Source organism: Cervus canadensis, chromosome X (assembly GCF_019320065.1).
Source record: "Cervus canadensis isolate Bull #8, Minnesota chromosome X, ASM1932006v1, whole genome shotgun sequence".
Lineage (NCBI taxonomy): Eukaryota > Metazoa > Chordata > Mammalia > Artiodactyla > Cervidae > Cervus > Cervus canadensis.
The window spans coordinates 16,936,058-16,997,005 of NC_057419.1; the positions used below are offsets into that span (position 1 = coordinate 16,936,058).

The 60,948-nt window shown below is 43.5% G+C and overlaps 1 protein-coding gene and 1 long non-coding RNA gene across 5 annotated transcripts; both read left to right on the top strand.

Moving 5' to 3' along the window:
• The first annotated feature begins 9,204 nt into the window (after positions 1 to 9,204).
• Positions 9,205 to 26,033, top strand: LOC122435096. 3 transcript variants are annotated; one of them, XR_006267585.1, is made up of 3 exons: positions 9,205 to 9,316; positions 12,136 to 12,242; positions 25,874 to 26,033. It is a non-coding gene; the product is annotated as an uncharacterized LOC122435096 (long non-coding RNA). The 3 variants fall into 3 exon arrangements; XR_006267584.1 differs by lacking the exon at positions 25,874 to 26,033 and adding an exon at positions 13,309 to 14,747; XR_006267583.1 differs by lacking the exon at positions 25,874 to 26,033 and adding an exon at positions 13,309 to 14,747 and having other exon boundaries at positions 9,282 to 9,771.
• A 14,183-nt stretch (positions 26,034 to 40,216) lies between these two features.
• Positions 40,217 to 59,522, top strand: RAB9A (RAB9A, member RAS oncogene family). Of its 2 annotated transcripts, XM_043458994.1 has the most exons (4): positions 40,217 to 40,402; positions 53,993 to 54,084; positions 54,915 to 54,945; positions 58,439 to 59,522. In XM_043458994.1, the coding sequence occupies exon 4, from the start codon at positions 58,470 to 58,472 to the stop codon at positions 59,079 to 59,081; it is 612 nt and encodes a 203-aa protein (XP_043314929.1). In that variant the 5' UTR covers positions 40,217 to 40,402; positions 53,993 to 54,084; positions 54,915 to 54,945; positions 58,439 to 58,469; the 3' UTR covers positions 59,082 to 59,522. The 2 variants fall into 2 exon arrangements, with proteins under 2 accessions (XP_043314929.1, XP_043314928.1); XM_043458993.1 differs by lacking the exon at positions 53,993 to 54,084.
• Positions 59,523 to 60,948: the final 1,426 nt, after the last annotated feature.

Below are 60,948 nucleotides of genomic sequence, written 5' to 3' on the forward strand. Positions count from 1 at the left end.
CTCCCACTCTCTCCTCCCGTCGCTGTCAGGGGCTCCCTCCTCTAGACACTAACTCCCACCATTTCTGCCCCTTCCCCATCACGCCTGCTCCTCTCCTAAGCAAGGAGGAATACTGAACAACCCCTTCTGCTCGGGCACTTGATGCCTCCTGAAGACTGCACTGATCTCTAGCGTGGCCTGATGTCGCCTGTATTTTTGGTGCTCTTCTTTTTTCCTTAGGCACAGAATACTTGTGGGATGACTCTGGAATACTTTTACCTGAAGATGTTTTCAGATGTCAAGAATTGTTGCCCTCCTTGCAAAGCTAATAAGTTGACCTGTCGCAGTTTTCTTAGGTATCAGTAGAAAAGAAAAGCCTCCTGGGTCAAAGAGAGACTTTATTTCTTATGGGACAACAGGTAGCATGGGCCTCAGGGTCACCCCACTGCCCCTTACCCCCCACCCCGAGTCTCCCAGGGGGCGGGGCAACAAAGAGGCGGGTCCAGAGGGATGCCAGATACAGGGTGAGCTTGTGTCCCAGCTGAAGAGTCCTGAGTTAAGAAAAGCCCCAGTCTTATAAGGAAAGCCCCTAGCCCACCTGCCCAAACTTTGCCCTAGAAGGAGACTGGGTTTTTTGCCTTTGTCAGGAAACAAATCTGCTCTGGAGAAATAAGATACTATCTCTATTCTCCCAGACTGTGTGCCCTACCACCATCCTTGATAAGACAGCACAGAACAAAAGCTGCCAACGCCTTTGTACAGAAAACGGGCAGAAACACACGAGACCCATGGAGAATGGCCTCCTGACAGCAGCCCCTTAGGACTTTTCAGGAGTCAGTTGGGTGAGGGGATGGCAGTGAGAAAAGCTGGGCAGCAGTGTGGGCTCCTGAGAAGTTTAGAACTTGGCAACTAACATTCTCACCTTTGATACTACTGCTTTCTGGAACTTACTTTTCCAGGACTGATGTTTAAATCTTTTTCCAATCAGACCAGAAGAAATCAGGTGAATTAGTTTCTGCAAAATAAACAGACATAAAGTAAAATCATTTTATGTTCTGAGAAAGAACTATCAATTTTTTTATTTTTTGTAATTTTACTTGTATTTTACATTGGGGTAGAGTTGATTTACAATATTGTATTCCATATGTACAGCACAGTGGTTTAGTTAAAACATGTCCATATATCCATTCTTTTTCAGATTTTTTTCCCATATAGGTTATTACAGAATATTGAGTAGAATTCCTGGCACTATACAGTAGGTCCTTGTTGATTATCTATTTTATATAAATGTGTATATGTTAACCCCAAACTCCTCATTTATCCCTCCCCTTCACCTTTCCCCTTTGGTAACCATAAGTTTGTTTTCAAAGTCTGTGATACTGTTTCTGTCTTGTAGATAAGTTCATTCGTATCATCTTTTTAGATTCCACATGTAAGTGATATCATATGATATTTGTCTCTCTCTGTCTGACTCACTTCACTTAGTATGATAATCTAGGTTCATCCATGTTGCTGCAAATGGCATCCAAAAATTTTAGAATATGTTATAATTTGATACTTTTTCTCCAGTAATGGTTGTTTTTAAGTCAAATATGCTTGCCTTTTAGAACATTTAAAGTGCTGTAGAAATCTGACAGGGCCAAGTAGATAATGACTATTTAGCATCATTTCAAGTAAATGCAGTTCTTTTGGTCGGTGAAGTGCTATCAGACAGATAGACCAAATGCCTGATAGTTGCTCCCCAAGCAGGAATGAGGGCTAGGGGTAGTCTAGACACATGTGTCTATTTTCAAACTGCCTTTTATAGAGGAATGCCCCTAACCACTTTTGCCTGTAGATATTTTTAAAACTCCTTTAACAGGCCTGAGGCCCTTTGAGAAGGTTTAGACCAGGTCAGATCTAAAAGGCCACTGTAAATGAGTTCAACCTTTTTCTTTTTCCTCTTCAAGTCAGTGAAACAGTGACTGCAAATGCCAGATCGCTGTGTTCAGTCTTCACTCAAAGCCTTATCCTGCTGCTACATGGAGGCAGCTTCATTCTGTGTGGCCAGGGAATGGCAAAGCAGTTAGCAATTTGGGATTTCTGTAAATGTGTACAGATAGGGGTTCTTTCTTCCTGTGGAAAATGGAGTTGTAGATTGGAGTAGTTATTTATGACCTCTGGGGAACTCTTACATATTTAAATATCCTAGCGTGCTTCATAAAAATTCCATCCTTAGCACACATGTGAAAAAACTCTGTAGAACAGTTTGCAAATTGACTTTTATCTGAGAGGCAGTTGTGAGGCGGTGAGAGCCCCTCCTGGAGCTGAGGAGGGCTCCCCAAAGTGGGTTTAGAATGGAAAGGTTACATCTGCCTATTTTTGACCAAAACTTGTCCCGTGTATATCTCTAATCGGTTTGGGAATGTTATAGAAATTGTTTTCCATTTCTAGGTTGTGGTTTTGTTTGTTGTTATGGTTTCTCCCACCCTGTGGCCACTTTCTAGACCATGATGGGTGGTGGATTCAGTGCAATTAGGTAAGAACTAATTACTATCTCCTTCTCAGTAATTTCTTTGAGAGCCTATATATGTATTTCACTGGCAATGTTGCTCAAAACACATTTGGAAGTGCCTTTTTTTTGGGTACAAAAATCATACAGAAGACTTGATCTGTCAATTTATGGTCATGCGTCATTTATGACCCAAAACAGCACATATTACCTACCCAGGACTCCACTCCTAGGTATATACTCGATAGAAACGCATCACGCACTCAAATATCCATCATGTCCCTTTTGAGTAGAATGGATAAATAAACTGTATATTTATTCAGGGATATATTAGCAAGAAATGAGAACAAACAAACTAATGCTACTTACAGGAACACTGATGAATTTCTGAAATATGGCATTGATCAAAAGAAGCCTGGGAATTCCCTGGTGGTCCAGTGGTTGGACTCCATGCTCTCATTGCCAAGGGCCTGAGTTCAGTCCCTGGTTGGGAAACTATGATCCCACAAGCCACACAGCACACCCGAAAAGTAAAAACAAAACAAAACAACAACAACAAAAAAAACAGTACATACTGTATGGTTCCATATATATGTTCCCACACACACACACATTTATATAAGTTTTGAGATCAGAGGCAATGAATCTGTGGTGGCAAAGTTGGCATTGTGTTTACCCTTGGAGAGGGTGCTAGGAAGGAACACAGGGGGACTTCGGGGGGTGGTCATTGTTTCACTTAAGTGAAAGTGTTACCCCTCATTAAGATGAACCTCATCAGTGTGACTTGGTGCCTGCTGACTTGGGACATGAATTCATCTCTCAATACGGGCAGGTTGTGACTGCAGTTCCACAGACTCATGCATAATCCAGCCACTAATGACTTTGACTTTGGGGATGTTCCCTAGCCTGCCATCCAGGATACCTAGGGACCCTGGCCTGGGGACAAATGGCTTTGGAACCCACCCCCGGCTCTTTTTGGCCATGCTACGCAGCATATGAGATCAGCTCCCTGATCAGGGATGGAACCTGGGTCCCCTGCATTGGAAGCACGGAGTCTTAACCACTGGGCCACCAGGGAAATCCCAGCATTGGAATCTTGAGGAGTGGGTTCAACAGGCCCAGGGGTTCAGGCCTGAGGTTCTCTTCCCCGCTGTTCGGGTGCCTGGAACCCCCATCTCCCCAACATCTGTTGGTCTTTCTCAGCAGTGATAAAAGTTTCCGCATCCCCCTTTGCGCTCCCTGTCACTGTCCTTTTAAAATAGTTTTCCTCCTGAATTTGAGCTGGAGTCCCACAGCTCCCCCACTGAAAGCGACGGTTGGCACTTGCCTGTTTTGGTTTCCAGCTCCTCTCTCAAAGTTCCAGCAGTGCCCTCTCGTGGCAGCTTCCGTGCACGTGTGTGGCTGGCAAACAGCAAAAAGGGCTGTCTTCAGCATCTCTTGCTTCCTCTTCATTCCATCTCTTCTCTCCCTAGTGTCTTGTGAACCCATGCTTCTTTCTGGGTACCCAGAACCTTCCAGTCACTCACCCCTGAGATCTTGAAGAATCCAAGCTTGCAGGCCTCTTAGTCTCTCCCTGTTCGCCCTGTCAACATTGACTTGTCCTGTGTCCCATTCTGCTGATCTCTGACAAATGAAAAGGAAACTACCCTTATAAAAAAAAAAAAAAAACAACTCAGGCTTAAGGAATAAAGAGCTGGAACTGTAACCTTACTAAGTAATTGTTGTTGTTGTTTAGTCAGTGAGTCGTGTCCGACTCTTTTGCGATCCCGTGGACTGTAGCCCGCTAGGCTCCTCTGTTCATGGGATTTCTGAGGCAGGAATACTAGAGTAGGTTGCCATTTCCTTCTCCAGGAGGTCTTCCTGACCCAGGGATCGAACCTACGGGTCCTGCATTGGCAGGCAGATTCTTTACCACCGAGCCACCAAGGAAGCCCAAATAATACTTACTCTTTTATAATAGTAGCTTCCACTGCCTTAATACCAAGGAACAGGTAAGAAGGCACTTTCAGCACTGTGCAAGATCAGGGATTCTCCTCTGATAAGTCAGATCACACAGCTGCATTAAGATGGAGGCTGAGTCAGTGTTTGCTGGTAGCCAGCAACAGAAAACAGACCTCTGCTAACCTACAGCAAAGGGAAGTTACAGTAAGGAAAGACGAGTGTGTAGGAAGATGGAAAGCCCAGCAACCCAGCCTTGGAAATGAGCTCCGGGGCTAGAAGTAGATAGGAAAAAGCCATTGTTGATCAGGAAGCCACCATCTGCTGGAATAATCTCTCACCAAGTTACTCTCCACATTGCTCCACAAAAGTCACTTTCCAGGGAGGGGTGTGCGATCAGGCCGCCTTGGATCATGTAACTGTCCCCTGGCTAGGGCAGAGCAGGGCACCTGATGGGCTGTTCAGAAGGTGGGGTGAAAGCTGGATTGAAAAACCTGTCCGAGTCCACCACATGAACTCCGTCACATAAAAGCTGGTATTGAGTACATGTAATTGTCCCAGCCAACATAGCAAGCTAAGTAATTTACTCTTGTCATGACTAAGGAGTTGAACACCATCGTCTTCAGCAGCTAGAAACCTAGGTGGTGGTTCAGTCAGGTTTGAAATGAATAATAACATAAATACTATTATATGCACCAAATGATGTAGCAACTAGAATGTGGTAGGTTGTTTTGGGGGGAAAGTGAGGCTGAAATGGAAAAACTGCTTCTCTTGGGCACCATAAATCAGAATGGTACACTTCTGGGCAAATGCATCTCCCACTGAAGACTCAGAAGACCTGGGATGAGCATGGTTCTCCTTCATATTGTTGTTCCTGATGAATGGTCGCTTCTGGCAGCATGCCCTGGTTATGTGGGGAAAGGGGGTCTGTGGATTCTGTGTACAGTGGTGAATCTGGGACAATAAGCCTTCAGGCTGTGGCGTACAAGCACGAAAGACCAAAGTAGCAGCATACATCGATGGATTTTCATTCACTGCTTACATCTTGGTCTTCCCTGGTGGTTCAGATGGTAAAGAATCTGCCTGCAATGCAGGAGACCTGGGTTTGATCCCTGGGTTCGAAGATCCCCTGAAGGAGGGCATGGCAACCTACTCCAGTATTCTTGCCTGGAGAATCCCCATGGACAGAGGAGCCTGGTGGGCTACAGTCACAAAGAGTTGGACACATGCTGCTCCTCTGATGAAATGCTCTTACAAAACAACATCCTTGTAAAAGAAAACCCTGAGAACCAAATGCAGTGGGGGCTCTCATGGAATAGTCCACATCACAGGTAGACGTGTTCCTCATGGTAACTCTGACAGAGTGACGTCCCAGGGGTTGGGCTTCAGCTCAAACTTGTTAACAGCAATGCAGGAGTCAGCTGAATAGACAGGCAGAGGTATTTGAGTTGGTATCCTTTCATCCCATCTCTTTTTGTACTTTTTCTCTATCTTTCTGATTACATGGATTGTGAAGCTCCCCCCAACAGTGACCAAGTAGTATCAATGTTGTTTTGCTGACTCTTGAATGATATGTACCACCAAGTAATGGAAGCCAGGCTTGTGGATCCTTCATTCTCTCCTACTCTGTTGCCACAAATCTACGGTAAAAGAACTTCCCTTCCAGAGAAAGGGCAGAATGGACAGAAGGTGTGGGAGGGGAGAACAAGAGGTATGGAAATGACTTGCGGGTCACCTCAGGGGCAAGAGAACATTAAACGGGAATTTCCTGACTTTGACTTCACCTAGATCTGAGCTCAGTGTCTAAGTGCCCTCTGGGCACTCTTCTAGAGAGACAGTCTACATGGGGCTAAGTGGGGAGCCAAACACTATATCTGCCAACCATGGTTTGTCACCCCTTTTCAGCTGATGCACCAGAGAAGGCAAAATTGGAAGATGGTTGTTAGAATTCTAGAAACTTCCTCCGGCCTTTCCAGCAAATGGAGGGGAACTTGAGAGAACCACTCAAGAGAGACTGACAGATGCTCCTGAACTGAATTGAAAGGGCACAAGGTGCTTGACTCCCTGGAAAAACCCTACAAGTGAGGAGCTAGCAGGGGCTGCTTAAGTCGACCTCTGATGGCAGAGGGAGCAGCCTCTGCTTCCAGGGCTTGTGGTGGGGTGGGGAGTGGGGCAGAGCTGCTAGGACTTTCCCAAGGGCTAAGTGCATAGCAAGCAAGTAGCTGGGTTGTTCTGGAAGGACCTCACCTAGGAGGCCTGTCTGCAGGTGGCCTGACTCAACAGAAGGCTGGGTGCAACATGCCACTAAATGCAGGAGCTGGTGGTCAACCACTGTACCATCTGAACCAGAGAATGGGTGAGTAGGGGCCCCCCAGCAAGGGGGTGGGGGTCTCCAAAAAATATCCCCAAAGTGAGCACACAAAAGAGGCAGTCTTTGTATATCAGCATCCGGAGTGCTCCGATACCAGGTAACACCATCATTAATTAGTTTCCTGTGGCTGCCATAAAAAACTGGGTGGCTTCAAACAACAGAAATCTATTCTCTCAGTTCTGGAGCTACAAGTTCAATCTCAAAGTTTTGGCAGGACCATGCCCCTCCAAAAACCTCTGGGGAGGATCCTTCCTTGCTTCTTGTGGCTTCTGGTGGCTCTAGGAGTCTCTTGGTTTGTGGTTGCATCACCCTGATGCCCACCTTGATCTTCAATGGCTTCTCCTCTGTCTCTGTGTCTTCTCTTCTGTCTTTTCTAAGGATACTCATCACTGGGGTTAGGGTTCACCCAGGTCATCCGAGATGATCTTATCTCAAGATCTTTAACTTAATTATATCTATAAAGAGCCCCCCCCCCTTTAAAAAAAATAAGGTGACATTCATAGGTTCCAGTGTTAGAAAGAGAATATATCTTTCTTGGGGAGGCAGAGCACCATTCAATCCACAATTCTAATCAGATAAAACTTTTTACCCCTCTTTCTTCCTGTCCTTATCCCAGAGAGACCAAAAAATAGCACAGGAAGCCAAGAAAGGGTACAAGAAGGATAGTGAAGGAATAGATCCATGTGTCCTTTGCTGGTCCACAGAATTACAGATCACACCTGAACTGAGGGAGCATTGGTGCTTTGAATTGGTTAAGTAATGAAGGTCTGATTAGAATGGACTTTTTAACAACTTCAGATTGTTTCTTTATACTGAAAGTGACTAGAAAAATCTATGGGGAGGTAAGGGGAAGGGGAATTGGATGGAGGTAGTCAAAAGACACAAACCTCCAGTTACAAGTTAGCAGTAGGGCTATAATGTACAACATGATAAAGATAATTGACAAGCACTGTATGTTGAATATGAAAGTTGGTCAGAGTAAATCCTGGGAGCTTTCATCACAAGGAAAACAACTTTTTTCTTTTATATTTATATGAGATGATGGATGTTCGCTAAACATACTGTGGTCATCATTTCATGATGTATATAAGTCAAATCATTATGCTGTACATTTTAAACTTATACAGTGAAAGTGAAAGTTGCTCAGTCCTGTCCAACTCTTTGTGACTGCATGGACTATACAGTCCATGAAATTCTCCAGGCCAGAACACTGCAGTGGGTAGCCTTTCCCTTCTCCAGGGGATCTTCCCAACCCAGGGATCAAACCCAGGTCTCCCACACTGCAGGCAGATTCCTTACCAGCTGAGCCACATGGGAAGCCCAAACTTATACAGTGCTGCACATCAATTATATGTCAATAAAACTGGAAGGAAAAGAAAAGCTGTGGGATTGCTCAAGCCTCAAGCTCCAGCCCTAGAGGAGCCAAGATGCAGGAAGAGAGCCAACAGAGTGTGTTTCAAGGCAATGGTGAGAAAAAATTTAAAGTTTCTTCTTACTTACACCCTACAGAGCCGGGGCTGTTCAATAAATTAGATTAATAGGTGTCTCATTTTGTTCTTGGAGAAGGAAATGGCAACCCACTCCAGTATTCTTGCCTGGAGAATCCCAGGGACAGAGGAGCCTGGTGAGCTGCTGTCTATGGGGTTGCACAGGGTCGGACACGACCCAAGCGTCTTAGCAGCAGCAGCAGCAGCAGCATTTTGTTCTTGTGCTGGAAACAATTTCATAGCAATAGCTTTTTGAAACTAGTCTCTTAGATTTCATCTAGGATAAATCTGCAGTGTTTCAGGTTTTTAAGAGGAAGTCGCTGCTCCTGCGTTACTGATTATAGCGTTAGTCCTGGTCCTATCCTCCCTCCTTCTAGGTAAGGTTTATCACGTGGCTCAATCATACAGTCACCTGCTTCCTTGAATCTTCCCCCAAGTTACCCTAGAGTAAGGGATCAGCAAAGAAGGCTGCCACTTTCTCTAGTCCTACCATCAGGGTGTCTTTACGGGACCCTGGCAGGGAAAGAATGTGTACAGGTGGGACACGCAGCATGCACCAGGCTCCTTAATGAATGTCTTCTGCTTTCATATCAACTGATGCATGCGAGGGGTGCAATAAGTACTTGTTGAATTAATTACCGCGTTAAGTAAATTCGTTTTCGTCCTAAGTGTTGTCAACATTTAGCCGAGCACTGTCTTGATGGGAAACAGAAAGGGTAGTTCAACAAACTTCGATGCTCAAAAGCAACAGTAGGGCTGTTTGTTTATTTCTTTTTATTTTTTTCCAATTCGTGGCCGGCTGCAGATTGCCGGCCCCAGACCGGGACCCGAATTTGGGAGCTGACGGGGTGGGGGGCGGGGGTGGGGCCGGCCTCTTGCCGGCCGATCGCTCTGCGCAGACACCACTTTCCTAGCACGCATGCGTTGGGGGCCTTGTTCTCCAGTCCGCTGGATGGATTGGTTGAGCTTTCGCGGTCCCGCCCTGGGACCGGAAGTCCTCTCTGGAACCCGAGGACACCGAGGACTTCCGGGTTTCGCCCGTGCTTCTGGGTGAGCGGTGTTCAGGTTTCGCCAATGTCTTTTTGGCTGCAGACAGGCGACCCACTGTTCCCAGTGGAAGCCCACCCCGCTCGGGGAGGCTGTCGGTGTTGCCGGGGCCGGTAGACCCGGACGTGCTTTCGCCTTCCCCTCTGCTTCAGCCGAGCGTGGGTAGATCCCTCAGGGCCGCCGCTCCCTGCGCGCTGGGTGCCAGGCTGCCACCCTTGGAAGTCTTGCAGCAGACTTTGCTTGTCACTCCACCCCACCCACTGGAACCCGAACCCGGGCCAGAGTGGGCCCTTGTGTCAGTCCTTTCCCCTTGTCCCTTCCGCTCACTGCACATTTGCTATTGGTCATCATAAAGCAGAACGGCGCTAGAGCAGTATTGTGCCACTTCAGAAACCGCGATGCTCCTGACAGCATAATTTCTCGCCATAGATGAAGGGGCTGCCTGTATAGCCAAAGAGGTATACCTGGGTTGTGGCTAGAAATTTAAAATTTCTCTTTAGATCTTAGGTCTAAACTGAGCTAGGTTATTGCTGATTTGTTACCAGCTTTTGGAGATTTCTCTTTGATCTGTTGTTAGCTTTTAGAGCAGATGTGTGTACTTTCTGCATATACCTGTAACATCAGTTAATATTAACAAGGTTTTGTATGCATTCCTTCAACAGATATTTCGGGCACTGTATAAACTCTGTTTTTGATATGTATTGAGTAGCTAGGGGTATAGGTGTGTACCTCAGCATTATCGGTTCTAGCATATACTCTAGAATTGTCCAGTATGGTAGCCACTAGGTCCATAAGGCTGAGTACCTGAAATGTGCCTAGTCGGAACTGAGATGTGCATTAAGTGTAAAATGGCAAATGTTGGAGAATTAGTATGAAAAAGAATGCAAACTATCTCAATTTGTTTATATCAATCAACGTGTTGAAATGGCAGTGTTTGGGATACACTGGGTTAAATAAGATGTTTTACTAATTTCACCTGTTTATATTTTTTCTGTGGCCACTAGAGATTTTTAAATCCTTTGTCTGGCTTGCTGTTATACTGCTGTTGGACAGCACTGCCTGCAACCAAATCCAGCATTTCTGTCTTTGGAAAAAGAGATTTATTGTAGCAAAGCCATATCCATTCATTTATATATTGTCTGTGGCTGGTGTGTCTGACTCTTTGGGACCCCATGGACTGTAGCCCACCAGGCTCTTCTGTCCGTGGAATTCTCTAGGCAAGAATACTGGAGTGGGTTGCCATTTCCTTCTCTGGGGGATCTTCCCGACCTAGGCAACCCAGGTCTCCCGCATTGCAGGCAGATTCTTTACAGTCTGAACCACCCAGTAACACAATACTTACTGTCTGTGGCTGCTGTTCCTGCTACAAAAGCAGTGAAGCTGAGTAGTCCATACAGAAGCTGGATGGACTACAAAGCCTCAAGTATTTACCATCTGGCCTTTTATAGAAAAAGTTTGCTGAACCTCTGCTCTAGAACAATGTCAGGTATGGTAGATACATGTAAACCTCTTCATTGTATATATAATGAATATATATTATTCCTCTTCATTGCTATATAATCCTCAGTTGGGCTTAGTGTGTGACATAGTTCCAAGGACTTTGTAAGGACTGTCCCTTTTAATTCTCATATTAATCCTATGATGTTGCATTCTCCCTCCACCACGAACATACTCAACATACTTCTGGGAACTGTGCCTTCTAGTCCTTCCTTATCCCCAAATGACTTGACTCCTGGGGTCCAGCTGATTAGCCCACAGGAGGCACTGTGCTTCTGGTTTTTTTTTTTAAACTAGAATATTTTAAAATGATTTTCTGAACTAAAATTGAGATAAGGTTGGTTTCCCATGGAAGAAGCTGAGGGGCTTAGGCGCAATGGGTACAAGCAAGCCAGTCTGTGGTGCAAAGGATGATGCTCACAAGCAGAGAGGAGAGAATTTGTTGAGTAATAGTGAGCCCTGGCCAGGTGTTGCCAAATGTGTATCAGTGAATGAAACAAACATCATTCTTCTGTGGTCTTGTAGGGAAAACAGACAAGAAAAAAATTATTTAGTGTGATTCAATTCAGTTCAGTCGCTCAGTCATGTCCGACTCTTTGTGACCCCATGGACTACAGCACACGAGGTTTCCCTGTCCATCACCAACTCCCAGAGCTTGCTCAAACTCATGTCCATCAAGTCGGTGATGCCATCCAACCATCTCATCCTCTGTCATCCCCTTCTCTTGCCTTCAGTCTTTCCCAGCATCAGGGTCTTTTCCAATGAGTCAATTCTTTGCATCAGGTGGCCAAAATATTGACACTTCGGCTTCAGCATCAGTCCTTCCAATGAATATTCAGGATTGATTTCCTTTAGGATTGACTGGTTTGATTTCATTGCAGTCCAAGGGACTCTCAAGAATCTTCTCCATGCCATAGTTCAAAAGCATCAGTTCTTCAGCGCTCAGCTTTCTTTATGGTCCAACTCTCACATCCATCCATGACTACTGGAAAAACCATAGCTTTGACTAGATGGACCTTTGTTGGCAAAGTGATGTCTCTGCTTTTTAATATGCTGTCTATGTTTGTCATAGCTTTTCTTCCAAGGAGCACGCGTCTTTTAATTTCATGACTGCAGTCACCATCTGCAGTGATTTTGGAGCACAAGGAAAAAAAATCTGTTACTGTTTCCATTGCTTACCCACCTATTTGCCATGAAGTGATGGGACCAGATGCCATGATCTTCGTTTTTTGAATGTTGAGTTTTAAGTCAGCTTTTTCACTCTCCTCTTTAGTGTGATATGCACCGTGGGGAAAAAAGGTACAAATATTTGATGTTCTTAACAGGTTTCCTCATCTGTAAGATGGCGGTAAACCCTGTACCTGTGAGGATGGAGCTGAGCGTCTATAGCACGCAGACTTACTCCACGTGCACTGCTTTCCGCTGTTAGGAGGTAAGTGCAGGAATGAATGCAGGGGGTTGGGTACACAGTGACGCTGAAAACATTGCAGTCACCGGTTGGAGTTTGTAGAGAAGGTTTTCAGGTGAGTTGTGCACAGCAGGTTTTTTTTTTTTTTTTAAACATTTCACAATTTAATGAGGCTCCCTCCAGCAGAATGTGAAGTCGGGGAGGTGGTGTGTGTTTAGCCCAGGAGCAGGTCGGGAACTGCCTTTGGGTGGAGGCCCACGAGCCGGGTCGGTCCTGCTGCGGGAGAGGGGTTGTGCCTGTGTGTTCGGGGCCGTGGTGATGGCTCTGGTTTAGATCATAGTCACCTGGAGAGCTGCAATGTGCCCAGGCCTGCCCGCAGAGATTCATATTCATTCTGTCTGGGGTGAGGCCCTGGCATTGTTTTTCTTTTGGCTGTGTAAGTTCTCCAGATGACACAGCTTGGCAGGCAGGAGTGAGAACCACTTTTGGTGAGAGACACACAGGCTCGGGGACCTAGTGGAGCAAAGGCATTGAGCTGGGGGATGCAAGTGCCTGCCAGTGATTCAGTGAGATCACGAAAGAGGCTGGAAAGGGGCTTTTCATTACTGGCCAGGGACCTTGGGCTCCATCCTGAGAGCAGAGGGGAATCTCTGAAGGGCCTTAAGCGAGAAAAGGAGGGGACCTTTTGCTGAAATCTCTACTAGAAGATGATCCCTCTAACAAAATGTCATGAGTAGAGTGAAAGCAGTGAAGAACTGGAGCCAGCCAGATAGCAGCAGTACAGGTTTGTGTATCCCTCCTACGTGTGCCCCTTAGCAGCGGTGTCTGTCCTTGTATTTGCCAGTTTCTTGTCTGTATTCTGCTGGGCTGTCAGCTCCTTTATGGCAGAGAGTATCTCGTTAGGTTTAGCATCTATCATGTACGAGATACATAACAGATATTTATTCAGTGAACTGTGTAGAACTCTAAACTGGACACACAGCCTACTCATCTTTTTATGGCAGTTGTCAAAATTTTATATCCCAGTTGCTTACATACTACAGCCTCCTAAGGCAATAAATTGCTTTCTATCCACATGACTTTCCCACAGGGAGAATAGAAAGTTTGACGTCATTGAAATGCTGCAGAAAATATGGAAGAGAGGCACACAGTTCTTGAGGTACTAGCCTACTGTGTTCCCCATTTGCCTGGCCAAGTAATAAAGCCACTTTCTCCTCCAAAAAAAATATATATGGCAGTTTCTCAAAAAATTAAAAATAGAATGCCTATATGATCCAGCAACCCCACTTTTGGGTAAATACCTGACAGAACTGAAAGCAGAAAGATATCTATGCATTCATGTTCATGGCAGCATTATTGACAAGAGCCCAAAGGTGGAAGCAATTAAAGTGTCCATCAGCGGATGGATGGATAAACACAATGTGGTCTACCCATCCAGTGGAATCTTATCTAGCCTTGAAAGGAGGGAAATTCTGACAGATACTCTGATGTGGATGAACCTTGAGAGCATTATGCTGTGTGAAATAAGCCTGACACAAAAAAGCAGATACTGTATGATTCCACTTATATGAGGTATCTAAAGTAGTCAAACTCAGACGGTAGAATGATGGTTACTAGGGAATGCAGGGGAGAAAGAAGTGAAGAGCTGTTGAATAGGTGCAAAGTTTGTTTTGCAAGACAACTAGCATTCCAAAAGCTGGTTGCACAACAGTGTCAATGTACTTAATGAACCATCCATGTCAAAATGGTTAAGATGATAAATTATATGTGCATTTTACCACAATTCAAAATTTTAAAATGTAGAGGAACAGTAAATAAAAGGGTTATGAAATGAAGAGCAGAGTGCTTATATATATGAAACCTTTAACTTCAGTAGATTTCCATGAGTAAAGAAAAAGTTTCAACAAACAGTGCTTCCATCTCCCTGAAGCCCTGAAGCTACAATTAACTTCGCCTTTAGAGTCTCCTTAAAGCTCTGACCTTTCATTGAGAAATTCGACCTGAGTTAAAGATTGCCTAACCTCCTTGGGGGAACTCTAGACCAGTGTCTTATTAACCCCCTTGCTGACATCCAGCCCAGTTTAATCCTGCTTTCTCAGGTAACGATGCGTAGAGAATGAGTATAGAACGTGAGGAGACTGAGTCCTTGCTAGGAAATGTTCCCACACGTGGGGGAGGGTTCAAGTGCCCTGAGCTCCTTGTGACCGGACCGTCGTGACTCCCTTGCTTGACTTCCTCCAGGTCCCGAGATCTCAAGCAGACAGTGCTGAGAGCAGTAGTCAGCAAGTGAGAGTGTGTATTTTTAATTTTTCTGTGCTGTCTTGCCTGTTCTTTGTTGACTGAGCCTTTGATTCTTAGGAAGACCCTTTTTACTGTTGCAGTGGATTTTAATGAAATAATGACATTTACAGCAACATGGATGGACCTAGAGATTATCATACTAAGTGAATAAGTCAGAGAAAAACAAATACTATATGGTATCACTTATCTATGGAATCTGAAATAAGACACAAGTGAACCTCTCTATGAAACAGAAACAGGCTCACAGACATAGAGAACAGACTGGGGTTGCCAAGAGGACAGGGTGAGGGAGGGAAGGATTGGGAGTTTGGGATTAGCAGAAGCAAACTGGCTATATACAAATGGATAAACAATGAGGTCTTACTGTAGAGCACAGGGAACTATATTCAACATCCTGTGATAAACCACCATGGAGAAGAATATGAAAAAGAATATTTATATATAACTGAATCACTTTGTTATACAGCAGAAATTAACATAACATTGTAAATCAACTACAATAAAATTTTAAAAGGAACAGTATATAAGTAAATGGGTAGGATTGTGTTCCAATAAAACTTTATGTACAGAAAAATTAATCAATACATAAATCTTCATTCTGATCATTCAAAAAAAGAAATGGATTCAAAAAGGAAAAACAATGATCTTGAAGTACCAGTTCTCAATAATTAGAGAATACCACTTACAATCCAGAATCAGTGGCCCATTGCATTCTTGTTAACTGACTAAAAAAGAATAATAACTAAAAAAGACCACCAGGTGGTAAAAATACAAGACCCAGAACCTTGATCATGTGCACTATGCAATGGGGAAAAACCAGTGGGAACCTCAGAGTTGTAGCTGTGGGTGATCACCTGTTCATATTTGGGGATCAGGTTTGAGGGGAGACGGAACGGTTTCCAGTGCAGCAGTGGGCTTCTGAGGAAGGTGAGAGCTGATAAGAATGCAGAGTCACAGATGAGGTGAGGCGCTTCCCTTCTGGTGTCCTGATTCCAAAGGGCAGTAGGACTGGGGTGATCCATGTACCATGTCATTTTTCAGTAGGCAAATCTCTGGAACATATAGGGTTTATCATGAAATTGTAATAGACCCATAACTTTTCTGATTAGGAAAACAGTGCATATGTATACATCAATAGAAAATGAAAAAAAGAGTAAAAGAACAAACAAAAATGACTTGAGATCTTGCCATTCAGAAAATAACACTGGCAGAAATCTTTTGTATCTATTTTCAGCCTTTTCTCTTCACATGTGATTTTTAAATAAAATTTGGATCAGACTTTATCCCATGGACTGAGGATCCTGGTAGGCTATAGTCCATGGGGTCGCAGAGTCGGACACGACTGAGCGACTTCACTTCACTTAGATCCCACAAGCTGTGCAGCATGACCAGAAAAAATATTAAAGATACAAATAAATAGACTTTAGATGTTGTTTTATTTTTATTAATTTTTAGCTTTTTTTTTTTTTTGGTCGCACTGCACAGCTTATGGGATCTTGGTCCCCTGGACAGGGATTGAACCCGGGCTCTCAGCAGTGAGACTACTGAGTCCTAACCACTGGCCTGCCAAGGCATTCCCTCGATGTTGTTTTTAAATAACAGTTTTGTTCAGATACACTTTTTGTACCATAAGTTCACCTAATTTAAGTGTACAGTTTAGTGGGGTTTTTTTAATCATATTCACAGCTGTGCAACAGTTACCACAGTCAATTTGAGAGAAGAATCTGTACCTCCCCCAAGAAAAGCTGTGTACCCATTAATAGCCACTGCCTCTTCATTCCACCCCACTGGTTCCCTGATTCCCTCCGTCCCAGCCCTCGTCCACCGTAAATTTACATTCTGTTTCTAGATTTGTGTATTCTGGACATCTCATGTAAATGAAACCATACAATCTGTGTCTTAAATTTAGCATAAAGCTTTGAAGGCTCATCCATGTTGTCTGTATCAGAATTTCATTTTAGTGTCAACATCCCATTGTATGGATATATTATGGTTTGTTTCTCGATTCTTCAGTTGATAAACATTTGGATTGTTTCCACTTTTTGTCTGTTACGAGCAATGCTGCTAGGAATGCTCGTGTGCAAGCCTAGCCATTTGGAACCTCATCGTTTCTTCTAAGTTTGCAGAAAATTCTTACAAAAACAGCCTCCACATCTCTCATTTCCTTAAAGTAAATTTTTAGAAATAGAATTGCTGACTAAAAGGACCTTAAACTTTACAGCACTTGTCAGATGGTGTCTAGGAAGACTGCATTAACTATCTCTATAATCACTTCAGTGTTGTGAGCCTGTGTGTCTTTGGTGATTGTTATTTAATATCACGTGCTATAAAACAAGAGTCCATGGAGTCTTGAAAAGATGATATCCCTGCCATCAAAATGCTTATGTTCACATTTAGACCAAACAGGGAGATACAGATCCAAGGGTATTTTGTACGCAAGGTTGTGTGCATTAGGTGGAGAGAAAAAGAGACAGGTTATAGATAAAGTGAACTTTTGCCTTCTCAGGATGAGGTTCACACAGACATAACCAGCTTTTTACACCTAAAAGTGGGGGGAAAAAAGTTAATGGAACAGAATTCCGGCCTAGGGACCCATTAGTCCAAAGTCCTAAATCCTCTGGATTGCAGAGTCAGAACCTTGACCCCGATGTTCAGAAGACTTAGACGTCAGCACCATGTGGCCTGGTGACTGTTGGGGCCCATCTGACCTGTGTCCAGCTGCCTCCCAGCCTGTGGTGTTTCATCATTTCTGTAGATTCCTTGGGACTTCTGAACAGCATCTGATTTTGGCTCTGTTTTTTATGCTTTTATATTCAGAAAAGTCCTATGTCAAGACTATAAAATCAGGGAATTCCCTGGCAGTCCAGCAGTTAGAACTCCACACTTCCACTCCAGGGAACCCGGTTTCAGCCCCTGATCGGAGAACTAAGATCCCACAAGCCACAGTCAGTTCAGTCTCTCAGTCATGTCTGACTCTTTGTGACCCCATGGACTGCAGCACGCCAGCCCTCCCTGTCCAATCACCAACTCCCAGAGTTTATTCAAACTCATGCCCATTGAGTCGGTGATGCCATCCAGCCATCTCATCCTCTGCTGTCCCCTTCTCCTCCCGCCTTCAATCTTTCCCAGCATCAGGGTCTTTTCCATTGAGTCGGTTCTTTGCATCAGGTGGCCAAAGTATTGGAGTTTCAGCTTCAACATCAGTCCTTCCAATGAATATTCAGGATTGATTTCCTTTAGGATGGACTGGTTGGATCTCCTTGCAGTCCAAGGGACTCTCAAGCGTCTTCTCCAACACCACAGTTCAAAAGCATCAATTCTTTAGCACTCAGCTTTCTTTATAGTCCAACTCTCACATCTATACATGACCACTGGAAAAACCATAGCTTTGACTAGATGGACCTTTGTTGGCAAAGTAATGTCTCTGCTTTTTAATATGCTGTCTAGGTTGGTCATAACTTTTCTTCCAAGGAGCAAGCATCTTTTAATTTCATGGCTGCAGTCACCATCTGCAGTGATTTTGGAACCACAAAAAATAAAGTCTGCCACTGTTTCCACTGTTGCCCCATCTATTTGCCATGAAGTGATGGGACCAGATGCCATGATCTTAGTTTTCTGAATGTTAAACTTTAAGCCAACTTTTTCACTCTCCTCTTTCACTTTCATCAAGAGGCTCTTTAGTTCTTCTTCACTTTCTGCCATAAGGGTGGTATCATCTGCATATCTGAGGTTATTGATATTTCTCCCAGCAATCTTGATTCCAGCTTGTGCTTCATCTAGCCCAGCATTTCTCATGATGTACTCTGCATATAAGTTAAATAAGCAGGGTGACAATATACAGCCTTAACGTACTCCTTTTCCTGTTTGGAACCAGTCTGTTGTTCCATGTCCAGTTTTAACTGTTGCTTCCTGACCTGCATACAGATTTCTCAAGAGGCAGGTCAGGTGGTCTGGTATGCCCATCTCTTTCAGAATTTTCCAGAGCTTATTGTAATCTACACAGTCAAAGGTTTTGGCATAGTCAATAAAGCAGAAATAGATGTTTTTCTGGAACTCTCTTGCTTTTTCAATGATCCAGCCAATGTTGGCACTTTGATTTCTGTTTCTGCTGCCTTTTCTAAAACCAGCTTGAACATCTGGAAGTTCACGGTTCACGTATTGTTGAAGCCTGGCTTGGAGAATTTTGAGCATTACTTTGCTAGCGTGTGAGATGAGTGCAATTGTATGGTAGTTGGAGCATTCTTTGTGCTTTGTGGGGGATAGTTTGACCACCCCCCACTCCGGGACAATTACATCTGGATCTGTGGAATGCCTGGAGGAGGAAATGGCAACCCACTGCAGTATTCTCGCCTGGAGAATCCCATGGACAGAGGAGCCTGGCGGGCTACAGTCTGTGGGGTCACAAAGAGTCGGACGTGACTGAGTGACTAACACTTTGACTTTTACTATGGGGATGCAGCCCCAGCATCAACATTTCTGTTTTCTTTCCTCAAGTTACTTGAAGATGCGGTCAGAGTTCCAAAGGCTTGCACTTGATCCTTTTGTCACCTTTAAGAAAAGAGTGTTATTTTGTACACTTCACAGTTGAGGAAACGTCCACAGACGTCCTGTGGCTCACCTCCGCAGCACAACCATAAATAGTCACATATGAACTGCGGCTAGATTTTCTTCCTTCTAATTCCCTGTCTGAGACGACTTCCATATTGACTCCTGAGAAATACAGCCCTGGAGATGTGGGACTAAATGAATAGTGCCTTCAAGTTCTCACATCGGGGGACGTGAGCTTTGTTGTTTTCCATTCTCTTTTCTCTTTCCACTTTACAGGTCTCCCTTGAGCCCTGAAAGTTCCCCTATTAATTCCAGTTAGAATTTTGTTTCCAGCCCTCTTGCTCCGTCATAGGAGTGACACATTGTTTTTCCTCCACACAATTTCTCCAGGGTACATAAACTCTTTAGGACATTTGGTTACTGATGTTAGGGAGTCCTCATGTTCTCAAGGGCATGTGTTTAGATCTGTAGGGAAGTAAAAAAAAAAACCAAAAACCCTAGACTCTATAGCTGGGACCCTGCAAGTTAGAAATGCTGAAAGACAGATAGATGGACAAGAGAGAAGTCAAGTTTATTTACACATACAGCACCTATACCTGCAGGAGAAACTCAGTGATGAGTAACTCAAAGGGATGTTTAGAACTTGGGCTTAGACAACATTTTAAGAAAGAACAGTCCATTTGTAGAGAAAGACCAAGAAAGTGAAGTCGCTCAGTTGTGTCCGACTCTTTGCGACCCCATGGACTGTAGCCTGCCAGGCTCCTCCATTGTTCATGGGATTTTCCAAGCAAGAGTACTGGAGTGGGTTGCCATTTCCTTCTCCAAGGGATCTTCCTGGCCCAGGGATCAAACTCCGGTCTCCCGCATTGTAGGCAGATGCTTTACCGTCTGAGCCATGAGAGCAGAGACAACAACTTTCAGTGAAATTCCAACTAATACCAAGGAAAATGGCTGTAGGCTTTTAGGGGCAGCAGGCTGTGGGAAGGTCCTTTAGCTAGGGAACTGATGGACGATATGGGTCGTCTAGCAGGGTTGGGGAGACGCCTCTCTGTGCTATGCTGCCTCCAGTGATCGGGTGGTTATCCCCTGGTAGGGAATTCACAAGGGGAATTTAGGTTCTGCTTTCAGGCAGTTGGGGGAGGGCAGACAGCTCAGCCGTGTTTCCTCTTTTTCATATGCTTTCAGTTGCAGTGATCCTTCTGCCCTTGTATTTTGAGGGTGGCATGCTCCAAACCCCTTCAAGTCTGAAGCGCCAATTCTGATTTTGTAAAAACTGGCATTAACCTCTCAGAGGAAGTCCGTTACCTCGGTCTTTGAATCTCCCAATGTTTGTCTCCTCGATGAAAAGGGAATCACTTCCGTGAGGCTTTTGTAAGCAGTGTCAAACCAACCTGTATAATGTTCAAATACAACAGTCCTTCTGTGTGATTACAGCTGATTTTTTTTAGAAGTTCATAGAATTTTACTTTTTATCATTTTCACTATAGTTTGTAAGTTACCTCCAAACCTACACATTTTCACCATTCTTCTCTCTTTACTCTCCTAAGTCCCTTTGGCAGAGCTCTGAAGTCTTCACGGACTATACAGTTTACCTGCCTCATGACAGAATTCCCCGAAATGTGCAGAACACACAAAGCAAATATATTTGTGTTTTCAAACGGTTTTAAAGAAAGCAGCTTGAGGCCCTCTGGGAGGAATTCTGTTTTGATTATCTTTCTCCGGGAGGCTTCCCAGCACTGCCCATTGTGATGTAACAGTCTTTTAAAGAAGAACTCTGCACAGCCAACTAGAACTTGAAGTTTCACCAAGTGTGGTTTCATGTGACTTGCTTGGAGCGGTCTTAAAAACTATTCAGTGGTTAGAAAAAAGCACAGCACATGAAACCCGCGTGTGATTAGTTCATGTCAGGGTTTGTCTTTTGGTTTGGGGCTTTTGGGGTGTGTTTTAGCGGGTAGGATTTTTTTGTTTTTTATTTTGGTGTTTTTTATTTGTACCAGGATTTTGCAAACTGAATGTGCAGATGAATAGAGGCACTTGAAATGGAAATTCCTTTATTCTCCAAGATCTAAAAATCTGAGTTGTCTTCCTCATTTTGTATCAACTTTGTCAGTGAGTTGCAACTATAGATAGAAAAATAGTGATTTTTTTTTCTTTTAGTCAGTGAGAGAGCATTACATTTTCTAAGTTTATGGCCTTCCCTGGTGACTCAGACGGTAATGAATCTGCCTGCAATGTGGGAGTCCTAGGTTTGATCCCTGGGTAGGGAAGATCCCCTGGAGAAGGGAATGGCAACCCACTCCAGTATTCTTGCCTAGAGAATCCCATGGATAGAGGAGCCTGGCGGGCTACAGTCCATGGGGTCACAAAGAGTCGGACACAACAGGGCAACTGACATATGTACATGTATGCATGTCTTCTTCATTTTATATCAACTTTGTCAGTGACTGTTGCAACTATAGATAGGAAAATAGTAATCGTTTTTTGTTTTCTTTTAGTCAATGAGACAGCATTACATTTTCTAAGTATAGATAAGAGTTCTTTTACATCCTATGCTTATCTCCTGAAAAGAAAGGGGTTCTCTTTTAAGGCACTCATGGGGTAAAGGAGCTCTCGTTTCCGTTAAAATCATTTTTACAAGGACAGCAAATCCAAAGGCCCCAGGATGGGAGGGTGTCTGACACAGACAAGGCACAGTAGGAAGAAGGGGATGAAGGAGCCTGAGACATCAGGCTCGTGAGGGCCCTGGTGAGTCATGACAAGGACTTTGAAATTTTTGCCAAGCTTGATAGGAAGCCATGATAGCTGAGGGTGGGTAGTGATGCAATTTGAATGACCTCAGGAAGCATCTCTCTGGCGGCTGTGTAAAGGCAGATGAGGAGGGAAGCAAGGACAGAGGCAGGGGCACCAGTGTCATTTAACTTGTTTCTAGCAAGAGTGCACAAAGACTGCGCTCCTTGCATCCTTATAGTTGATGGAGCCCTCAGTGATGGGGTTGAGGACACGCTACCCCATTTGGCCCTTTGGCATAGTGAATATTTTAAGCTGAAGGAATTTGAGAAATGGCAGGTGCAGGAAGGCCTCTGCCCTTCCCCTGAGGCAGGTCATAAGACCCTCAGGTTAGAGGTGCTCCTCACCCCTATACCGGAGGAGAGGAGCATTCCTTTCTCTGCAGATGGAACGATGCTGGAGGGAATCTGAAGGAACTGTCCTTGTTGGGTTTCCCCCGGTTGAAATTTCCTACAACTCTCCACCCTTCATCAGACCTAGAAACACTCAGGGGTAACTGTTTCTTTGAGTCTTCATTTCCTTATGAAGCCTCCCAGATTGGATAAAATTTATATTACAGAAATGTGTGTGTTTTTTCCCTTTAATTTTTCTTGGAGTATAGTCAATTTACAGTGTTGTGTTAGTTTCAGGTATACAGCAAAGTGGATCGATTATACATACACATATATCTACTCTGTTTTTAGATTCTTTTCCCATATAGGTTGTTACAGACAACTGAGTAGAGTTCCCTGTGGTACACAGTAGGTCCTTGTTGGTTATCTATTTCATATACTGTGGTGTGTGTATGTCCATTCCAACATCCCAATTTATCCTCCCCCCACATCCCATAACCACCTGGTAACCATAAGTTTGTTTTCTCCATCTGCAACTCAGTTTCTGTTTTGTAGATAAGTTAATTTGTACCTTTAAAAAAATATATTCCACATAAAAGCAATATCCTGTATTTTTCTTTCCCTGTCTGACTAACTTCACTTAGTCTGACACTCTCTAGGTCCATCCATGTTGCTGCAAATGGCATGATTTCATTCTTTTTATGACTAATACTCCTTTGTATATGTGTAGCACATATTCTTTATCCATTCCTCTGTTGATGTATATTTCGGTTGTTTCCATGTCTCGGCTATTGTAAACAGTGCTGTGAGCACAGTGGTTCATGTATCTTTTCAAATTATGGTTTTTTCTGGATATATGCCCACGATTGCTGGATCATATGCTAGCTCTGTGTTTTAGTTTTTTAAGGACCCTCCACACTCTTTTCCATAGTGGCTGTCTGTACCAGTTTATATTCCCAGTAACAGTGTGGGAGGCTTCCCTTTTCTCCACATTCTCTCCAGCATTTATTGTTTGTACATTTTTTTTAATGATGACCATTGATACCTCATTGTAGTTCTGATTTACATTTTTGTAATAATTAGTGATATTGAGCATCTTTTCATGTGCCTCTTGGCTATCTGTATGTCTTCTCTGGAGAAACGTCTATGTAGATCTTCTGCCCATTTTTTGATTGAGTTATTATTTTTGATATTGAGCTGCATGAACTGTTTGTATATTTTGGAGATTAAGCCCTTGTTGGTTGCTTCATTTGCAAATATCTTCTCCCATTCTGAGAGTTGTCTTTTCGTTTTATTTGTGGTTTCCTTTGCTGTGCAAAAGCTTTTACATCCCATGTGTTTATCTTTTGTTTTTATTTTCGTTATTCTAGAAGATGGATCAAAAACAATCTTTCTGCTATTTATGGCAAAGTGTGTTCTGCCTATGTTTTCCTCTAATAAGAGTTTTTATAGTATCCAGCCTTATATTTAGGTCTTTAATCCATTTTGAGTTTATTTTTGTGTGTGGTGTTAGGGGGTGTTCTAATTTCATTCGTTTACATGTATCTGTCCAGTTTTCCCAACCGTGTGTACTTTCTTTTTATTAATCTGGCTTTTGTTTCAGAGGCCCAGCCAAGAACTAGATGGTTAGGAGAGAAAACGATTTTTTCCTTTCCTACATTGGCAGTTTTGGAAATGGATGTTTCATAAAACACCACAACCCTGAATTCCCAACCCATGACCTATAATAAAAAAAATAACAAACAGCACAGAAATTCAGCACATGTATAGCTTGGCTCCTGCTTGCCCTGGTTCGGGGAACACCCGCACAGGACATAAACATCAGTGTTACACTTGACTGTAGCAGGGTGTCTTCATGGGATTTCACACATCGCTCTCCTTTTGTCCATGCTGCTTTTTTTTTTTTTTTAGATTAAAAATTGGATACAATTGCAGCTCTGTCTCTTCCCTGAGCACTTCCTGTGATGAGAGGTTCCTTTCATTCCCGATTACCATTTCTAAACACCAGTCAGGAAGCCTGCAGCCAGCAGGGCTCCACTGCCTTTGCAAGGACTGGGCCTTCATCTTTTAGGTCAGATTTGCTTTGTTATTTATAACTTCCCAGTAAATGGTAGATATTTTCCTAAAATATTTTTTCATCCCTCAGAGGTTATTTACTGTAAATACCTTGATTGTAAAAGGTGCCTTCTTGCTTTCAGAAGAACCCACAATCTGACAACTTCATATAGTCCCATTTCCATTATTGATAACTTCCTATTGTCCCATTGATGAAAACGCCTATAGTCCCATTTACAGTATGATAACTTCATATAGTCTCATTTACATTATTATTTAAAATTAGGTTTCCAGAGATGTTTCACTTTCACCCTTATGGTGAAAAGTGAAGAGGAACTAAAAAGCCTCTTGATGAAAGTGAAAGAGGAGAGTGAAAAAGCTGGCTTAAAGCTCAACATTCAGAAAACTAAGATCATGGCATCTTGTCCCATCACTTCATGGGAAATAGATGGGGAAAACAGTGGAAACAGTGGCAGACTTTATTTTTTTGGGCTCCAAAATCACTGCAGATGGTGACTGCAGCCATGAAATTAAAAGATGCTTGCTCCTTGGAAGGAAAGTTATGACCAACCTAGACAGCATATTAAAAAGCAGAGACATTACTTTGCCAACAAAGGTCCATCTAGTCAAGGCTATGGTTTTTCCAGTGGTCATGTATGGATGTGAGAGTTGGACTGTGAAGAAAGCTGAGCACTGAAAAATTGGTGCTTTTGAACTGTGGTGTTGAAGAAGACTCTTGAGAGTCCCTTGGACTGCAAGGAGATCCAACCAGTCCATCCTAAAGGAGATCAGTCCTGGGTGTTCGTTGGAAGGACTGATGTTGAAGCTGAAACTCCAATACTTTGGCTACCTCATGCGAAGAGTTGACTCATTGGAAAAGACCCTGATGCTGGGAGGGATTGGGGGCAGGAAGAGAAGGGGATGACAGAGGATGAGATGGCTGGATGGCATCACCGACTCGATGGACATGAGTTTGAGTAAACTCTGGGAGTTGGTGATGGACAGGGAGGCCTGGCGTGCTGTGATTCATGGAGTTGCAAAGAGTCAGACACGACTGAGCGACTGAACTGAACTGAACTTCCAGAGATGTTACTAAGCTTTACTAGAAATGCTATAAAGTAATGATTGCACATTGCTTTATACTCTTCCAGGTGCTGGGGGGGAAGAGATGAGCTAGACGTCATCCTAGGTCTCAGGGCCCACAACGTGCAGGTGGTGTAGCCAGAGTCATTTTATATTTCAAGAACTGTAAGAGAGGCACAGGTGCAAAGGAGCCAGTGAGTCAGGGAAGGCTTTAAGAGGCTATGACCCCTAGGGCAAATCTTGAGAGGAATAAGCCAGGCAGAGGAAGCAAGGATGATGTTCTATCACTAGACCTGCTAGATCCTGACACTATATATAGCATCTCATTTAAGCCTCACAACTAGCCAGCCAGCAACTTAGAGATGAGAAAACTGAGGCTGAGAGACGTTGAATTACTTGCCTAGGGTACACAGAGACAAAGCCAGGGCTATTCATATAAAACAGGTGGGTTTTTTTAATTTTATTTTTGCATATCAGTTTGCTTCCAGAAACGTCCAGGCATGCAAGGTACAGCTGTTTTTCAATTGTGGTTTGTTTTCCCAATGACAGGAGTGTGTGGTTTGCAGCTGTCACCTCAGCACAGTGCTGTGTGTCCCTCTATGGAGCGACCACCCAGGAATGCCTGGCAGTGGTTGCTGGTGCTCCTGACACAGGAGAACCTTCTTGAACCTTCTTGTGATACCCAGGTGCCTTAATCTGGTTTCCTGAAAAGTAAGTGATTTTTAAAATACTTAAACTTTTCAAAATGAATTTTTATTGAAGTATCGTTGCTTTCGAATATTGTGTCAGTTTCTGCTGTACAGCAGGGTCATTTATACGCATACATATTTGGCATCACTGACTCAATGGACATGAGTCTGAGCAAGCTCCAGGTGATGGTGAAGGACAGGGAAGCCTCGTGTGCTGCAGTCCACGGGGTTACAAAGAGTTGGACACAACTGAGCAACAAATATATATACATATATATATATATACATGTATATATATATATATATATATATATATGTTTCCCCTCTTTTTTGGATTTCCTTCCCCTTTAGGTCACCACAGAGCAGTGAGTAGAGTACCCTGTGCTAAATAGTAGGTTCTCATTAGTTATGTATAAAATACTTACATTTTAGTAATAACATACAAAAACATGTAGTTTTAGGTGGCTCAGACAATAGAGCATCTGCCAGCAATGCGGGAGATGTGGGTTTGATCCCTAAGTTGGGAAGATCCCCTGGAGAAGGGAATGACAACCCACTCCAGTGTTCTTGCCTGGAGAATCCCAGGGACAGAGGAGCCTGGTGGGCTAGAGTCCATGGGGTTGCAAAGAGTCGGACACGACTGAGTGACTAACACTTTAAAGGGACATGTATGTGTCTTTTATGAGTTTGAAGGCTATATAAATGCAGTTGCAAATACCATTTCCTATGAAATATAGTGGCCTTTACATTTTCATTCTCTTTCTTTATGACCTAGGGAAACTATTAATATATGACACAGATAATCAGTTATGACAAGAGAGGCAAGCTGTTTTACATCCTTTGTTAAATTACTACAGATGTACATGCTAGACATTGAAAATAAATAGAATTAAAATACATTTGTCTTACATAGTCTTGCTTTCTTTTAAAATGCAAACAAGGTACAAATAGGAGTAGGTTCTAAGTAGTCATTAATCTTTTTCATATGATGACGTGTATTTAAAAAAAAATCTAAAACAGCCATGGAAAAGTTACAGCTCTAATTAATAAGCAAATAAAAACAGGGCCTGTTCCAAAACTTCAAATTTTTTGGAATATATTCAGTATATAAATAAAGAGAGCTCCCAGAGGTTGCTTTTAAATAATCAAAATAGGATCATAATTTGGCTACTTTCACCTTTGTGGGTGGAAACAAAAACTTCAGACATTTCCAAGGGTTCCTGGGATGGTGTGAGTCAGGCCAAGTGACATTTGCCCATGTCCAACAGGAAAGAGCTCCTAGTGGATCATGTGTTGGCAATCTCTGAGTCCACCAGGCCATGTAATCTGGTCTTTAGTGTCTTCTTAGACTGAGGACTTCCATCTCTGTAGAGTGTTTTCATGCAGCAGATGGACTTTTAACCTTCCCCTGTGCCCAGCTTTGTGAAATCTCACAAATGACTGAGCAGAAAGTTTCTAAACATCATAGTGGATTTTGATATCATTTTTACATGAGCCAGTGACTCAAGGACTTGGGGGTTTCTTTGGAGGGGTGACGAAAATGTTCAAAAATTGATTGTGGTGATGGTTGCCCAACTCCGCCAATATGCTGAACACCATTGGATTGTACCCTTTATTTCATTTATGTTTGTTTTTTGGTCATGCCGTGTGGCATGTGGGATCTTAGTTCCCTGACCAGTGATCGAACCCCCACCCCTTGAGTTGGAAGCGCAGAGACTTAACCACTGGACCACTAGGGAAGTCCCCTGAATTATACCCTTTAAATGGGTGAATTCTATGGTCTGTGAATTATACCTCAATAAAAGTATTATTTTAAAAAGTCAAATGAGGGTAGAGTGAGGAAGGAAAGCAAAGATAGAATCTCTATCGGATATTTATCTCAGTGAGTCATTCTGAACCTTTAGGATCCCGATTACTCACACATATCATGGAGAAATACTGGCAGTCTTCCTCAAAGGGGCCTTCCGGAAGGCACCCCACCAGCTCACTGACAGATAAAGAGGAGCCTTCCAGCAGGCAACCCTGGCCTGTCTCCAGGCCGTGTGCTGGCCCTGGCCTCTGCATTTCTGCATAGAAGGCCCCTCCTTCTTTCAGCCGCACAACAAACAGAGCTAAAGTTTCCCTCCATGATCACTGCCCCTTCCGTTTCTTCCCCATTTCTCAAGCCACACATTTGAGCTACACCATCGATGACATCAAGCCTCTGGAACACAGAAAATCATACAGAATCAACCCAGAGCGGGCTGACATTGATGTCTGTGGTTAGATCTGCACTCAGAAAAGAAGCTGCAGATAAAGTTCGCCCTATACTCCTGCTCCTCACAGCGCGGCCAGGGGGTCGGCAGCGCTAGCATCACCTGGGATCCAGTTCAGAAATGGGGGCCCCATCCCGGACCTAATGAATCCAAGTCTGTCTTTCTACAAAACTCTGAGTGGTTCCTATGTATGTTATGACTTGCGAGATGCTGACTCGTCCACAGGAACTGGGCCTATGAACTCTGTCTTCCTACATATACTTTTGGATGAAATGCCTGAGTTCCTAACCAGCACTGTGCTCTCCCCACCTGTCTTGATTACCGGCCGCCTGCACCCTCCATGTTGCTAAACTGAAGGGATAAGTCTCAGCCCGGAACCCTAGCAGCAGCAGTTGACACGCTAGCTTCCATCATGAGGACACCTTTTCCCAGGTGACTTGCGGTAGGCTGTGCTTTCTTTGGCTTTCCCTCTTACTGGTCACTCTGTTTCAATATTATTTGCTGCTTCCTTGTTATTTTCCCAACTTCTTAATTTTGGAGGGTTTAGAATTCAGTCCTTGGACACCTCGGATATCTGCACATATTCCTTTGTTGATTTATCTAGTTCCATGGCTTTCTGTACCATTTATGCTGATGACTTCCCTTCCTTATCTTCAGGCTTGCATCTCTCCTGTGCACTCCAGGCCCAGAAGTCTAACAGCCTACTTGAAAAGTCTGCTTGGATGTCTAATAAGCATCTCACCCTTAACATGTTTAAAATCAAGGCTCTCTCCAATACTGCTTGTCCACTTAATGGCAACTCTGCACTTGCATGCTGCTGCTGCTGCTGCTAAGTCGCTTCAGTCGTGTCCAACTCTGTGCGACCCCACAGACGGCAGCCCATCAGGCTCCTCCATCCCTGGGATTCTCCAGGCAAGAATACTGGAGTGGGTTGCCATTTCCTTCTCCAACGCATGCATGCATGCTAAGTCGCTTCAGTCATGTCCGACTCTGTATGACCCCATGGACAGCCGCCCACCAGGCTCCTCTGTCCACGGAATTCTCTAGGCGAGAATACTGGAGTGGGTTGCCATTTCCTTCTCCACCCACCTTCGCATAACTTGAGCTAAAAAACTTTGAAGGCATGAGTGATACCTCTATTTCTCTCACATCAAACTTCCAAGCAATCAACAAATCCTATTGGCTCTATTCCAAATATATATCCAGAAGCCCAACTTAAAAATGGGCAAAAGATTTGAATAGATACTTCACCAAAGAAGATGAAATTAGATACAGGGATGGCCAATGAGCATATGAAAAGACACCCCAAATCCTTAGTCTTTAGAGAAATGCAAATCAAAACACGCACGAGATACCACTTCATACCCACTAGGGTGGCTATAATAAAAACTTGGAGGGACTTCCCTGGTGGTCCAGTGGTTAAGACTTCGCCTTCCACTACAGGGGGTGCAGGTTCAATCCCTGGTCGGGGAACTAAGATCCCACATGCCTTGTGAAAACGAAAACATAAACCAGAACCAATATTGTAGCAAGTTCAATAAAGACTTTAAAAAAAAAAAAAAAACTTGGAAAATAACAAGTGTTGGAGAGGATGTGGAGAAATTGGAACCCTCGTACAGTGCTGGTAGGCATGTAAAATGGTGCAGTCACTTTGGAAAATAGTTCGGCCGCTTGTTAACAAGTTACGCAGCTACTTCCCTTATGGTTCAGTGGCTAAGACTCTGCGCTCCCAATGCAGGGGGCTCGAATTATATCCCTGGTCAGGGAACTAGATCCCACATGCCACAACTAAGAGTTTGCATGCTGCAGCGAAGACCCAGCGCAGCCAAATAAATAAAAATAAATATTGAAAAAAAAAAGTTACATAAAAAACCCAGCACTTCCTCCCCTTGGTACATATCCAAGAGAAATGAAAACAGACATACACACGAAGACTTGTATGTGCATATTCTTAGCAGTATAATTCGTAATAGTCAAAAAAATGGAAGCAATCCAAATGTCCATCAATTGGCAAATGGATAAACAAAATAAAGTCTTTTCAGTCAAAGAAATACTGTTCAGTAACACACAGGACTGAAGTAGTTATACGTGCTTTAGCAATGCTTCCCTGGTAGCTCAGTTGGTAAAGAATCTGCCTCAATGCAGGAGACCTGGGTTTGATCCCTCGGTTAGGAAGATCCCCTGGAGAAGGAAATGGCAACCCACTCCAGTATTCTTGCCTGGAGAATCCTATGGACAGAGGAACCTGGAGGGCTAGAGTCCATGGGGTCTCAAGAGTCAAACAGGACTTAGCAACTAAACCACCATTGTGGAAACATTAGCTAAGTGAAAGAAGCCAGTCATAAAAGACCACACTTCCTATGAGTCCCTTTACAGGAAATGTCCAGAACAGGCAAACCCAGAGACAGAAAGTAAATGAGTCTGGGGTTGGGGGTAGGACTGGGAAGTGACTGCCTTTGTGCACGAGGGATCCAGGGTGATGGAGCCGCTCTGCAATTGGATTGTGATGGCTATACAAAGTCTAACAGTCATTCAACTGTGTGCTTAAAATAGTGACTTTTATTGTATGTAAATTGTACTTCAGTAAAGCTGGTACAAGTATCCAGAATCTGACTGCATCAAGATCTCTGCCACCATCCTGTATCTCAGCCAGCATCATCCCCGACCTGGGTGACCACAACACCTTGCTAAATGGTTGCCTGACTTCCACTCTTGTCCCTTGGGTGTATTTCCAACACAACAGCCAGAGGGATTCTGGGAAATATGCACATCAAATCATGTCACCCCTCTATTCAAAACTCTCTGTTAGTTTCTGTGTCTATGAGAAAAGCGAAGTTCTTACAGTGGTCTTTCTTTAAAGCTTTACCTGTCTGGCCCCTCTGCTACTTTTCCTAGACTTTCTCCTGCCTTCCCAACTCACTACCACTTCCCTCCTCACTATGTCCTGCACTCAGTCACGCTGGCCTCCTGCTAGTCCTTGACTGTGCCAGGCATATGCCTGCCCCAGGACCTTTGCATGGGTGGTTGCTTCTGCCTGGAATGCTCTTGCTGCAGATTCCTAACAACTTAACTTACCTTTCTCAAGCCATACCTCAAATGTCATCTTGGGCAATGAAGCTTCTCTGGCTGTTTATTACATTTTCTAGCACCCTGTTTTGTTTTGTTTTTTCATGGAGCTTATTTGCTACTTAAATTCAATGCCTTGCTTATATAGTTTATTGTCTGCTTCCTCCCTCCCCCAACTAAATTGTGAAATCCATGGGGTCAGGGATATTTGCCTTTTTGGTTCACAGCCCCTAGGACAGTTCCTGGCCCATAGAAAACCTTCAATAAATATTTGTGGAAGTTCTATACTTAAGAAAACCAGAAGAGCCAGGAATGTGACCTGTAGATACATACATACATTTATATGAAGGATTAAAAGCAAGTTTAGAAGGAGTGATTGTAATTTGCAACAGGCAAAACAGTTTCAGAGTAGAGAGAATGGAGAACTGGAAAAGAGAGAACATGCTTTTTTTTTTCCATAATATTTTCGAGCTTTTCTTCCCCATGTAGTGTCTTTGAGTGGGCATCAGATACACCTTCAAGTATTATGTCACATGCTCAAACTAGCATACAGATGGTTGTCCAGTTGTCTTATAACTTTCCCTTTCTTTTACATTTTCCATTTTCATGTTCAATAGCATTATCACCAGGAATAAATAAGGAAAAGGAAATCAAAAATAAAATTCTACTTGTTCACTGTTTTACTTGCCAGAAGACCCTACAAATATTTGATAAGGAATAGAATTAAAAGAGCTGCTTGGTGATTTTCTTGTTTTGACCTAATTATTTATGCATTACAGACTGTACCTGACTATAGATCAGTACTTCTAAAAGTGGGTCTTTTATATACCCTATTTGCAACTTAAGAGTTTTTTTTTAAGCTTTTGTGCATTTGTTTTTTGTTCCAATTCAGTGGTTTTTAGTGTATTTACAAAGTTGTATCCCCATCACCATTACCCAATTTCAGAACATTTTCATCCCCAAAAAGAAACCTCATACCCATTAGCAGTCCCTCCTCATGCCCCTGTGCCTCCAGCCCCTGGCAACTATCCATCCATCTTCCATCTCTGTGGTCTTGCCTGTCCTGGGCATTTCCTATAAATGAAATCATGCAATATGTGGTCTGTTGTGTCTGGCTTCTTTCACATGTGTGCTTTTTTGAAAACTCAAGAAGTAAGCCGTCTTTTACTAACCAAAAGAACTCTACTGACCTTTATTTAAAGTGCAGCTTTAACTGAATTTACGTAAATAATTTAATATTTACATCTGTCACAATTACACTTCTTCAAACTTTTGTGTCAGCAATTATTTTTGGTTAACCACATGCCAAATTTGACATTTTGAAAGCAAAAAAACCCTTTTATCTATAAGATAAAGGTCATAATTTTTTTTTCTTTAAGAAAAAGGAAATTTGGATATTTCCCCCTAGTTTCTCAATTTCATTGGCAAAGATGAGTTTAATCAAATGTCATCAGTATAACCATTGTAAGGACTAAAGGTAGGAATTCTTAGCAACATATTAGATCAATCTTTCGTCCTCTGCATGTCTCTGTCTAAAACACACATACCCTGTGGTGTAAAATTATTATGCATTTGAATTGTATGGCTTGTTGTAAAGTAGTGCCTTCCTCATAGAATTTTATAGTATCTCTAGGCTGGAGGATTTCACGCTTAGCTAATCCTATGAATTGTTCTCTATCCTATCTCTATTTTATCATTGCCTTATATTATTTGTGGACATATTTTTTCCCCCTGAATTGTCCATCAAGTTCCCTGTGCACATCTTAGTTGTATTTATCTCTCTCAAAGCCCCGAGGCTAACTCTGCTTAATGAGACTTTGTAAAATAGGTTTTCACTTAAGAGTGGAATTTCAGTATGAGTTCCTATGTGTTTGTATTCTTCATGTTCGACCCCTCACTTTGGAAGCCCGCATCCAACTTTAATAAACTAGACCAAATGTTACTGTTGTTTAGGTTTCAAAGCCAACCTCCAGAAAAAGAATTTCTTCAAAATAAATGTATTTCATTGCTGTTATACACTGTAAAACTTATCAAATTTATAAAACAAAGCCCTGAGTGGTAAGAGCTCTGTTTGATTGTGTTACTGTTCAAATATTTGGTGACCCTCCCAGTGAGCCAGTTGTAGAACACACCACTCAGGTCAGATTTGCCACGTGACATGCAGTGCTCCTCCCTTTAGAAGGAATGTGCATCCCAGTGGGTGATGCGCATGGGTGGAAACGATGAATGTCACTTCTGGGTGGGAGCTCTAAGAGCTAGCAGGGATATTAGTTTGATCTTTTTGCTTTCAACCACTGAGACCTGCAATATATCAGACAGAGGCCGCGCCGCTAGCTCAGGTTCATCAGTTTGGGTCCAGCAGGATGACATGGGGCAGAGCCCCAGCTGACCCATAATGGACGTGAAGGTGAGGAATACATCTTCGTTTTTGTAAGCCATGGAGATTTGGGGAGCGGTCATTTTTTTTTTACCACTGCCGTGGCTAAGCCTAAGCAAGGCCAATCCAAAAATATCAAGAGAGGTATAATTCCATTTAGCTGCATTTATATGATGAATCACAGTAAGTTGGCACTAGATAATCTGTAAGATACATTCTCACTCTGTACCATTCAGAGTTCCTAGTTGCAAATAAAGACATCAACTTAGAAAAGGAATTTCTTGAGGAGATACTGGGTAGCTCTTAGAGGCAAGGATGGAGCATGGAGTTTGGACACTGGGGCCTTCCCAGGTGGTGCAGTGGTAAAGAATCCTCCTGCCAATGCAGGAGACACAGGAGACGCAGGTTTGATCCCTGGGTCAGGAAGATCCCCTGGAGGAAGAAATGGCAAACCACTCTAGTGCTCTTGCCTGGAGAATCCCATGGACAGAGGAGCCTGGTGGGCAACAGTCCATAGGGTTGCACACACACGCAGAAGGAAAACAGGAATCCAGATCGTGAATGACTTAATTAAGATGCCGTCTTTGTGAGGTACTAGATCCTGCCACTGGTATCATCACCACTGGCATTATCTCTAGTCACTGGATACCAGGGGCCACGACTTCCATTCAAGAATGAACTCTGAACTGTTCCAGCATCTCTGTGTTGCTTGCCCGAGACTCAGACCTTCAAAGAGAGTATGTGATTGGCCACAGTATCACATTGGCGGCTAGGATTTCAACATATGCATCTTGAGGGGATACAAACTTTCAGTCTACAGTAAGACGACTTGTTAAACTTTTTGGTAAATTTTCTATTGTGCCCTTTGGATTTTGTCAGCATATCATCTGTGTTTAATATTGTTTTGTGTCTCCCTTTGCAGTCCCTTTGTTCTTTCTTTTACTACTGTGTGCTAGAACCTCCAGTTCAATATTAAAGAGACATACTTACTTTTTTCCTGCTTTAAAGCTCATACTTAACAGATTTTAACCATTAAGAATGAATGCTATTCAGTATAGGTTTTCAATAGATATTCTTCATGAGGTTAAGAAACTTGCCTTTTATTCCTGGTTTGCTAAGATTATCACAAATGGCTGTTAATTGAATGTACTATTTTCTTCATCTATTGAATTGATTGTTTTTTCCTTCATTTAAACTGTTAATGTTGAACCACCCTTGCATTCCTGTTCAGCTCAGTTCAGTTGCTCAGTCGTGTCCGACTCTTTGTGACCCCATGGACACCAGGCTTCCATGAGCATACATTCCTGAGATACATTCAAATTGTCATGACATATTCAATTCTATTGTTGTTGCTGCTGTTTTAACTTTATTTATTTAGTTATTTTTCACTGTGCTGGGTCTTCGTTGCTGCACTTGGGCTTTCTCCAGTTGTGGTGAGCAGAGGCTATTCTCTAGTAGCGGTGTGAGGGCTTCTCATTGTGGTGGCTTCCCATGTTGCGGAGCACAGGCTCTAGGGCTCGTGGGTTTCAGTAGTTGTGGCGTGTGAGCTTAGTTGCTCCATGGCATGTGTGATCTTCCTGGACCAGGAATCAAACCAGTGTCCCTTGCATTGCAGGGCAGACTCTTAATCAGTGGACCACTATGGAAGCCCCTGTTGTTTTGGTTTCTCTTGATTATGAGTCACTCTTTGCTGCTTCTTGGCATGGCTAATTTTTTTTGTTGCTGTGTGCTGGGCATTGTGCATAAATGCAAAATAAATGCTCTAGTTAATATCTTCCACCACTGAGAGTTCCCTCTGTCCTCCAATAGGCAGATGGGCTGAGGGATTTATCACTTTAATCCAATCAGGGATTGAGTTTAGGCTGAGTCTAACTACAGCTGTGGCCAGAAGCCTGAACCAGCTTGGGTTATGTATGCCCATGTGGATGACAGTGACATGAGAGGAAAGAAATTGCTTATGTGAGCATGATAGTGGTCTCAGCTCTTATACTGAAAAGGTCAAGAAAGCTGCTGATGTGCATTGGGTGCTCAGACGTATGGCAGTGGGGAGGTAGGAGGACCACACTTTCGTGTTACTGTCCTGAGTTCTAGGAGCAGCTCAACATTTTGGATGTGTCCGTGAATTTGGAAGGACTTCTATCTGAAGGAATGAGTTGCTAAGATAACTGGATTTTTGTCTGGCTCTTACCAGTGTTCAGTTCAGTTCAGTCGCTCAGTCGTGTCCGACTCTTTGCGACCCCATGAATCACAGCACGCCAGGCCTCCCTGTCCATCACCAACTCCCAGAGTTTACCCAAACCCATGTCCATCGAGTCGGTGATGCCATCCAGCCATCTCATCCTCCATCGTTCCCTTCTCCTCCTGCCCCCAACCCCTCCCAGCATCAGGGTCTTTTCCAATGAGTCAACTCCTTGCATGAGGTGGCCGAAGTATTGGAGTTTCAGCTTCAACATCAGTCCTTCCAATGAACACCCAGGACTGATCTCCTTTAGGATGGACCGGTTGGATCTTCTTGCAGTCCAAGGAACTCTCAAGAGTCTTCTCCAACACCACAGTTAAAAAGCATCAGTTCTTCGGCACTCAGCTTTCTTCACCGTCCATCTGTCACATCCATACATGACCACTGGGAAAACTATAGCCTTGACTAGATGGACCTTTGTTGGCAAAGTAATATCTCTGCTTTTAAATATGCTATCTAGGTTGGTCATAACTTTCCTTCCAAGGAGTAAGTGTCTTTTAATTTCATGGCTGCAATCACCATCTGCAGTGATTTTACCAGTGTAGCCTAAGGCAAATATTACATTTGACATCACAGCAAGTATTTATACAGGTGCCTAATATTGCTTCAGTAAAAAATTTTCACCTATTGTTGTTGTTGTTCGGTCACACAGCCATGTCTGACTCTTTGCAACCTATTTTCACCTATTTCTACCTATTACTCAAAGCATATTATAATGTGGGATTCAAAATTTCAGTAAAAAATTACCCAAAATTCTATTCTCATAGCAATTCAACTGTTTTGATTTTCCTACTTCCTTACCACTCTTCTTCTTTTTTTAAATAAACACTCATATGTACAAAGATCCACACAAACACACACAAGCATATTTTTACATACCATGGTATGCCTGGGATTTTCCTTCTGCTGCCCTTAAAGGTGAAGTTCAGTTTATGACTCACATTCATCAGGAAATCAGCAAAGGGATCAAATTCCCCACCTCATTCCTGAAGGTTAATGCCTGTTTCATTCTGCCCTCTGTAATTACCTGGGTTATGCTATGTTTACAGTGTGGTAAAGAAAGAGCAGCCCTATTCAACACATACTTGTTATTTTTAAGATAGCACATTAGGTCTAGTTATGACTAGAGAAACAAGTATAATTTCAGCTTTTCCACCAATTCTGAAGATTTTGTAATAGTTTGCATCTTTATCATTTTCTTGGCTGCAGCAATGTGCTAGGTTCTTGGTGAACTGCTGTCCCCTCAACTTGCACCAGCCCTGCCCACTGCCACATGCTCATCTTTGGGGGTCAGTATGAATCACCTCCTCACTCATACCTTCTCTGGTCCCATCACCCTGTATTCCCACCAGCTGCACCTCGTTTATTTCCTTCAAGGCCCTTCATCCAATTTATAACTGTATATCCGTGTACTTACTTACTGTCTCCTCCATTCTTCTGAGCTCTCTTAGGAAACAGACTGAATCTATGTCATTCAGCAAGGTAAAGTCATATGATATAATATAAACACAGCTGGAGGATAGAAGCAAAAATGTGGGAGAGTGTCTGGGGACACCCCTGAATTCCTCCAGTGTCTTGTCTACCCGCTGTAGCCTTAGTACTTGAGGGGCCACATATCTGATTATGTTTGTTGTTGAGTCACTAAGTCGTGTCTGAAGCTTTTGTGACCCCATGGACTGTAGCCTGCCAGGCTCCTCTGTCCATGGGATTTCCCAGGCAAGGATCCTGAAGTGGGTTGTCGTTTCTTTCTCCAGGGGATCTTCCCCACCCAGGGATGGAACCCGGGTCTCTTGCATCTCCTGCGTTGACAGGCAGATTCTTTGCCACTGAGCCACCAGGGTCTGATTATTCAGATTTGTCTTTTAATGGTCAAATTGCCTACCATTGAGTTCTGTGTTTTTCCTTATATGTGAAAGGTATAATCAATTTAATTTTTTTTGGCTCCGCCTTGAGGCATGTGGGATCTTAGTTCCCTGACCAGGGATCCAGCCCACACACCCCTTGCAGTGGCAGCACAGGGTCTTAACCACTGGACCTCCAGGGAAGTCCACAGTCAATTTAATTATGATCAATATTTCTTATTGATTATAATAAATATAATATTTATTGATTATAATAAATATTATAATATTTATTACGTGTAGCTTTTCATCAGAGATGCCAGAGGTGATCTCTTTCAGACTCCAGCTTTAAATGGAGTATTAACTCCTAGCACTCATAGTAATAAGTAGGTGTTACTTAAGGAAAGGCATGATTAATGCCCAGCAACCTTGACCTCTTTTTCCGCCTTGAGTGATGCACTAGATGTTTACAGAATATAAAGGCAAAAACCCTAATTAGATGAATGGAGCCAAACTAGGTCAGTTCTTCAATGTTTTTCATTAATAAACAAGTTCATGAAGCAAGAGCAATAAATAGAGACCATATTTATCTAACTTGTGTCAGCTTGCCAACTAGACACATCCACAGGAAAAATCCCCAAACTTGCCCTTCAGGGAAGAATCTTTCCACTCAGCCTACTCTCGCATTGTCATATCAATTAGGTAAAGAAGTGGATGGTGGAAGAGACCAGAATATACAAGTATTCTTATGTGTCAGTTGGCTAGCGTCCAAGTAAGAGTTATTTCAGAAAAGGTACCTTTCCATATTCTTTCTTTGGGGCTTCCCTCATAGCTCAGTCGGTGAAGAATCTGCTTGCAATGCAGGAGACCTGGGTTTGATTCCTGGATCAGGAAGATCCCCTGGAGAAGGAAATGGCAACCCACTCCAGTACTCTTGCTTAGGGAATCCCATGGACGGAGGGGCCTGGCAGGCTACAGTCCATGGTGTCGCAAGAGTTGGACACGACTGAGTGACTCAACCACCACAACCATGTTCTTTCTTCAGGTGCTGACTATGGTTGCAATCAGATATGCTTATATGGCTCACTCACATTTTGAAACAGCCTGAGAATCACTTGTAGGACCTTCTTAGGACCCTTTCTTGAAAATTCTTAGATTTCTCAAGGCTTTCTTTAAGTCAAGATACAATAATTTCATAAGTGCACCTGTAAATAGCTGGTTGGTATTAGCGATTATGATGATAAACCCTTACTGCATCACTCCTTGTCTATGATTATGACATAGATCTAGAATTTCTCAGAGAGCATTTCCTTAGTGACCCATGGGTTCCTTGTTGCAATTTAGTCCACTGGATCTAACACTACCTATTTTGGTGTTCTTTTGAAAGATTAACTCTGAAGTTCTTACATGTTTTGTTGTGCAGTTTTAACTATGTGTTTTAAAATAAGATAATGAATCTCTTCATCCTCCCTATTATCAGTAGATTTGTGTTTTATAAACCTTTACTCATATTTCCTTAGGGAAATACCCTGCATGGATATGACATTTTTCTATGAAAGAAAAATTCATTTAAGCTTAAACTAGAATTCAGTCACATGCCTCACTTTCACAAGGATTCTAAAATTGCCTTTTATGCTTGTGACAAACTCTCTCAAAGGGAACCATTCTAGTACTGAATAATTACGTTAGATTCATTACCCAAAAATGACTTAGTAAAGAGCCAGACGTTAATGATTGTGGGCCCAGGAAGCAATAAAGGTGAGATCCTTTTCTTGGAAAATAAACTAAATCTGCCCTACAAAATATATTTATAGAGGGACTGAAAATCCCTCTCTGGTCTCTAGTATCGACCTGCACTTAACTCCGTATTTCAAGTGAGGAATTAAGAGTTTCAATACCGCCTTTTCCCACTGCTTCTTTATACCTTTTCCCACTACTGCGTTATATTTAGAGAGGCGAGAGGCAGTAAAAATTTTAACAAGAGCAAGGAAATTTTAAAAAATTAATAAAAAAATCCTGTTATTTCACAATATCACAGCTGTTTTCATTTTTCAATCTATTCACTTCTCTATTTGCATATTCATTTCGCCGTGTAGTCACAGCATCGTGTGACAGTGCTTTTGCGGTCTGTTTATTCCCACTTTACGTCAGCTTTTAAAGGTAACTAGTATCCGTGCTCTCTTTTCCCGGGAACGCAACCGGAGGACTAGAGAAATAGCCCACCAGAAGAAAAACCCGTGATTCAGCTAGAGGCAAGGAATGGGTGAGGGCGGGCCGGAGGCGACCTCGAGGCCCAGCGCCCGGGGCCCCCCAACCAGGCCCCGCCCCGACTTCCCAGGGCTCCTGCCGACCAGGCCCCGCCCCACCTTCCCAGGGCTCCCGCCACCCCGGGCCCCGCCCCGCCGACTAGGTCCCGCCCGCTTTCCCCGGGCCCCGCCCCGGCCCGTCGCCATGTTGTTCCCTCCGTGCAGGACGGGGGCAACCGCAGACTGACCCGCGCCGTGCCGCCCACGTCTCCTGCCCGCTGGCTCCTCAACCCTCTCCACTTTTTTCCCCCTGCCCCCGGACGGACCGGCCCGGAGCTCCCGAACTTATTCCGTGTGGCCGTGAGGTGAGCGGGGCGCCGACTCCCCTCGGGGCTGGGCGGGGGCTGGGGCCGGCTGCGCGGGCGTCCGGGTCTGAGCGGAGCCCGCCGACGGCGAGTGCGGCCTGGGCTCGGGCACTGGGGCGGGGGGCGCGCGCGGCCAGTGCGGGTCACTTTTCCACCCTCCCCTCCCTCGGGAGAAGGGACAACTTGTAGCCCCTTGCCTCCTACTGTGTCTGACGCAGGTGGAAAGATGGGGTCCCACACCTACACACCCGGGGAGAGAGATACACGCCCCAAGACAGACACCCAGAAGTCCTGGAGACGCACACGGGGAAAGAGATCCTTTAGCAGCTGGGGACACACATACCCAAACACCCAGGGAGAGGGACACAGCCACACCAACCCCTGCGGGGAGAGAGGGCATATGCTACCCAGAGGGAAACACAAACACGGACAAATCCACCCAGGCACCCCAAAGCAACCCACTCTGACGTGACTCACAGAGAGAAAGAGGCGCGCACGGTTTGATACTAGCGACTTCTGACCTGCTTCCAGGTGACCTGACCCAGGTGAACGTTTGCTGAGGTGTTAGTACCACTCCCGAGACGAGGGGGGCAATATAAAACTAATCCTAGGGGCTGGAGGCGGTTTGGGTCGTTGTCGGATGCGGATTCTGGCCAAGGTTTCCGAATCGTGTTCCTCTCGTTCTTCCAACTTGGTTTTTTAAAGAGACAAGATGAAAATTTTGTGTCGATTTAATTTTATTTAAGTCAGAGACTATCAGTTGGGTTTTGGGCTGTTGTTGTTGTTGTTGTTTTTCAAATGATGATACATCCCGTGACCAGGGTTCTTTTGAGGAATGACTTCGGGTGGTTTCCAAATCGTCACGTGAACACGCTCTTTATGTAGGATTTCGGTGGCCTGATAAAAATAGATTTTGGTTGCTTTTTAAAAAATTAATGAAAAATTATTTTTCGTGCTTGTCTTTCTCTGCCATCATCATTGTAGTGGAAAATTCCTAAATGGCCTGTAATCTCAGAAACTTTTCACTGGAACAAAACTCAAGACATGAAGGAAGCTCAGTACTGTTCTGCTAGGGACTTTTAAGAAGATTGTTTTTCGTTTCTCTTTTAGAACCTTGGGTTGAAGTTGCCTTCACTACTTGTCTCAAACTCTGCATCTGGTGTGGCCGTCTGGTGCCTTCAGTTTTTTATGTGTGGGTATTGTATTAATAGTAAATTCCTCTAGTTTATACTAAAAAGCTTCTGGCTTGCTGACTTATTTACTTTGGAGAGTTTTATGAGTTGGAGAGATTTTTGGTTTGTCATTTGGAAGGTTAGAATAGGCTGAGGAAAACTAAGTAGAACCCTGTTGGCCTTGACTCCTGGCCGAATTCTTGGAGACGAAGGAAATACTTCAGTGCTGTTTGCTCTTGTCCAAGCTCTCCTCTTTCCATTTCTTTCTTCCTCAGCCGCTTCTTCCATCTAGACTGTGGTTCTCTGGAGGACTGAAGATAAAAGCCAGGATTCCGAGTAGGCCCCTGTGAATTTAGAACCTCTGCAGCCTTTTTTGTTTCACACATGTGAGAGAGTGCTGCAGGCGTCTATAAAGACCAGGGGTGCTGCTCAACATCCTACAATGCCCAGGACAGCTCCCCATGGAGAGTTGCCCAGCCCAGAATGTTGCTTGTGCCGGGGTTGAGAAATCCCGCTTGACGTCAGTCCATGTAACTCCAGAGCTCATGGTCAGTGCTTCTGTTAAGTCCTTCAGATGTGCTGTGGGTTCCTGTTTAGGAAACCTCCCGGACTTGGGAACTTGAAGAGATCTCCCTTGACTAAGAGACATATTCATCCATTTGAAAGAATAAGAGTGACCAAAAAATTTCTGATAACAGAAATCCCCGCCCCCCTTTCTATTTCGTCGGCAAAAGTGTTGAAAGGAACTCGAGGGGCATTTAGGGCCTTTAAAGCAGACTTAGGAAATTTGGTTTCAGTATTATTCCAATTGTCAGCAAACATTTTCTGAGTAGCTCTTCAGTTGCTGATAAAAAGGTGCTAGTGATACCAAGGGCAGTGGGGAGTCCCCCCCTCCCCGAAGCATACAGTCTGGACACAGTCATGAGATCTGGTTCTAACTTTGTCCTCCCACAAAGTTCATTACCCAACCTACTCAAGGTCGTGGGCCAGGTGGTGTTAAACAAAACATTTGCACACCAGCACATAGGTACCAGTTTCATGGTATTTACTGTGTGTGGTGAAATGGGGAAAGGTTGATGTGTTTCTCTTTTTCTTTTTGTTTTCAATTTTATTGGAGGAGGTCATGGCAGCTCACTCTAGTATTCTTGCCTGGAGAATTCCATGGACAGAGGAGCCTGGTGGGCTACAGTCCATGGGGTTGCAAAGAGTCAGACAGGACTGAGCAACTACCCCATAGTTGGTTTACAGTGTGTAGTTTCCAGTGTGTGGCATGGGGACTCAGTTATACATATATACATACTCATTCTTTTTCAGATTCATTTCCCATGTAGGTTATTACAGAATATTGAGTAGAATCCTCTGTGCTACTCAGTTGGACCTTGTTGATTATCTGTTTTATATATAGTAGTGTGTGTATGTTAATCCCAAGCTCTGGTTGATGTGGTTTTGATAGCTTTGTAAGTTGAACACTTGTGAATATTTACAAGAAACAAATCGGGAAGCCATTCTTGTTGAGCATAAAATTCTTCCTTAAATTAGCTTCAGTGGACAATAGTTCTGCATGGATTTTATCAATGAATTCAAGAAATAAGCGATAAAAATTTTTAATTGATTTTTGCATTTTTTTTCTGACTTTTTCCGGCATGTTTTCATCATGCCTAAAACTAGCCCCTTCAGTCCATGTACTGCTTCATTCTGGTGGCAGATGTAACTCCTAGGTGAACTTTGTGAGTGAGAGGAGTCCCAAAGGCCCTGGAAGTTCCCTGGTGGCATAGTGATTAGGACTTGGGGCTTTCACTGTCGTGGCCTGGGTTCAGTTCCTGGTTGGGGAAACTGAGATCCTGAAAGCTCTGCAGCGCGGCCAGGGGAAAAAAAAAAAAAGATTGGCTCTGTTTAGGAATTGCTGTGAGAGTGTTATTCATTCGGTCAACATGGCATCTTTTGTGAGGAGCTTTGCTTTTTGCCTCGTGCTGATGGACACTGAGTGTGTTCATTGCCAATGAAGAGATTTCTCTGCCTTGTATCAGGAGTTGTCTGCCGTGGGGTAGAGGGGATGCTGAATTACACACCTAAACATGATGGCTATCAAGTGCAGTCTACCAGAGGGATGTGTGCTCTGTTACTACCAGAGGGGCTTTATCCTGGGGAGGATCAAGAGAAATTGGTGCAGGAGGCCCACCCACTGGCCTCTGGGGAGTCTTGCTCTATGTACACTTGGTTTGCTGCTCTGGCCACATTAGGTCACATTTCTTTCTTTGTAAAATGGAGAGCTGGTTGTACTTTGTAATGCCTGTGTGGATCTATGACACCAAGTAAAGACGTCAAATTATTGGCTTCCAAATACAGATATACCTCGGAGATGTTTTGGATTTGGTTTCAGACCAGAGGTTTTGGTTTTCCACTGCTTATGAAAGTTATAAGACGTTAATACCATACCTGTGTATCACGCCTTAAAAAACCAACATACACAGTTTAATTAAAAAATAGTTCGTGGCTGAAAATTGTTAGCCATTGTCGGCGCCTTCAGTGAGTTGTAATCTTTTTGCACTGCTGGTATCACTGATCACAGATCACTGTAACAAATATAATAATGATGAACAAGTTTAAAATAACCCAAGAATTATGAAAATGTGACGCAGAGACAAGCAGTGAGCAAATACTGTTGGAAAATGGCGTTCATCAACTTGCTTCATGCAGAGTTTGCCAGAAACCTTCAGTTTGTAAAGAGCCCCTAATAACTGAAGCGCAGTAAAAGGAGGGCTGCCTGGAGTTCTGCCTCAGGCAAGCTGGTGAAGCAACAGAAGGAAACCAGCCAAATGGAAAAGTGTGTGTGTGAGAAACAGGTCTCACTTGAAAGGTAGCTCAGTAATAACTTTGTTAATCAAAACCAAGGAAAAGAAAATAGAGCCCGTGACTAAGTAGATCATCAACAGAACTTGTATTAAGAATTTTTTTTTGAGGGGGGTGGTGAACTCACCAAAGGCCCCAGGGCGTTTGGAGAGCTGGGATGCAGATGAAAGGTCAAGGTTCCTGTGGGAGGAGAGCTCGGGGACCCAGGTGTGGAGGTGGAGGAGGGGCCCGGCTGCCCTGGGTTGGAGAGGCGAGGCTGGAGCTTGCCAGGAAGCCTGGGGGTGCCTGTGCTCTGGAGAGAACTTCCCTAGCGTGACTCTTGGCATGGCACGTGTTGTGAAGTTGAGCTCTGGGTGTTTGCACATCCTGGGTTCTTCCATTACCTTCTGTTAATTTTTGACCATGCCGGGTGCAGAGTAGGGCTTGCTGGTGCTTATCACGAACATAGAGAGGATGACGAGCGGTGAGCGAATGTAGGTGAGGTCGCAGCTAGATCAGCACAGGCTGGGGAGAGCCAGCCCTGTGTCTGGGAAGAGGAACAGGGCGAGACTCACCACACTGGCTGCCCTCAACCTGCTCGTTTGAGTGCAGGGACTCAGAACACAGGCCCCACTGTGTCCACGGCCTGATGCCTTCCTAGTGTCTGCTATTGTTAGAGGGGGATGGAGAAACAGTATGGAACAGCTTGCTACATTCCTCCCGTGGCCCCATTCATTATCTGGGAGTGAAGGATCACAGAGCACGGCAGCCAGTGAACCGACTGCTGGGTCAGTGTGGGCTGAACCGTTTTCATCCCAGGTTCTTGTGAACCGAGTTAGGTTTTGGGGGAACAGAGGCTTGGGTCGTTTCCAGAAGGTTCACTCTTGTGAGAGGGGCTGTATTTGTCAGTGTTGGAGAAGTCTGAAAAGCGCCTTACAGATTTCTCTTCCTGGCACTTGCTCTGTGGCAGCATATCACAGATAACGGAGGGTTTGACTGATTTAACAGGTTCGCAAATATCAGAACTCGCTGGAGTGCGACATGTGGCTAGGCGACCGCTCTCGTGGGCGCAGTCTCGTGCTGGGGTGTGTAATCAGAGCAGTGACTAGGTGGACACACCTGAACATACATCTGTGGTTTCGATGGAAGTCGGAACAGAAGAGCTGCTGGAAGGCCACGCGTTGGTGAATACAAAGCATTTCCAAAATGAGTTCCAGTTCTCTTCAGTAAAATTTCAGAAATGTTTGGGAACAAACAGCTGCTACCCTCATACCATGTTCCGCATTAATATTTGTGCAGCACTTGATTTTTATCATGCTAGCCCCAGGGAACACCGCCTCCCAAAGATCCGATGTCATAGAAAGGAATGTGGTGTGACCTACCGCGAACTCGTGAACTCCCTTTTGAGTGCCGGTCGTGCGGCATCCTGCGGACCGCCAGCACCTCTGTGATGCCCTCTGAAGTGTCAAAAACCTGCCCTGCCCACTTCCTGCACGCTTGGTGTCCCCTCCCTCCTCATCTGGAGAGTTCCATCCCCAACTCCTGCTGCGAACAGTTTATTAGGAAGTAGGTCTGCTGGTAGGGAGAGGGGCCCCTGGGTGCTGAGGGGGTGTCATGGGGTCTCCCCTTGTGCTTTCTGCCCAGCCAGCTGAGAAGCGCCCCAGGCCTTGGGGGCCGATTCCCCCTTGACAACTGTTTCTCCCCAGGTAGGTTTCCTGGCTCTTCGGTTTGTCACTGCTGGACCATTTGCTTTCCATCTTTCTGGTTTTGTTGCTGCCTCTCACCTACAGTTGTTTTCTTGCTGTCTTTTTTGGCTTTGTATTTTTTTTTAACTTTTTTTATCTTTTGATGGGGGTGGAGGTCACACATGTTTGACCTGCCCTGTTCAGTTATACCAGGGGGAAGTTATTCAATCTTTATGAACTTGGTTCATTGAGCTATAAAGCACGGGTGGTAGCATCTTGAGTTGCAGGTGACTTCAAGGTGCTCTGCGCCAGGTACCTGGTAGACACTCAGGGAACAGCGGCGGCTGATGTTATTGTAGTCATAGCATTTGTTGTTTGAGCAAACAAGACAGTGGCAGTAGGTAGGGACTGAACTGGACACGTTTCTTTTGTGGGTGAAGTGGGTGAGACAGAAGAGATTTTGAAAATGGGGAGAATAATTAGCTTGGTTTTTAGATCTGTTGAATTTGAACTGCCAGCTGAATACATCAGATGACTGTATTATAAAAGGAGTTGGAATTCTTCTCTGGCGCCCAAGGGGCAGAAGGGTGGAGGTGGACTTTAGGAATCACTAGGTGGTGTATCCCAGGAAGATATGGTTTGGGAAGAGGTAAAGGCATCATGGACACAACGGACATGAGTGAGCAAACTCTGGGAGAGAGGGAAGGACAGGGAAGCCTGGCAGGCTGCAGTCCTTGGGTCACAGAGAGTCGGACATGCCTTAGTGACTGAACGACAGCAAGGGCACCAGCCTGGTGCTAGATATGCTCTAAGAGAGCCAAATGGCTCTGAGGGAGCGATTGGGGTTGCAGAAAGCCAATGGGGTGAGGGGCGGAGAAGGCAGGGTAGCTTTATGGACGATGAAGTAGGAAGTGTTTTCAAGGTCATTGCCAGGCCGTTAGACCTAAGAGAGACGGTACTGGTGACTGAGTCCCGGCTAAGATTTGAAGGTCCCACTGATGTCTGTAGTTAGAGGTGTGGTAGTTGCAAGACCCTTTCCCATTTGGGCCTCCATTATCTTACCTGTTTTTAAAAAAAAAAAATGCCCTCAGAAGGGTACTCCTGAGATTTGATGTCAGGTAATATGTTCAGACAAATTGCTCCATCTTAGAATTCACTATCCACTGGGTGGGCCTCTGGTGAAGACACTGGTCAGCCATGAGGGTGTGTTTGTAGAAGTGTACACAGGGCAGTCCTCAGAGGGGCACGTTTTTCTTCAATCGCGTCAGGGCTGTGTGCGCCTTAGGGGTTTTAGATGAGGACTGAGAAGCCCTTGGACTGGCCTTGGGAAGTCTCCTGTGACTTCTGCTGATGCTCAGGGGGAACAGAGCGGTTGGGAACCTCCATTCAGTGAGCAGGTGCAGAGTTGATCAGGCACAGAGTGAAATGTGTCATGATGGCGGAGTAAGTCTGGGCTCGGGGAGGTTTTTGTAAGCCAAGTCAGCTTCAGTACCTTAGTCGGGCAAACTGCAGCATCAGCAATGGAGACATGCGATGAAGTGAACTTTGCAGAAAGCTCCCTGCAGCGCTCTGACGTTTCTTCTCGTTTTGACCTGGTGACGGTTTCCCAGCAGAATGGCAGTCTCTAATCTCGTTCAGTCCTATATGCCGGATATACAGCTGTTCTCTTGAAACAGATCTTCTTGGGAAATTCCACCCTCTTACTTAATTTCTCTAACAGCCCAGAAGTTCTACCTTGCTGTGGCCTCCTGCCTTGTGGGCGGGGTTGCTATACCGACTCTTCCCTGAGCGTACATGGAAGTTTCTCCAGCCTTCACCCCTTTCTGCTTCAAATTAAAGATAGTAGGTTTCTTATCTAACTTGAAGAGACGAGTCAGAACCAGGGTTCCCTTAAGTTACAGCAGAGCGTTGCAGATCATGTTCAGTTTGTGTTTTGTTGCTCTTAATATATTTGTCTAACATGCACATTCACATTCATTTCTTTCACAATGCGGTCTTTTTCCTGAAATACCCTGCTCTACTTCCTAGTGTAGTATTCCTATTTTGTGACTTTTATCCATTTCTTCGCATTTTAATTCTGTCCCCCAAAGTGCAGCCGTAAAACTATCCCCACTCTTTTCTGTCAAGCATTTCAAGTGCCTTTTTTAGGTGCCTTCATTACAGGTAAATTTATGCTTGTTCCTTTTGAGGACTTCATTAAATAAAACAAAGAACAAAATGTTTTCCTCACTTAAAGGATTAGCAGTTTTCTGTGAATAAGTCTCTTGATTGAACTGTCACAGTTCATGGTCCAAGTGTAATATTAATGAAGTCTCATGGGTAAGGGAGAGAACCTCGAAATAGTAATGGCAAGTAAAGGTAAAAGTCTTGAGGGTCTTATGAACTACACAGATTAATCACATGAAATATACAAATGTTGCAGATGCGTATTGATCATTTCTTTTTAAAAAAAATATTTTTAATTGATCATTTCTTGAGGTGCATACTCCATTAAGAATCTGATGAAACCTTTTTGACTCTTTCGAGAGCAAGGCTCAAGCACACAGTTCCATCCATTCACTCACCCTTGTCTCACATATGCTTCTAGAAGGTTTTCCCGTTGCAGCTTTTTCATGGACTCTCAGTTAAGCACACTCCATACCTGTACTTTCCAATGCAGTACTCACGTAGCAACTTAAATGTAACCGAATTGAAATGAGATTAACACTTCACTTCCTCAGTTGGACCAGCCACATTTCAAGTGCTCAGTAGCTGTATGTGGTTTGTGACTACTATATTGAATGTAAGAACATTTCCTTCATCACAGAAAGTTGTGTTGGAGCACACTGCTCTCTACTTTCAGGATAATTTAAGAAAATTTAGTTCCTTAACCAAATCTATTTTTTTCTCCTCTCTTCTCCCTACCCACTCACTCCACCACTGTTAATGATTAGTTAGTATATCTGACTACAAAGGTACCTTGTTTTAAGCAAAACACAGTTTATATTTCTTAAAAGTTCAATTAGATGCCTGATCTTCATAAAAGAGCACTTATGGAATGACTTCTTTAAGTAGGATGAGCTGTTCTGACTTCGTGATATAGCGTGGTTTGATTTGTAGAGTTTTTTCCTTCTCCAGCTGTCTCTGAGGTAATGCTCAGTGGTCACCTAGATAACGTGTTTTCATCTGGCAAGTTGTGCCTCCCAGGTTGGTCTGTGCCTGTGCTATTTGCTTAATTCGTTTTGTTATGCCCCACTTCTTGCTGTAGAGATAGTGCCCGTTATTATACTTAATGACCTCCTTGCCATGCCTTGTTCAGCAGGACAACCAGGAAGACCGGAAATCAAAGAGGGGAGCTAAAAGGCTGTTAAGCGAGACACACCTGCATTAAGAGATAAGGAAATAAATACAGCTTAGGTGAAAATAGAAACAATGGAGGGATGAACCATGCTTTTGTGGCCTTGGTTAGTTTCTTTGAGCCTCAGTTTCTTAAGCCGTGATATGAAATAAAGTGGTGTGCCTCTAACTGGGACATTTAAGAGTGAGTGCAAAAGAAACATGTGATTTTGAAAAGAAGAAAAAAAAAGATTTGTTCCTAAATTTAAACCAGGAGTGATCAATTCAGTTTAAATTTTTGGAAATGAAAGTTAGTCAAGGGGTTTCAGATTTGAAAACCTGAAAATTTGAGGAAGCTGTTTATAAACCTAGCATCCCTTCTGCCCTAGCATCCCTTCGGCAGCTTGTTAACAGGAATGTGGGTCTTCAGCGTTTCCTGTTGCATTCCAGAGTATTTATTTTAAAGTGGTTTTCTCATTTGAGTTTCAAGTAAGAATCAAATTTTTTTTTGTCCTCTCCCACATATTTTAATAGACCTCAAAAACAGAATGGGGGAAGAACTGATTGGATAGAGAAACAAAAAACTGTAAGTACGGGAAGTACAAATAGAAAAATAAGAATAGAACAGCAAGAATGAAGGAGGAAGTAGTTTACTCGTTGTTCTCAATTTAGCATCCATTTGGTACCTCAGTGTGTGGAAAGTTTTGTTCTAGATGTTGCAGACCCAAAAAAGGACCAGTGAATGGGTGGCATTAGGTGTTGTGTGTCCGTCCCAGGGAGTTGACACTGTAATTAGGAAACTATAAATGAATGAGAGCTGTAATAGAAGTGGAATGATTATGAAAATGAAGAGAAAGATTAGGTTGTGAGGGATGTGGCAAAAGTGGGCCTTTAGGTAACTAGGATTTTCATAGCTGTCAAGATGTGGGGAGGGAACTCCTAGTGCAAGATAAGGGCCTGAGCAAAGGCTGGACAGTAAATGCCTGATAGGTTTGGGGGTGGTGACCTGGAGGGTTATAAATGGGACAAGACAAGTATGTGAGGTTGGAGAGCTGTTTGAATGCTGTGCTCAAAATCCTATATAATAAAAGTAATAAAGAAAGAAATGGGTTTTGTTATGTGTACGAATGGAGGCAGTTAGGTCCATGACCAATAAAAAGGGTCTACCTTTAATCCATACAAACATTTCTGTTTGAGATATATATTCTCCATGCTTGAAGGTGACTCCCCCTTGGTTTATTGTAATAATCAGCTTTGAAAGCCAGCATGGAGATAGAGACCAGAGAAAAGCCTCCTAATGATACACTGTCGGTAAACAATTGATAGTGCAAGATAAAAGTGTACAATTGAAAAGTTGTTGGAAAATAGTGTTATAAGAAGGAAAGGCAAAAACCACTACAATATTGTAAGGTAATTAGCCTCCAACTAATAAAAATAATTGGGAAAAAAAAAAGAAGGAAAGGGCTGGCGTTCAATGCTCTTTTAGTTTTGAGGTATCTGTTGAAAACATAGTTCATTTTCTTTCCTGCCAGTAACCTACTTAACCAACTTCCCATTCAGATTAGTGTGCACCATATTTAACATTCATTGTTGCCAGCACATGATCTTGTAATCCTAACAGTATTTATTGTGTGTGTAACTGGCTTATTGAAAAGGATACTGCTGAAGGGACAAGGAGATCATTTGTGGTACGTATAAATCTAATTTTAGGGTCTTATTGCTAATTCTCAGGCAGAGTGTGTGTGAGTATCAATAAAAATATGTCTAGATTAGTTAGAATTCACATACAATAATGCTCACCTTTTTAATGTGTACAGTTCAGTTGTTTTTAGTATATAGACACTAAATCATGCAATCATCACCACTAATTCTGGAGTATTTTTGTCATATACCTTCTCCGTACACACACACACACAAAAGAAACCTGTACCTATTAGCAGTCACTCCCCATTCCCTGGAACACAAATTTACTTTCTGTCTCTGTGGATTTGCCTATTTTGAACATTTCATATAAGTGGTATAATGTATGGCCTTTTGTGTGTGGCTTCCTTAAATTATCATAATGTTTTTGAGGTTCATCCATGTAGTTGCATGTATCAGAACTTCATTCTTTTCTGTGACTGATTAATCTTCCATTGTATGGAGAGGCCACATTTTTATTAGTTATTCATCTGTTGATGCACATTGTGCTGTTTCCATGTTTTGGCTATTATGATTAATACTGTGCTATTCATGTACAAGTTTTTGTGTGGATGTATTTTTATTTCTCTTGAGTACATACCTAGGAGAGTACTGCAGTCCATGGGGTCACAAAGAGTCAGACACGACAGCAACTGAACTGATGGTAACTCTGTGTTTACCTTTTTGGGGAACCGCAGATTGTCTTCATTGTCATTGCACTACTTTGCCTTCGCACCTGCAGTGTATGACAGGTTTAGTTTTCACACACCCTCAGCAACACTTGTTATTGTCTGCCTTTTGGGTGTGAAGTGGTATCTCATTATAGTTTTCATTTGCATTTCATTACTGGCTAATGATATTGACCATTTTTGCCCATTTTTAAATTGCTTTCTAAATTACTGTTTTAAGAGTTCCTGGATACAGGTCCTTTATCAGATATGTGATTTGCAAGTATTTTCTCCCATCCTGTGGATTGTCTTTTCACTTTCTTGATAGTGCCGTATGAAGCACAAAAGTTTTCGATTCTGATGAAGTTCATTTGACCTATTTTTTCATCTGTTGCTTGTGTTTTGGGTTTCATGTTGAATTATTTTTGATATAACCTGAGTTACAGAAAAATTTAGGAAGCAGTTGTCCTTAAGGTCTGGTGGATAGCAGTATTTGAAGAAAATTTAAAAGAAAATTATTTCTATTTCAGTTACAGCATTCAGTCAAGCTAGGCTTTAAGTGGAAATGAAGTTTTAAAGAATGCTTCTGAGTTTGCCAACCCCTGCCTAAATTGCAGATTCAAGAGCAAAATAAATGATTGTTGTTGTTTTAAAAAAATACTTTTGATATTTGAAAAAGGAGTATGAGTGTGAAATCAATTCAGGACTTCAAAGACTTGGTGTTGATTGTTCGAGATTTTCTTGCAGACTTTCATGTTAACCTGTGAATTTTTTACATGGTGTCATCATGGCATACACGTTCTTTGGGTTTATTACTTAATGCATTTCTACAGACTCGTGTCTCCAGTCTTCTCAAGGGCTGCAGAGCATCCCCAATTATGCATTTAGGTCATTTCCATTTGCCCCACTGGGAACATTTTTGCAATTTTTTTTCTCTCTTGCTTTCTTTTTTTTTTTTTGAGGGTGAGTGGTTTTAGAATGGTATGGGGATGTATTTTTGGTGTAATCTAGAAAATGGACGACTCAGAAAAATCTGGGCATTTTTATCACAGTATAAGACATTTCCCTTAACTGAATCTTTTTCGAGATCTTGCTTCTTTACAAACGTGAAGTTGCCATGGGAGGCACGCTGATCTCAGTATTGCCTTTGAATACAGAGTTGTCTACGGGGGGTGCCAGGAGCGCGGGGGCAGGGCTTCCCGGGAGCTGAGGTCTAGCCACCTGGCCAGGGGTGAGCAGTAGGAGGGGTTTGGGGTGAGTAGCTTACTGCAGTCTCTACTAGGAGGCCAGCCACCCCAGAGCCCGCTGACACGCTGCTTTTCTGGACTCCGCATCTGCTTAGGGATGCGGGTAGGCTCACTTCAAGGGCGTTGGCAGAAATCCTTTGGTGGCCTGCCCCTGAAGTCCCGTGGCCCCACAGCTCGTTCCTCACTCCACAGCCCCCCGCCCCCACCCCCAGGTGCTCTGCTCCCCGCTCTGGGCTCTCCCTGGCCATGTGGGTGCCTTCGCACCTCGGTCCTGCTTCCTGGTTCCAGTCGTACCCCCCACCCAGTTCCTTCCTCCTCCAGCCGGAGCTGTGCAGTGGTCAGAGCCACTTGTCCGAGTCAGAGGCCCCTGGGGTGGACACTTGCACCCCTTTCCTAGCCGTGTGACCGCCAGGAAGGAATGTCACCTCTCTGAGTCAGGGTCCTCATCCCTAGGGTAGCTGGCGGCGAGTGGATGCAGAGATGCAAAGTCAGTGGCCTGGAGGGCTCAGTCAGTATGAGGGTGGTGGTGGTGGTGTCCTTATTCCCCAAATGTCAAGATTTTGAAGGGTATCGTGTTTTTCATTGATTGAATTTATCAGTTGAGGGCTGCTTTATGTAAGTCCTGCAGAAATGCCCTTTGCTTTTAAAAAAGGGAGGGAGAGGAGTTTGGAACTGTTGGTTTAGATGGAAAGAGGCTAGCACTTTATTATTTTTTTTTCTTCATTTATTTTTATTAGTTGGAGGCTAATTACTTTACAATATTGTAGTGGTTTTTAGCACTTTAGCACAGCCTAGTTGGCCCAGAAAACCTCCACGCTGAATTTGGTGTGTAAGACTAGGATCCTTTGGCTTCCTAATGTCAACCTGCATTGCCCTCTCATTTGCTCTGCCTGTGACTCTTTCAGAAATTTGGCTGAAGTAATGGCCATGAAAGAAACCTGTGTGGTTTCCATGAAACTATCAGTAAAGGCTTCTTCACGTGTTTGTTCTGCAGAAGCTGTCTGCGCTCAGGTCATGAGCCTGGCACAGTGGTGAGCCGCTTTCCCTGGTGTCCATGTCTCAGTGAATCTTGCCCGCAGCCCTCCGGTAGGTCCTGCTGTCGCCGGAGTCCCCAAGCTGCAGGGTGTCCTAGAGCTTGGCCGCGGGTACGGGCTCTTGGCCTTTGGCACAGGGAACCAGTTCTCCTTTCTGCCAGTGGCTTCTGTTAACTCACAAAGTTTGTCCTCTGCTCTGGCTGCCCAGAAAGAAGCTTCAGGATATTCTGTGCTGCCTTAGCCCAAATTTTTCTGTGTCACATTGGGTGCGTCTCCCTTGAGTGGACCTTCTTTTATCCTTGTTGGTATTGTTCAGTTGCTCAGCCGACTTTGCGATCCCGGTGGGCTGCGGCATGCCAGGTTTCCCTGTCATTCACTATCTCCCGGAGGGTGCTCAAGCTTATGTCCATTGAGTCAGTGATGCCTTGATTTTATTCTCTGGAATATGATTATTCTAAATCACTCAAAATTTGGGCAGAATTTGAAGAACGAATGAAATGTTTTATATTTCATCTTAACCAGATTTTATATTTGTCTGAATGGGATACTTAGAAAAGTAGGGTGGATGCAGACATGTGAAAAATTTCTTAAAAAAAACAGTAGTTAAAGTGTAGTATTTGATTCTAGGGCTGCTTTTAGGCTGAGAAAGGTCATGGGAAAGGTCATGGACAGCTTGCAGGTGCAGTTTTCCTTTTTTTTTAAAATTTTTTAATTGAAGGATAATTGCTTTACAGAATTTTGTTGTTTTCTGTCAAACCTCAACATGAATCAGCCATAAACTAACATTTCTTTTACTTTTTAATTCTTGTGTTTACTCTTAAAATTATGAAAACAGACTGAATGTATATTGCTAAGGTGAACTTTCACATTTTTTCTTTGCAGATAATGATGATGTTTGAACTGAACAATTAAGGTAAGATTTATGGCCTGTGTATTATGCTTTTCTTATTTAGATTTCTTTATAGTGTTTAGCTGATTGCTGAAGTCATCTTTTAGCTGAGTCAAGATTATTGCCTTTGGGCAATCCTAAACTGAAGTATAAAAGGCTTCATGTTACATTTTAAGGTAAGTCTTGAAAAGAACATAGCAGGATACCTTTATTCATTCAGCTTATATTAAAGAGGTTTCAAAGGATTTTTCTGTTTTTAGAGAAGAAAAAGAGAAAAATTTAATGTTTGTAAGCTGATTGTGTTATGTTAATGATAACTGCATCAAGCTAACTTTTGTTAGATGTCAGTGGGAAATAAGATAGTTTGTATAATTATCATATGTGTGTCTATATTCAGTGCTGCAGCTAGACTGAGAGAGTTGTGTATGTCTATATTGGTTGTTTGAGCAAATGCCAGCATACTCCCAAATAAGATATCTGGGAGGCCCCAAATTATATATGGGAAATGTAAAAAATGTACCTGTTTCCTGGTGTGTGAGTCTAGCATATCCCAAATCCCACATTATTATGCAAGAAGAAAAGAAATATCAAAGTATCCTGATAAAAGTTATGATTACAAATCTCAAGGAATTTCTAAGACTTAATTTGGTAGATATGTAACCTCTCATCTGGGTGGAGGTTGTTAGATTGCACAGTCTGGTTTATAATGTGATGTAAGGATACTAACAAGTTGATGCTGTGCAGTGGAAGTTTGTGTCTAGCAAGGCAGTTAAAGACTTTAACTAGAGTCCTGGGCTAAATGATAGACTAGAATTGAGCATGTCTTTTACACCGTTACAACACAACATGAAACGTCTGTGTTTATGTATCTTGAAAACCCTGGGAAAGGAACAGTCCTAGAATGAGGGGCTGCTGGGGGAAGTTTACAGTGTTAGGGATGACTGAGCGTTCTGAAGGCCAACAGTTACTTAGGTGCAGTGGGTGGGGTCGCCAGCAGGGGGAGCAGCGCGGGCCAGGGTAAAGGTGAGTTTGTGGGCTGAGCCTGGGATCTGAATTTCACTTCCATTTGACAGTACATTTCTGAATGGCTGATGCCAAGAATGGGGAAGAGGACCAGGTGTCTTGCCTTAGAAGTTGGACTTAGACCTGAGTCTGGAAGACCACTAAAGAATGTTAAGGAGGGGACATTAGCAGATGCTTCCCCAGTAGCTCAGTGGTAAAGAATCTGTCTTGAATCCACCTGAAATGCAGGAGTGGCAGGAGACGCGGGTTTGATCTCTGGGCTGGGAAGATCCCCTGGAGGAGGAAATGGCAACCCACTCCTGTATTCTTGCCTGGAGAATCCTATGGACAGAGGAGCCTGGCAGGATATGGTCCTTGGGGTCGCAAACAGTTGAACAGGACTGAGTGACTAGTACTTTTCACTTTCTCTATGTAAGAATAGTTGGTGTGCATTTTTGGTTTTGCTACTTTTTTTTTCTGGGTTGAAGTCATGTAAGCAAGATCCCAAAGAATTAAACAAAGGAAACGATTTAGTGCACTGTTACTATGTCAGGAAATGAAGGGGTTTGAGATAGTTTCAGTTTCCTTTCCGACAGTAATTTAGCCTGGGCACTGGGCAGAACCATGTGCTAAGGTTGGAAAGTCTCCAGGTAGTATGTTCCCTGATTGCCTCACCAATTTAAATTGTATAGATTATAGTAGTAATTGCTGTAGTAATTTCAAAGAGCCGATAAGAGCAGCAAGTTGCCACATGTTTGTGAGAATAGTGTGTACCAAGTAGTAGGAGATGAAGAATTCTTGCTGGTTATGGGAAGTGTTCAATTACGTTATACTGGGTCATGCTTGTGTATACCAGGAGGCTGCCAGATAATGCTTGTTTACTGCAGTGATTTATTTTTTCTTTTGGGTGATGAGGCTCAGCATGTGGAATCTTATTAGTTCCCCAACCAGGGATCGAACCTGGGCCCCCTGCAGTGAAAACATGGAGTCTTAACCACTGGACCACCAGGGAGGTCCATACTGCAGTGAATCTGCAAATTCATCCTAGTCAATATGGCAATTATTGTTCATGCCTTTACTACTTTCCCATTGAGGGATTCACATTATCTCCTTTCATGTGAAAGTTAATTACCATTTTTGCTGTAGGGCTGTGCTGTCCAGTACAGCTGTTTGCTCTTTAAATGTGACTATTCAAATTAGTTAAGACTATATAAAATTTAAAGTTCATTTCCTTTCTTCCACCAGGCACAAGTTCAGTGCTCAATAGCCACGTGTAGCTAGTGGCTGTCATATCAGACAGTCCACATGGAGGATGTCTCCTTCATTGCAGAAAGTAATGTTAGACGGTACTACTCTAAAGATTGTCTTCTTTTACAAATTTTAATATCTTTAAAGCCATTTTATACTGAAATATTTATAGACTAAATGCTGTAATTTGATTCAGAATAATTTGGGAGAAGGGAAAAGGGGATACTATGGAGGAAATAGGATTTGCTGTAAGTTGATAATTGGCAAAACTAGGTTTAGGGTCTGTGCGGTATCATTATATTATTCTCATTATTCCAAAATTGTGTATGTTTGACATTTTCCATAATAAAGAGTTAAAATAGAAGCCTTAAATATGAACAACGCTCCCACCAGGCTGTAAATGGGTGTCTGAATCTCCATATGCCACCCCACCCCACCCTTACCCTCCTCACTTCCCCAGGCTGGTGCAAGGGGCAGTCTAGTGCTTCCCCAGGGCTTCCCCTTAAAGCATGGGCACCATACCACATTTTGGTTTAAGGTTCATTGCATTCCCTCTCGAAATACAAGTAACAAACAGCCCAGGCTCACATTTGTCCAGAAGTGTTGGAGCTACTCAAATGAATCTTGTGGGTAGAATGTGCTAGGTTATCATATATATTATTATGATAAAAATTCCATTGGTGCTGACATTAATGTCAGCCAATGCAAAAGAGTGTCCCCAGTGAAGAGAACAGAGTCCTTTACTCAAGTGGTTGGCTTTGGTCTGTTCACAGCCACATCAGTAAACTCTGTCTCTTGTTCCCTGCTTGCCAGCTCCTCTGGTGATAGTGTTGGGAAAGAGAAAGAGGGGATTGTCTAGAAACCCCCTGGCCTGAGAGGAAAGCCATCAGTGAACATGGTCACCATGCCACCAGAGGGCGGTTTGCAGTTGCTCTAGAAATGTGCCCACTTCGGTCTCCTGCTGCCTCTCTAACAAATGGTGGCAGGGCTTGTTGTGAGCTGAGAAGACGGTTTGGGGGTTAGACTCGACTTTGAGAGCCAGCCTCAGTCAAGGGTGACTGGAGGAAGGGGAAGAACGAGCCCTCAGCAGTGGTTGTAGGGAGTGACAGCCGGGTGGTGCCTGGCGCGAGGTGCAGAGCTCAGTAGGTGACATCTCTTGCTGTCAGGTATTGCCTGCGTTTTCTTTCCCTTAGCACTGATGTTCAGAGAGGCACATGGAGCTAGGTACAGGTCTAAAGGAATGTAATGGTACTCTTCTGTTTTACAGAGTTCCACAGTCAGAGATCTTGAGATTAATAATGGCAGGAAAATCATCGCTTTTCAAAGTCATTCTCCTTGGAGATGGTGGTGTTGGGAAGAGTTCTCTAATGAACAGATATGTGACTAATAAGTTTGATGCCCAGCTCTTCCATACAATAGGTGTGGAGTTTTTAAATAAAGATTTGGAGGTGGATGGACACTTTGTCACCATGCAGATCTGGGACACGGCTGGTCAAGAGCGCTTCAGAAGCCTGAGGACGCCATTCTACAGAGGTTCTGACTGTTGCCTGCTTACCTTTAGTGTCGATGATTCTCAGAGCTTCCAGAACTTGAGTAACTGGAAGAAAGAATTCATATATTACGCAGATGTGAAAGAGCCCGAAAGCTTTCCTTTTGTGATTCTGGGCAACAAGGTTGACATCAACGAGCGGCAGGTGTCTGCAGAAGAAGCTCAAGCCTGGTGCCGGGACAACGGCGACTATCCCTACTTTGAAACGAGCGCGAAAGATGCCACTAATGTCGCAGCAGCCTTTGAGGAAGCAGTTCGAAGAGTGCTTGCTACCGAGGATAGGTCAGATCCCTTGATTCAGACAGACACAGTCAGTCTGCACCGAAAGCCCAAGCCCAGCTCGTCTTGCTGTGGAAGTTAGAGAGGTAGCCAGTGCAACCTAACCAGCTCACCCACATGCGCAGATCAGCACTGGGCAGAGAAGAGGATAAGCGTGTGCAACGATGCATCACATAGTCAAAAATTCAACTAACCGTATTGCTGCCTCATCAGTGGGTGGGAGAGGCGACACATCCCCTCACGGGAGAATCCATTTACTCAGTAATGGCACCTTACATGTACCCATTGTAACGGTTGTCTAATAATGTTTAATTTAAATATGTATGTTACAGAGCTAATAAATGACCAAGACTTTATAATTAAAACACTTGAGTATTCTAGAAGTTACTGTCTTTTCCCTGGGAATATGGAGAACTACTTTTTCTATGTGTATATTTTTATGTAATTAGCATTCTGTACCTGGTTCAGGGAAAGCATGTCCTAAAGCAATAATGTTAGATATTAAAGATTAAAATTGAATGCATTTGCACTGTGGTGATTTGATTACTACTTCTTTCTCTTTATGTTCATTTTTTCACTCTGCATTATCAGAATTGATCTCACTAGTAATCACTTGTCATTTGTGTGCCACGCGTGAGCCATACCCCCTTCAACATAGAAGCCAGCTTTTATCACGTTTGGAGGAAATCCTACTTCTGGCTGGTACTTTGTGTGAGGGTAAGCGAAGACCTCTTTATCTGGGCATGTATTTATCCAGTGTCACTGAACTGTGTGGTGATTTGGTTGCAAGGAGATCTTTTGTCAATTCTGCCTCAATGACCAGACTTATTGATAGAGGAAATTACGGTCTTTTGTGGGTGTTGCGCCCTTCATGCTGATCCTGCGCTGCAGAGGCACACCGATGCCTGGACTGCATGTGAGTGAGGACAGCACCCTGGGCTGTAGAGCAGTGCGTGATCAAGGGACATGCTTTTGGCGGCGGGGAGGGGGGCGGGTTGGTGGTGGTCCTGTGGCAGGGGACTATGTTTTGGAACAGGCTGACTGAGATACTTCTCTCCCTGGCCTCATAGCTTGGGAGCCACTGACAAAGAATATCATTGCAGTAAGCTAAGATTTTGAAAGTCTTTAACTTCCTAACACAACAGACAGTTTGGCCATAAACAAAACATTTTCACATTTTAAATTTGGGGAGATTAAATCTCTTCATGTTCTCAGGTTGGAGAAGACAGAGCTTTAGTTTTTATTGTTTATAATCAATTTCGCTTCTCCAAACTAGTCCTCCACTCAAAAAATAGGCATCTACTGTTAACAAGTTAGTGTATGTTATATATTGCCTTTATTTTTTTCTCTAGGGGACTTGCTTTGTTATTTTAAACCGAGCGTGCCCATTGTTTCGTGACATGCCCTTTTTGCTTAATCTGTCTGGATGTATTTCCATTATAGTAGACCAACCTCATTTATTTGCTGCATGGATGTCTCACAGTCAAGCTGTTCTTGACTGCTAGCTAGCTAGCAGTAGGATATTAACGTTTCCTACACCTTGGTCACCAATGGATATTAGGAGTAAATTTTTGGTTGTTTATCATTTGAATAGATGATAGAGTCACATGGTTGAAAAGTAGAAGGCATAAGGAACCAATGTCTCCATTTCCTGCTTGTGCAGGCAGCCATGTATCAGTCTCTTGGATATCCATGTAGATTTTTAGTACATAAGGAAAGCATGTTGTGTTAGTTTGCCAGGGCTGCCATAACATGTGGACTGGGTGGTTTAAACAATGGGGATTTCTTTTCTTACAGTTCTGGAGGCTAGAAGTCCACGATCAAGGTGTTGACAGGTTTAGTTTTTCCTGAGTCCTCTCATCATGGCTTGTAGAGGACCTTTCCTCTGCATACAACTCTTTGCCTACCTCCCTAACCCCATCTCTCTGTGTCCAGATTTCCTTCTCTTG

Coding starts and splice junctions, on each gene's coding strand:
- RAB9A (XM_043458994.1), top strand. CDS start 58,470: ATGGCAGGAAAATCATCGCTTTTCAAAGTCATTCTCCTTGGAGATGGT.